Source organism: Hypanus sabinus, unplaced genomic scaffold (assembly GCF_030144855.1).
Source record: "Hypanus sabinus isolate sHypSab1 unplaced genomic scaffold, sHypSab1.hap1 scaffold_440, whole genome shotgun sequence".
Lineage (NCBI taxonomy): Eukaryota > Metazoa > Chordata > Chondrichthyes > Myliobatiformes > Dasyatidae > Hypanus > Hypanus sabinus.
Window position 1 is genome coordinate 70,270 of NW_026781314.1, and position 60,948 is coordinate 131,217.

Consider the following 60,948-nt stretch of genomic DNA (forward strand, 5'->3'; position numbering starts at 1 on the left):
TTCTTTTCTATCTGGGGCCTGATTCATGATCATTATCGTTTCTTGAGGCTTCCAGGGTGCATACACAGGAATCACCATAAGACAAAGGAGCAGCAGTCGACCATTCATCCCATCGAGTCTGCTCCTCCATTTCAACATGAGCTGATCCAATCTCCCCTTGAGTCCCATTCCCCCGCCTTCTCAGCATAATCTTTGATGCCCTGACTACTCAGATACCTATCAATCTCTGCCTTAAATACACCCAATGACTTGGCCTGCACTGCCGCTGGTGGCAACAAATTCCACAGATTCACCACCCTCTGGCTGAAAAAATGTTTTCGCAACTCCATTCTGCATGGGCGCCCTGCAATCCTCAAGTCATGTCCTTTCGTACTGGACTCCCCCACTATGGGAAACAACTTTGCCACATCCACTCTGTCCATGTCTTTCAACATTCAAAATATTTCTGTGATGTCCCCCCGCATTCTTCTAAACACCAATGAGTACAGTCCAAGAGTGGTCAAACGTTCCTCATATGTTAACCCTCTCATTCCTGGAATCATTCCAGTGGATCTTCTCTGAACCCTCTCCAATGTCAGCACATCCTTTCTTAAATAAGGAGCCCAAAACTGCACACAAGTGATGTCTTACCAGTGCCTTATAGAGCCTCAACATCACATCCCTGCTCCTATACTCTATATTCCTCTAGAAATGAATGCCAACATTGCATTCGCCATTTTCACCACCAACTCAGTCTGGAGGTTAACCTTAAGGGTATCCTTAACAAGGACTCCCAAGTGCCGTTGCATCTCAGAACTCTGAATTTTCTCCCCATTTAAATAATAGTCTGCCCGTTTATTTCTTCTACCAAAGTGCATGACCATACACTTTCAGACAATGTAATTCAATTGCCACTTCTTTGCCCATTCCCCCAATCTATCCAAGGCTCTCTGCAGATTCTCTGTTTCCTCAGTACTACGAGCCCCTCCACCTATCTTAGTATCATCAACAAACTTAGCCACAAAGCCATCTATTCCATAATCCAAATCGTTGATACACAACGTAAAAAGAAACAGCCCCAACACGGACCCCTGTGGAACACCACTGGTAACTGGCAGCCAACCAGCATGGGATGCCTTTATAAAACAACACACACAAAATGCTGGTGGAACACAGCAGGCCAAGCAGCATCTATAAGGAGAAGCACTGTCCACTTTTTGGGCTGAGACCCTTCGTCAGGACTCAATGGGGATGCCTTTATTCCCACATTCTGTTTCCCGCCAATCAACCAATGCTCTATCCACGTATGTAATTTTCCCGTAATTCCATGGACTCTTATCTTGTTTAGCAGCCTCGTGTGGCACCTTGTCAAAGGCCTTCTGAAAATCCAAATACACAACATCCACTGCGTCTCCCTTGTCTAGCCTACTTGTGATTCCCTCAAAAAATTACACTAGGTTTGTCAGGCAGGATTTTCCTTTAAGGAAACCATGCTGAGTTCAGCCTATCTTGTCGTATGCCTCTAGGTACTCCGTAACCTCATCCTTGACAATCGACTCCAACAACTTCCGAACCACCGCCGTCAAGATAACAGGTCTATAATTTCCTTTTTCTCCCTTGCCCCTTTCTTAAGTAGCAGTGTGACATTTGCAGTCTTCCAGTCCTCCGGAACCATGCCACAGTCTATCGACTTTTGAAAGATCATTGCTAATGCCTCCGCAATCTCCACTGCTACCTCCTACAAAACACGAGGGTGCATTCCATCTGGTCCAGGAGATCTATCTACCCTTAGACTATTCAGCTTCCTGAGTACTTCCTCTGTCGTAATTGTGACTGTGCACATTTCTCTTCCCTGACACCCTTGAATGTCCGGTATATTTCTGATGTCTTTCTCAGTGAAGACTGATGCATAATACTCGTTCAGTTCCTCCGCCATCTCCATTTCTCCCATTACAATTTGCCAGCATCATTTTTTATCAGTCCTATATCTATTCACAAAGCCTTTTACTCTTTATATACTTGAGAAAGCTTTTAGTATCATCTTTGATATTATTTGCTCGCTTCCTTTCATAGTTCATCTTTTCCCTCTAAATGACCTTCTTAGTTTCCTTCTGTAAGCTTTTAAAAACTTCCCAATCCCCTGTCTTCCCACTAATTTTTGCTTCCTTCTATGCCCTCTGCTTTACTTTAACTTTGGCTTTGACTTCTCTTGTCAGCCACGGTTGCATCCTTTTTCCATTTGAAAATTTCTTCTTCTTTGGAATATATCTGTCCTGCACCTTCCTCACTTCTCACATGAACTCCAGCCACTGCTGCTCTGCCGATCTTCCTGCTAGTGTCCCTTTCCAGTCAACCTTGGCCAGTTCCTCTCTCATGCCACTGTAATTTCCTTTACTCCACTGAAATACCGACACATCGGATTTCAGCTTCTCTTTCTCAAATTTCACAGGAACTCAGTCATGTTGTGATCACTGCCTCCTAAGGGTTCCTTCACTTCCATCTCTCTAATTACCTCTGTTTCATCACATAATACCCAATCCAGTACAGCTGATCCCCGAGTGGGCTCTAATAAAGCCATCTCATAGACATTCTACAAATTCTCTCTCTTGAGATCCAGTGCTGACCTGATTTTCCCAATCCACTCGCAAGTTAATATCCCCCAAAATTGGAATTTCTTGGAATGTAGAAGATTGAGGGGAGATTTGACGGAGGCATACCAAAATCATAAGGGTTATAGATGGGGAAAATGCAAGCTGGCTTTTTCCACTGAGATTGGGTGAGACTACAACCAGAGGCCATGGGTTTAGGGTGAAAGGTGAAATGTTAAGGGGACATGAGGGGAAACTTCTTCCACTGACGGTCATCCGGGTGTGGAATGAGCAGAAAACCCAGCTGGTCCATGCGAGCTCAGTTTCAACTTCTAAGAGGGTTGTATAGGCACCTGGAGGGCAGGGGTACAGGAACAGACAGTTTAAGTAATTCAACACAAACTAGATGGGCCAAAGGGCCTGATTCTGTGTTGTGCTTTTCTATGATTGTGACAAGAACCTGAAATAATATGATTATTCATTTAATAACTTTTAACAGCTGTGCGGACCAACTATTCATCTGGGCAGGAAACGTTTGCATGGCTTCAAAACTGTGGCACTTCACATTGACAATAGATAAAAGAAAATCCCAGCTGCACGTCAACAAAGGGTATTTGTGTGAGTCTGTTTCAGTTACTGTGGGGCCAGGCACTCTTGCAGCTCAGTGGGAACAGGGAACAATACCAATGGAGAGAGTCAAACTGAGCCAGGTCACAGATTGGTGACGGCAGAAATGCCCCATTCTTATAGAGACAGGAAGATCATCAGAGAGTTTGATGGTCATTCCAGATACCTGCACTGTGCCCAGCTGGAAGATGACTTCTCTCTCCAACTTGGGTTGAACCTCACTGTAACAGTGTGATGCCAGATCACACCTTGACACCTCAAGTAATCTCGTCTGACATATTGTCCTTCACACATTGATGTACTATAAATCTTTTTCAGGTTAAAAACAACAAGGAAATTATCTACGGGGAGGTCAAACACAACACGCTGTTTTGTTGTCTATGTCCAGATATTTAAGAACTGGAACAAGGGATTCACTCGATCATCATTCCTACTCAGGCTGTGGGGAGTGATTCACTCGATCATTATTCCTATTCAGACTGGGGGAGAGTTTCACTCGATCGTTATTCCTATTCAGGCTGTGGGGAGTGATTCACTCAATCATTATTCCTATTCAGACTGTGGGAGAGATTCATCGATCATCTGACCGACTGACATGCAGTCAATTTACACGGGGGGAATCCATTTATCTGCTCAGTCATCCACCCTAATGGCTCACCAGCGAGTTCACACCGGGGTGCGGCCATTCACCTGCTCAGACTGTGGGAAGGGATTCACGTTGTCAGCTCACCTACTGAGTCATCAGTCAGTTCACACGGGTGAGAGGCCATTCACCTGCTCTGACTGTGGGAAAGGATTCTCTTTGTCATCTAATCTTAAGCTACATCAGCGAGTTCACTCTGGGGAGAGGCCGTTCACCTGCTCAGACTGTGGGAAGGGATTGGCGTTGTCTTCCCACCTACTGAGACATCAGTTAGCACACACTGGGGAGAGGCCGTTCACCTGCTCAGACTGTGGAAAAGGATTCACTCAGTCATCCCACCTACAAGCACATCAGCGAGTTCACACTGGGGAGAGGTCGTTCACCTGCTCAGAGTGTGGGAAGGGATTCGCGTTGTCATCTCACCTACTGAGACATCAATTAGTACACACTGGTGAGAGGCCGTTCACCTGCTCAGACTGTGGGAAAAGATTCACTTTATCATCTCAACTTAAGGTACATCAGCGAGTTCACACTGGTGAGAGGCCGTTCACCTGCTCGGACTGTGGAAAAGGATTCACTCAGTCATCCCACCTAGAAGCACATCAGCGAGTTCACACTGGGGAGAGGCCATTCACCTGCTTAGACTGTGGGAAGGCATTCACACAGTTTGCTACCCTACAAGCACACTGGTCAGTTCACACTGGGGAGAGGCCGTTCACCTGCTCAGACTGTGGGAAAGGATTCACTTCGTCATATAAGCTTAAGGTACATCAGCGAGTTCACACTGGGGAGAAGCCATTCTCCTGCTTAGACTGTGGGAAGGGATTTGCGTTGTCATCTCACCTACTGAGACATCAGTTAGTACACACTGGTGAGAGGCCGTTCACCTGCTCAGACTGTGGGAAAGGATTCACTTCATCATATAAACGTAAGGTACATCAGCGAGTTCACATGGGGGAGAGGCCATTCACCTGCTCAGACTGTGGGAAAAGATTCACTTCGTCATCTCAACTGGAGATTCATCAGCAAGTTCACACTGGGGAGAGGCCGTTCACCTGCTCAGACTGTGGGAAAGGATTCACTCAGTCATCCCACCTACAAGCACATCAGCGAGTTCACACTGGGGAGAGGCCATTCACCTGCTCAGACTGTGGGAAAGGATTCACTCAGTCATCCCACCTACAAGCACATCAGCGAGTTCACACTGGGGAGAGGCCATTCACCTGCTCGGACTGTGGGAAAGGATTCACTCAGTCATCCCACCTGCGAGCACATCAGCGAGTTCACACTGGGGAGAAGCCGTTCACCTGCTCGGACTGTGGGAAGGGATTCACTCAGTCATCCCACCTACAAGCACATCAGCGAGTTCACACTGGAGAGAGGCCGTTCACCTGCTCAGAATGTGGGAAAAGATTCACTTTGTCATCTCAACTTAAGGTACATCAGCGAGTTCACACCGGGGAGACTCCAGACACCTGCTCGGACTTTGGGAAGAGATTCTCTCAGTCAAATCAACCAAATGTGCATCATTGAGTTCACACTGGAGAGACCGTTCACTGGATGTGTGTCAATCACCGTTGCTGAATGCAATTTCGAGAGTGACTGTCGGTGCTGAACTCTGCAATTATTGCTGTTGCTCACCACACCCAGTTCTGCATCCTGGTCAATGGGCATGGGAGGAGTTTCTTCTGCTGCACATTCACCTTTAATAGGACTGGAGTTTAATATTCTGCATCTGTGACAAATAAATCAGTTCTATTTTAAACTCTGTCTCTGGTACTTAGTGAAATTATAACACACAGTAGAGAGTCAACTCAGGCCGCCTGGACTTTGCTGAGATTCAATTCCACGACAGTCCTTTTAAATCATCCCCTGTTATTCAACTCTCACTCTCCCTGTGGTGATGGGTTCCAAACAGTCATCACTCTGTGGGTGAAGAGGTTTCCCTTGAATTCTCTGTGGACTGAAGAAGTTGAGCTGACTGCAGTTCTGTCTGAGATGTTCTTCGCCCCTCAGATCTCTGGATGAGGAAGAATGACATTGGTAGTTAACCTCAATAATCACGACTCATTTCCATTTTATGGGTCATTTTTCCTACTAACAAAGGATAGTTGAAAACACAAGTGTCGTTTAAAGACTGGAATTAAAATCGGAAGCCATCAGTTGGATGTTCAAAGAATCATGGTCAGAAGCCAGAGGCAGGTCTGCACAGGGTAGAGTTTGTGGCTCTGGAAGATGGTTGGGGTAAGAACGTATTATGAGAAGGGAATCAGCAGCAGGAAGTGGAAACAAATAACAAAATAGGAACATTTTGAAGCTGATTGACAGAAAATAATTGGGTTGTCTGACTGATGACAGAAACAATACCTGTTGTGAGGTGCTCCATTGGTCGATGGAGATGTGGGTGTTGGGAATGGTTATAACTATTGAGGGAGTTAGTCCTGCTTGTTCATCCTGTAATATAATTTCTGGATGGTTATTATATAACCATATAATAATTACAGCACGGAAACAGGCCATCTCGGCCCTTCTAGTCCGTGCTGAAAGCTTACTCTCACCTAATCCCACCGACCTGCACTCAGCCCATAACCCTCCATTCCTTTCCCGTCCATGTACCTATCCATTTTTTAAAAAATATCGAACCTGCTTCTACCACTTCTACTGGAAGCTCCTCCACACAGCTACCACTCTCTGAGTAAAGAAGTTCCCACTTGTGTTACCTCTAAACTTTTGCCCCCTAACTCTCAAATCATGTCCTCTTGTTTGAATCTCCCCGACTGTCAATGGAAAAAGTCTATCCGCATCAACTTCATCTATCTCCGTCATATTTTTAAATACCTCTATCAAGTCCCCACTCAATCTTCTATGCTCCAAAGAATAAAGACCTAACTTGTTCAACCTTTCTCTGTAACTTAGGTGCTGCAACCCACGTAACATTCTGGTAAATTTTCTCTGTACTCTATTATATTGACACCTTTCCTATAATTCGGTGAACAGAACTGTACACAGTACTCTGAATTCGGCTTGAACAATGCCTTGTATATTTTTAACATTACATCCCAACTGCTATACTCAATGCTCTGATTTATAAAGGCCAGCATACCAAAATCTTTCTTCACAACCCTATCCACATGAGATTCCACCTTCAGGGGACTATTCACCATCATTCTATTATCTATGCCCCACAGATCACTCTGTTCTACTACATTCTTCAATGTCTTACTGTTTACTATGTATGTCCTATTTTGATTAGACCTACCAAAATGTTGCACCTCACACATCAGCATTAACCTCCATCTGACATCTTTCTGTCCACTCTTCTAACTGGCTTAATTCTCTCTGCAAGCTTTAAAAACCTGCTTCATTATCCACAACGCCACCTATCTTAGTATCATCTGCATACTTTCTAATCCAATTTACCGCCCCATCATCCAGATCATTAATGTATATAACAAACAACATTAGACCCAGTACAGATCCCAGAGGCACACCACTAGTCACCGGCCTCTAACCGGACAAACAGTTATCCACCATTACTCTCCCATCTAGCCACTGATAAATCCATTTTACTACTTCAAAATTAATACCTAACGATTGAACCTTCCTAACTAACCTTCCATGTGGAATCATGTCAAAGGCCTTACTGAAGTCCATATAGACAACATCCACTGCTTTATCCTTGTCAACTTTCCTAGTAACCACTTCAAAAAGTTCAATATGTTTTATCAAACATGACCTTCCACACACAAATCCATGTTGACTGTTCCTAAACAGACCCTGTCTAATCAGATAGTTATATATACCATATCTAAGAATATTTTCCATTAATTTACCCACCACTGATGTCAAATTACAGGCCCATCATTGCTAGGTTTACTCTGAGATACCTTTTTAAACAATAGAACAACAATACGCCAATTCTCTGGCACCATCCCCCTTTCAAATGACATTAGGAATATTTTTGTCAGAGTCCCTGCTATTTTTACACTAACTTCCCTCAAGGTTCTAGGAAATATCCTATCAGGACCGGAGACTTGTCCACTTTTATATTCTTTAAAAGCTTTAGTACTTCCTCTTCGTTAATCATCTTAGTTTCCATAACTACCCGACTTGTTTCCCTTACCTTACACAATTCAATATAATTCTCCTAAGTGAATACTGATGAAAATAAAATTTTCAAAACCTCCCCCACTCGTTTCGGCTCCACACATAGCTGTCCACTCTGATTCTCTAAGGGACCAATTTTATCCCTCATTATCCTTTTGCTATTAACTTAACTGTAGAAACCCTCTGGATTCATTTTCACCTTACTTGCCAAAGCAGCCTCATATCCTCTTTTAGCTTTTCTAATTTATTTTTACATTTTTACATTCTTTATATTAGATTCTTTTTACATTCTTTATATTCCCCGAGCACCACAATTGCTCCATGCTCCCTATATTTATTATAGATCTCTCTCATTTTCCAAACCAAGTTTCCAATATCTCTTGAAAACCTTGGCCCTCTCGAACTTTTAACCTTTCCTTTCAACCTAATAGGAACATAAAGATTCTGTACCCTCAAAAATTCACCTTTAAATGACCTCCATTTCTCTATTATATCCTTCCCATTAACAAATTGTCCCAATCCACTCCTAAATCTTTTTGCATCTCCTGAAAGTTAGCCTTTCTCCAATCAAAAATCTCAACCCTGGTTCCAGTCCGATCCTTCTCCATAATTATTTTGGAACAAATGGTATTGTGATCACTGGACACTATGTGGTCCCCAACACATACCTCTGTCACCTGAGCTATCTCATTCCCAGCAGGAGATCCAACACTGCCACTTCTCTAGTTGGTATCTCTATGTATTGCTGCAAACAACTATCCTGCACACATTTTACAAACTCAAAACCATGCAGCCGTTTTACAGAATGGGCTTCCCAGTCTATGTGTGGAAAATTAAAATCTGCCACAATCACAACCTTGTGCTTACGACAAATAACTACTATCTCCTTACAAATTTGCTCATCCAATTCTCGCTCCCCATTAGGTGGTCTATAATACACCCCTTTAAGTGTTACTACACCTTTCCCATTCCTTAATTCCACCCAAATAGTCCCCCTGGACGAGCCCTCTAATCTATCCAGTGAAAACACCGCCCTGATATTTTCTTGGACAAGCAATGCAACGCCTTCCCCTCTTGCCCCTCTGATTCTATCACACCTGAAGCAACGTAATCTAGGAATATTTAGTTGCCAATCACACCCCTTCTGCAACATGTTTCACTAATAGCTACAACATCATATTTCCAGGTATCAATCCTTGCTCTAACCTCATCCACCTTTCTTGCAATGCTCCTAGCATTAAAATAAATGCATTTAAGAAACTCTCCACCTCTTCCTCTCTGCTTATCCCTAACGGTGCACACAACTTTATTATCTTTTTGTTTTCCTTCTCCCCTACATCTTCGGACTGAACCCTCCTACATCAGGGAGGAAGTTCAAATCATATCTGTGTTAAATGTTTAACCATCACAGTAACTGAAGGCAGCTGCAGGTTCACGAGGGACTGTTACTGTCAAATTCTGCAGTTTTTGCGGCTGCTCATCGCACCCAGGACTGAACCCTGGTCACTGAGCCTTGGAGGAGTCTGTAAGGCTGATGTTAGCCTTAAACTAGACTGGAGTTTAATATTGTGGATCTGTGAAAGATAAGCCAGTTTTGTATCAAATCCCATGTTTCAGGTACTTACTGTCTCCACTGCACTCACTATGGACGCTACAAAGTCCAGTCGGCCCATCTGGTTCCTGCCCATGTTTCTGTTCCATATCCGGATATCAAAATCTACCCCTGCTGTTCCCCTCTCACACTCCCTGAGGTGTCAGGTTGCAACTAGTCACCACTCCGTGGAATAGGAGATTTCCGTTGAATTTCACAGAATCATAGAAATCTATTTTGCTAAGCTCCATGTACCTATCTCAGAGTCTCTTAAAAGACCCTATTGTATCCGCCTCTACCACCATTGCTGACAGTGCATTCCACACACACACACACACACACCACTGTTTGCTTAAAAAAAAACCTTAGCTCTGATATCTCCTCTGTACCTACTTCCAAGCAGTTTAAAACCTATTCCCCCTCGTGTTAGCCGTTTCAGCCTGGGAAAAAGCCTCTGGCTATCCACACGACCAATGCCTCTCATCATCTTATACACCCGCATGATTTTCTCCAGTCTGAATAAGACGATGAGCTCACTGTGGTTTTGACATTCCCTCCCCCCTTTCCTCCCCATCTCTCCTCTCCCTCCCCCTCCCTCCTCTACCCCTTCCCCTCTCCCTCCCTCCCTCCCCCTATGTGTTTCGCGTCACTGACCCGCCTCACTCAGGCACTCAACGTGACACTCACAGTAAACGAACCTGCGGTCTCGTAACACAATGCACCTCTGAAGTCTGACAGCAGACTAGCGAGTGAATCTGCGATGGTGCAGAGTCAAAAACCAGAGAGTTGCCAGATTGAGTTAGGCTTTGGGGCTGCAAAGAGAGATGGGGTCTAGAGTTTACGAGGAGGAGGAATCAGACCAGCTGGATGTGGCTACAAAAGAAAGATTAGAAGCATTTGGAAACTGGTTGATCGAAAAAAAAGGTGGTTAATTTCTGCAAAATACTGGTGGAAATCAACAGACAGCAATTGTGAAGAGGAATAAAAAGACAACGTTTACACCGAGCCCTTTCAGCATGCCTAGCCTGCTTAGTTGCTGCTTGAACTGCAGAGTTCCTCCAGCATTTTGTGTGTGTGCGACTCTGTATTCCAAGCAACTGCATAATCTCCGGTGTTTTATAACTGCATTTTACTTTGGCATTAGATACGCGTTGATATTGAGTATATTGCTTATGGGAGCCGCTTTCTGCGTTAAAACAGCTGCAGATTTTTCGATACACACGAAAAAAATAAGGTATGGACCTTGAACCGGTAACTGCACAAATATTTAATGGCACCGTGATTACCCATAGGGCCATGAGTTAAAAATTTCGCCGTCGTTGAGGCACCGATGAAATGCGCAGGCGTCAGGTTGAGGACGTCCCCGAGTGTCACGCATGCGCACAGTACACTGAAGGCCTCGGAAATGTCGGATGGAGGTAAGAGTGATTCTCCGTGTTTTTCTCTGAAACACCAACTTCAGAACGATTCCTGTGAAATCCGGACATCACAGTCCGCAATCCAGGGACAGTCCTGCTCTCTTCCCTCTCTCTCAGCCTCACGATCCGTACACGGGCCCCGGGGAGCTTCCGGCCGCTGAGTGAATGGGAACCGATGGATCTCTCAGACAGAGCTGAGCTCCAGCTATCTAAATGCAAGGATGAGGAACTCGGAGAAAGGGAACAAAATCTTTTACATCACCAGTTGAGAAATTCGCCTTTGTTCTACCTCCGATCACTGACAGGAGAAAATCTGCAGATGCTGGAAATCCAAGCAACACACACAAAATGCCGGAGGAACTCAGCATTAGTACTCTTTTCCGTAGATGCTGCCCGGCCTGCTGAGTTCCTCCAGCATTTTGTGTGTGTTGCTTGTTCCACCTCCTCTTGTTCTGGACTTTTCTACCCGTGACGACATGTTTTGTCCCATTCTCTCTGGAAGATAATAATATCAAAAACCTTTGCCCTGGGCAACAAGTAGCTTTCACCTCACAAATGTGAAAGACTCCAATGAGACAGACTACTGCCCTTCCCTTCATATTCATTGGGATTTCATTCACTGAGTTCACCACCATCAGTCATTGGGGGAGACTTCAGGGGAAATATTTATGTACAATACAGAAACTGGTGATACCTGTGTGTATTGTGGTGATGCAAAAGTTGTTGGAGAGTTTACAAGAGGGAAGAATTGGAGTGATATTTGGAAATCTGACTTTTTAAAGTGTAATTTAGCAAGCAAACCACTTATGGACAAAGTGCAAAAGCACTGGAGAGAAAATCCTTCATTACCCGTTACAGGCCTGTGACATGGTGTGAGAGGGCAGATGAACTGGATCGAGCCTAGAGGAGATCACAGTTCTTACAGACAGTGATTTGCTGGCTGTTAAAATGAATACCTCTCTATATAAAATTCACAGTGCACATGTCGTCACTGGGTAAAAGAATGCACAGTACAAGATTTCTGTGCACACTGGTGATTACAAATTAGAGGGGACATTGGTGTGGAGAACTCCAGTGTCCCTGACACCCTCACCTACAAGATGTGCACCCAGCTGCACTTTGAGGAGTTAGAGCTGAAAATGGATGAATTTTGGATCATCCACCAGTTGGAGGGGGTGATAGATATGACATGAAGAGAGGTGAGTTACACCTAAGGTGCAGGACACAGGAAACTGGTTGAGAGACATGACGGGGAATGAAGTTAAATAGCCATCGCAGAGTACTCTTGTTGCCATCTCACACAACAGCCAGGTGGGCCGCTTTAGAAACTGTTGGGGAGGGAGGGATTACCTGGCAGAGGAAAGTCAAACGGGTGATAGGGGATTCGTTAGTTAGGAGAACAGAACAGAGGGGATGAAAGGTCAGTTTTGATGGTGTCAAAAGGACCTGACAAGTGTGGTTTGGGACAGGCCGTTTTCTGGCAAAGGAGTACTTGGTAAGTGGGAGGCCTTCAGAAGTGACATTTTTGAGAGTGTAGAGTTGGTATGCTGAAAGGTAACTGGTGCAGGGAACCTTGGTTTTCAAGAGATATTGAGGCCCCTGATATTTTGTTCCTCTAAATACCTCAGACTGTTGGGTGCTACCAAGACTCATTAATGACAACAGTATCATAATTCCACCCCCAAGCTCATCGGACTTATTTTTAGTCGTGTTCTGTTGGTTTCTAAAAGCTTCCAATAGTTTTTGCTCTTTTGAATGCCCTCTCTTTGGCTTTTAAGTTGGCTTTGGGTTCTCATTTCAGCCACAGTTGTGTCTTCCTGCCTTTACAATGCTTCCACTTCTTTGGGGTGTATCGATCACTCAGCTCCTGAATTGCTCCCAGAAACTCCAGCCATTGCTGCTCCGTTGTCTCTCCTACCTTTTCCCTTCCAAACAAGTTTGGCCAGCTTCTCTGTCACTGAAACATGGAGAAGTTCAGTACGGAAACAGGCTATTTGCCCAATCCAGTCAATGCCAAACAAACATTTAAACTGTCTAATGCAACTAACTGCACTGGGACCATCGCCCGCCATACCCCAACCGTCCAGGCTCCCATCCAAACTTCTTTTAAATGGTGAAACCGAGCTCATATTCACCACTTGTGCTGGCATCTCACTGCACGCTCTCACGACCATTTCAGTAAAGAGCTTTTCCAAATGTTCCCATTAAATTTTCACTTCCCCACTTACCCATGACCTATGGTTGTCATCGCACCCATCCTCAGTGGAAAAAGCTGCTTACCTGTACCCTATCTATACTGTCATAATGCTGTCTATTCTCAACAAATCCTCAAAGAAATGTATAATATCTTTGTTTATGTTTCGAGCCTTTTTCAGATGTATAGGATGATGAGGGACACTGATCGTGTGGATAGCCAGAGGTTTTTACCCCAGGGCTCAAATGGCTAACGTGAGGGGGTATAGTTTTAAGGTGCTTGAAAGTTGATATGGAGGGGATGTCAGGGGTAACTTTATTTACACAGAGAGTTGTGGGTGCATGGAATGGATTGCAGGCTATTTGCGTGAGAGTGTTTCAGTTACTGTGGGGCCAGGAACCCATGCAGCTCAGTGGGAACACAGAATAAAACCAATGGAGAGAGTCAAACTGAGCCAGGTCACAGATTGGAGATGGCAGAAATGCCCCATTCTTATAGAGACAGGAAGAGCATCGGAGAGTTTGATGGTCATTCCAGATACCAGCACTCTGCCCAGTCAGGAGGTGATTTCTTTCTCCAACTTGGGTTAAAATTCACTGTAACAGTGTGATGCCAGCTCACACCTTGACACTCAAGTAATCTCATTTGAAATGTCCTACACCAATTGATGGATTTTGTAAATCTTTTTACAGGTTAAAAATGGCAAGGAATTTGACTACGGGAATCTCGAACACAACACAGCAGTTTTGCTGTCTCTGTCCAGATATTTAAGAAGTGGAGCGAGGGATTCAATCGACCGTCCTTCCTACTCAGACTGTGGGGAGGGATTCACTCGATCATCTGACCAACTGGCATGACCGTTAGTTTACATGGAGGGGAGCCCATTCATCTTCTCAGACAGTGGGAATGAATTCACTCGGTCATCTCAACTGAAGGTACATCAGCGAGTTCACAATGGGCAAGGCCATTCACCTGTCCTGTTAGTGAGAAGGGATTCAGTTGGTCTTCCCGCCTGTGGACACACCAGTCAGTTCACACTGGGCAGAGGCTGGTCAACTGCTGAACTTGTGGGAAAGGATTCACTCGGTCATCTGACCTAATGGCTCACCAGCGAGTTCACACTCGGGAGCGGCTGTTCACCTGCTCGGACTGTGGGAAACGATTCACTCAGTCATCTCAGTTACTGAGACACCAGTCAGTTCACACTGGGGAGAGGCCATTCACCTGCTCAGACTGTGGGAAAGGATTCACTTCGTCATATAAGTTACTGAAACACCAGTCAGTTCACACTGGAGAGTGGCCATTCACCTGCTCAGACTGCGGGAAGGGATTCTCCGAATTACCTCAACTTAAGGTACATCAGCGAGTTCACACTGGAGAGAGGCCATTCACCTGCTCAGACTGTGGGAAGGGATTTGTTTCGTCATCCCATCTGAAGATACATCAGCGAGTTCACACTGGAGAGAGGCCGTTCACCTGCTCAGACTGTGGGAAAGGATTCACTCAGACATCTCAACTGAAGGCACACCAGGGAGTTCACACCGGAGAGTGGGCAATCACCTGCTCGGACTGTGGGAAGGGATTTACTTGCTCATCCCATCTGAAGGTACATCAGCGAGTTCACACTGGAGAGAAGCCATTCACCTGCTCAGACTGTAGGAAAGGATTCGGTCAGTCATCTCAACTGAAGGCACACCAGGGAGTTCACACCGGAGAGTGGCCAATCACCTGCTCAGACTGTGGGAAGGGATTCACTTCGTCATCCCATCTGAAGATACATCAGCGAGTTCACACTGGAGAGAAGCCGTTCACCTGCTCAGTCTGTGGGAAAGGATTCACTCAGTTATCTCAACTGAAGGCACACCAGGGAGTTCACAGCGGAGAGTGGCCAATCACCTGCTCAGACTGCGGGAAGGGATTCGCTTCGTCATCCCATCTGAAGATACATCAGCGAGTTCACACTGGTGAGAGGCCGTTCACCTGCTCAGACTGTGGGAAGGGATTCATTTCGTCATCCCATCTGAAGATACATCAGCGAGTTCACACTGGTGAGAGGCCCTTCACCTGCTCAGACTGTGGGAAGGGTTTCACTTCGTCATCCCATCTGAAGATACATCAGCGTGTTCACACTGGTGAGAGGCCGTTCACCTGCTCAGACTGTGGGAAAGGATTCACTCAGTCATCCATCCTAAAGGCACACCAGCGACTTCACACTGGGTAGAGACCGATCTGCTCAGACTTTGGGAAAAGATTCTCTCAGCCAAATCAACAAGTGTGCATCACTGAGTTCACACTGGGGAGAGGCCATTCACCGGTTGTGAATGTAGGAAGTGATTCACTCAGTCATCTAATCTTATGTAGCTCTCAGTTCTGCTGGCAGCTTAACAGAGGGGGTTATAGCCTGCTCACCCCAATCTGGCCAAACTGAAGAACTGGGTGGATACTGAGTGATGTGTCCCCTTTCTGTGAACTGTCTCATTAAAATGCAAAGAGAACCGAGACTGACTTTGGACACACTGTTGGATTTCTACAGAAGTGCTGGGTTGCTATGGTGACCAGCTAATGTTTATGTTCTGTGTGGTTAAGCAAGGTCAGAATGATCCTCTACCGACACAGAACAAGCAAGCGACTTCTTACAGAGAGAGGGGGCGGAGCTACGTGATGGACAGATGGTGTTCAGCACAACGGTATTTAAACACACGTAACTGCTTTTCTCGCAGGACACGCAGACGCTCAAAGGCTAGTGATGAAAGTTTCTGCTAGTTGGACATTCTTGTACCCACAAGGGTGGGATTTGAGGATCGATAAAGAAGAATCGATCTGTGGCTGTTAGTGCGTGTAAGAGCGACCCTGTGGGATCTACCGGTGAGTCTAACCCTTGCCTGGGTTGGTAGACTTTCTCTTGAAGAAGGTGCTCTTGAGTTGGTCACGTCTGGCTAACTTGGAAGATTTGATGGGCATTGGAAAAGGTCGACAACACCTGTTTACTTGGATTACATCTCCCTCTCCCTCTCCCTCTCCTTCCCTCCCTCCCTCCCCCTCCAATCTTATGAACTAAATTGAATCTACCACATCATCGTAAGACTGGCGGTGCAGACTTGAGGGGCCGAATGGTCTACTTCTGCACCTATTTCCTATTGTCTATTGACTATATCGTTTACCACCTAGGTTTTGGATTTTATATACAGGTGGCTCCCGTTTTTCGGACGTTCGCTTTACAACAGCTCACTGTTATGAAAGACCTACGTTAGTACCTGTTTTTTCTAACCAAAGAGGATTTTCGCTTTTACAATAAAGATGATGCCTGCTTTATATGTGAGTTTACCCCGAGAAAGACTACCGTGACCGTGAAGCCTTGTGCGGCAGTTGTGTATGCATGCGTGCAAGTGCCGATTTTTTTTCTCTCCAAATCAATTTCAGTTCACTATCTTCTGGATTTTCAGTGAAACTACACCGTACATACAATATTTCTACTTTATATAGTGTGTATACTTATCATATCATTCCTACTTTTACTATAGGTTAGTGTTATTTTAGGTTTTATGTGCTATTTGGTATGATTTGGTGGGTTATTCTTTGGGCCTGGGAACATCCACAATCTTTTCCCATTTAAATTAATGGTGATTGCTTCTTCGCTTCATGACATTTCGGCTTACAAATGGTTTCATAGGAACGCTCTAGCTTTAGATACAGGGGAAACCTGTATTCACACCTGTATATGCATAACAGTGCTAACCCTTGGATTATCTGGTTTAAGTTCACTATTATTAGTAGTTACCACTAAAATAGTGTTTGTTCACTGCAAAACCCTACTCCCAAGTGTGTTCAATTGTTGCTGGTAGTTTTATAGGTTTGCGTCTGTGTGACACCTGAAGTAACAAATGGTACATAAGATGTGATTACACTATTAAGATTTATAATTCTTACTTTGAATAAAGGGTCAGTAAAGAAAACAAAAAAAAAAATGAAAAAGGGCCCACTCTCTCCATTCACGTCTTCTCATCTCTCCCCAGCAAAAGACCATGAAAATCTCTCTTCCAGACTCACAAGAAAGAACATTTCTGTCATTGGATAGCTCTGCACTCCAACCCCTGTTATCTCTAGTCGTAACCTAAACATTGCTGCTGCAGAGAAACCATTACCTCAGCAGTGAAACATTACAGAGAGGCCATTACATCAGCAATGAATCCTTACAGTGTGTTACACTTGTGACACACTACCGGGTTCAAACTGGGGAGAAAGTTTCAATGAGCTGCATGCTGGATATTAGTCCATCACCGTTGCTGAATGCAATTTTGGGAGTGACTGTCGGTGCTGAACTCTGCAATTATTGCTGCTGCTCACCACACCCAGTTCTGCACCCTGGTCACTGGGCATGGGAGGAGTTTCTTCTGCTGCACATTCACCTTTAATGGAACTGCTGTTTAATATCCTGGATCTGAGACAAATAAACCAGTTCTATTTTAAACTCTGTCTTCCACCTACTAAATCTGCCTCAGCTATTCAATCGTTTCTCTCTAATTATGATATCTCTGATATATGGTGTTTCCTTCATCCTACTGAGAGAGATTATTCTTTTTTTTCACATGTTCACCATACCTTTACTAGAATTGACTACTCCTTACTCGACAATCAACTCATTCCATTTGTCTATTCTTGTGATTATCAGAGTATACTGATTTCTGACTAGGCCCCAATTACTCTGTCCTTAAATTTTCCTGGCCTTCCTCAGAGGAATAAACACTGGCGGTTTGATTAGACTTTACTATCGGATGATGATTTTCTAAAATTTATCAGGGATCAGATAACCTTTTATTTTAACACCAATACATCACCTGAAGTGTCATCCCAGATTGTCTGGGATGCCATGAAAGCATATCTGAGGGGTCAAATAATCTCCTATACAGCAAATCTTAATAGAAAGTCCTGTGCAGATCGATTAGACCTCATTAATCAGATTAAAGAGCTGAATCAACTCTATGTGCAAACTAAGAATCTTGAACTATACAAGAAACGTGTAGAACTTCAAACTAAATTTAATCTTCTGTCCACTCAATCTGTCGAACGCCAACTTCTTGAAAGTAAGAGTAGTTTTTATATTCATGGTGACAAATCTGGTAAATTTCTAGCCAATCAGCTGAGGCATTCCAAAGCCAAGCAACATATTACAAAGATCCGGAAGGAGAATGGAGACCTTACATCGGATCACTTAGAAATCAATGACGCATTTAAAAAATTCTATTCTCGACTTTATTCCTCTGAATCATTAAATGACAATATCTCTATCGATCATTTTTTAAATAATCTGAATATTCCTTCACTTTCATCTGATTTTAAAGCCAAACTCAATGCGCCTATGTCATTAGAAGAAATATCTACTGCAATTTCTGCACTGTCTTCAGGGAAATCTCCTGGACCTGATGGGTTCCCTGTAGAATTTTAAAACTCATTCTCTTCACTTCTCTCCCCTCAGTTACTTTCAGTATTATCTAACTCGTTTAACTACAGCAAATTGCCACCCTCTTTCAATGAGGCTTCTATTATTCTTTTATTTAAAAAGGGTAAAGACACAACAGAGTGTTCCTCGTATAGGCCGATTTCATTGCTTAATGTTGATGTTAAAATCTTGGCCAAAGTTTTGGCATAGATTAGAAACTGTTATTCCCTCTATTGTTTCTGATGATCAAACTGGTTTTATTAAAAACCATCTTCCTATTTTTTTAACATTCGGCGTTTATTTAACATTTTATATTCACCTCCAACTGGGATTCCTGAATGTGTTATTTCCCTTGATGCGGAGAAAGCATTTGATCGTATAGAGTGGAACTACCTTTTTGCAGTTTTAGAAAAAATTTGACTTCGGTCAAAGTATTATCTCTTGGATCAAATTGCTGTATTTGTGTCCGACTGCCTCTATTTTAACTAATTCTCAGAAATCCCAGTTATTTAACCTCAAACGTGGCACCCGTCAGGGATGGATGCCCTTTAAGTCCCTTTCTCTTTGATTTGGCTATAGAACCTTTGGCGATAGCTTTTCGAAATTGTCCTGAACTGACCGGGATTTGGAGAGGGGGTGTTGAGCATAAAGTTTCTCTTTATGCTGATGACTTATTACTTTTTCTTTCAAATCCGTCTACATCCTTACCTCCAATGTTTTCACTTCTTGACCAGTTTAGCCAGTTCTCTGGATATAAACTTAATTTACATAAGAGCGAACTTTCCCCAATTAATAAAGAAGCACAAGAATTAACATTTCGTGATCTCCCCTTTAAAGTAGTCCACAATCAATTTACTTATCTTGGGATTATATTCACAAGGAAGTTTAAAGATCTCTTTCGTGAAAATTTTGCCAATCTTTCATATACTATTAAACAGAGTCTGTTACATTGGTCACCTCTATCTATGTCTTTGGTAGGTCGCATTAATGTTGTTAAAATGTATCTTCTCCCTAAACTTTTATATTTATTTCAATCAATCACAATTTTTATTCCTAAATCCTTATTTTATTCCTTAGACTCTGTTATTTTGTCATATCTGTGGAAGAATAAGCACTCTAGAATTAACAAAATTTATCTCCAAAATTCTAAAAAAGAAGGTGGCATGGCTTTACCTAACTTTCGTTTATATTATTGGGCAGCCAATATATGTTGTGCTACCTTTTGGTCTTTTTTCCATGGCCAACCCGAGTGCCCTAAATAGGTGGCAATGGAGTTGAGCTCCACTAAAGAATTATCTATCTCTGCACTTCTCGGCACCGTACTCCCTAGTAGTTTGTCCAGATTAATAGTTAATCCTCTTGTCAGACACACTTTGCGTATATGGGCTCAGTTTAGGAAACTTTATGGGTTCCATGGTATTTCCTTTTCTAGCCCTATCTTACATAATCACCTTTTTTTTACCCACTACATATGACTCAGCCTTCCATGATTGGTATAGGAAGGGCATTAGACATTTTGAAGATCTTTTTATTGATAATCGCTTTGCCTCTTTTCAACAGCTCTCTGCTAAGTTTAATCTGCCTAATGCTCATTTTTTTAGATATCTCCAAATTAGACACTTTATTACTCCTTTAATCCCTAACTTCCCTGAAATGCCTGAGAAAAATGTTATGGACTTATTTCTTTCTATTAATCCACTAGGTAAAGTTTTAATATCATTTATTCGTGATAAATTAGCAGGCCTACGACGTGCCCCTGTGGATAAACTTAAAATGGCATGGGAGGATGATTTAAATACCTCTTTATCCGATGAGACTTGGGACTCGATTCTCAAATCGGTTAACTCAACCTCTCTGTGTGCTCGCCTTTGCCTTTTATAGTTTAAGATTGTTCATGGAGCCCATATGTCCAAATCTAAATGACCTCGGTTTTACTCTAACATCAGTCCGCTTTGTGATAAATGCAAAAGGGGCGAGGCCTCTCTCATTCTTATGTACTGGTTTTGTCCTAGCTTAGAGAAATTTTGGAAAGATGTCTTCATAATGTTATCGTATATTCAGAATCACCACCTAGAACCTAACCCTTTAATTGTTTTGTTTGGTTTCTGGGGTGAGTTTGAGGTGATTTGGGGTGATTTACGTCTGAGTTTGACGAAGTGTCGAATATTATCCTTTGCCTCTCTCCTGGCTATGCGTTTAATCTTCCTTAGATGGAGAGATGTTGCCCCGCCCACACATGCTCAATGGCTTAACGATATTATGGCCTGCTTAGACCTTGAAAAAAATTCATTATTTAGTCCTTAATTCGGATTTGAAGTTCCATAAGGTCTGGGGACTTTTTATTGAGTACTTTCATAACCTTCCTCTTGACTAAGGTTTTTTTCTCAGTCCTTTGCTTTCAGCTCCTTTTTTTTTGGTAGTAGGCATTAATACCTTCTGTTGCTACGTGTATTCACAGTTTGGGGGTTTGATTGTCCTGATTTATATTCTCTATATTGTGTTGTGGTTGGTCTGGAGTTTTTTTTTTGTTGCGGGGCTTGGGGAGGACACTAATTTTACATGTCTTCAATTTGGCTGCTTTCTCAATTATCTTTCTTCGTATCATATTATTATTGTATGTTTATTTTTGTATCAGTTTATGTATCAATGTTCTTCAAAAAACTAATAAAAAAAAACTCCGTGTTGGTACATAGTGAATTTATAACACAACTGGTGTACTCAGGCCTGCTGAACCCGGCCAGTGAATCTGTTCCACACCAGTCCATCTAAATCCCCCCCCCCCCGTGTTGTTTCCCTTGAATTCTCTGCAGACTGAGGAAGTCGAGATGGCTGCAGTTCTAATCTCTGGGCGGATGAAGAATGACATTGTTCGTTAACCTCCTTAATCACAACTCATTTCCACATTATGCCTCATTTTCCCTGCTTCTAAAGGGTTGTTGGAAACACCACTGTCCTCTAAAGACTTAAATTGGAATGGGAACCCATAAGTTGGATGTTCAAAGGAGCAGGGTCAGAAACCAGAGGCGGGTCTGGACAGGGCAGAGTTTGGGACTCTGGGCGATGGATGGGCTAAGAACGTATGATAAGGAAAAAGGACTCAACAGTAGGACGTGGCAATGGATGACAGAGTAGCAACATGTGGACGCTAATTGGCAGACGAAATAACTTGGTTATTTGACTGACGAAAAATGCCTGTGGTGAGGGGCCCCATTGATCGAGGCACATGTGTGTGTTGAGAATGGTTATACCTACTGCTTGTTTATCCTGTAATATTATATCTGAATGGTTATTTGAGATGATCCTATCTGAAACAATGTATTGATTATCATATAATTTGTGAGATTATGTCCTTAACTGAATCAGGCTTGAAGTCATGGTGCCTTAATGAAGTTACGGTGGTCATTCATCAGTTTGTGTTTTAAAGCAAGATTTTGGTGAATGATTTTTGCCACTTGATTTTACCTGCATAAGTTATCAGATTGAGTTCAACTGCTGCAGGATCCTGGAATGTGTTGGGTTGTGTCTGGTTTCTCTTGGCATTTTCTGCATTTAGTGTCTTGTTTGCTTGTATTGCATGTATTTCAGATTTTTTTTCTTTTTCTTAAACACCTTGTCCTGTATTTCCGCAAGGAACTCCTCTGTTTCTGGGAAGAGCTCTCCAACTCTCAGTCAGGTGCTCGGTGCTTCCTTGTCACCATCTAGTCTGCTTAGATCGTTGGGATGTCTCCCGTGGAGGGTCATACTCATTCCACTGGTTCATGTTTTCTTCCAGAGTGATGATTCATTTTTCTGAGTTGACCTCTCATTTAAGTTTTCTGCTCTGTATTTCTTATCACGATTGCATATACACACAAGGATTGCTGAATCCAGTTCATTTTTGATGAAAATACATATAACTAGAAGTTTAATCTGACTGTTGTGTGATTTCGTTTTATTTCATGTGTGTTATTTCTCTTCCTCCTCCTGTCCAAGGTAGTGTTAATCTAAGTGGGTTTGAGTGTAAATGGTCTTTTCTAAAGCTTTCTTAAGTTCTTGTTTATCATTCTAAATTTTACTAATTGAAATGGGACCAAGATATTTTTAATTAAAAAAAATTCAATGTCGGTATTGATGAAAATGTTTATTGCCTGTATTGTATTTGTTAATTATTGAGCTCTATTTGGTAGTTTTTTTTAAAGCCTTGGACTAAATTTTGTCAAAGGTTTTCCCTATTCCGCACTACTTTCTATTTTCTTTGCTTGTTGATATTCCAGATACGAGGGTATCAAGAGTCCCGGTGAAGGGTCTTGGCCCGAAATGTTGATTCCCATCCATAGATGCTGCCTGACATGCTGAGCTCCTCCAGCACTTTGTGTGTAGTTCTCTAGATTTCTAGCATCTGCAGGTCCTCATGTTTCCCAGATACTTATGTTTCTTGAAAGAACAAGCCAAGAACAAGCTAGTAGTGGGGTTGTGTGGCTCTGTTGGTGAAATATTAAATAAAATCATTAGCAAGAGGTAGTAAAGGGTTGGAGGTGTGGAATCTGTGGGTAGCATTAAGGAACAGCAAATGTTAAGAAAAACCCTGATGGGAATTGTGCAGAGACTTCCAAACAATAGTAAGAATGAGGTCCACAAATTACAATGGGAAATAGAAAATGTGTGCCACACGGGCGATGTTACCAGAGTCATGGGGGATTGTCATTCAGGTGATTAGCAAAAATTAGGATGGTATTGGTCTCAAGAGGAGGAATTCCTGGAATGCCTACGAGATGGTTTTTTAGAGCAGCTCGTGGTTGAGCCCGCTGGGGGATCAGATATACTGGATTATTGTAATGAACTGGAATTAATTAGGTCACTTAAGTCCAAAGAACCCTTAGGGGTAAGTGCTCTTAATATGATCAAATTCACCCCGACATTAGAGAAGGAGAAGCTAAAGTCAGATATGGAATAAAGAGTATTAGAGAGGCATGAGATTAAAAATTGGTCAAAATTGATTTTAAAAGAACATGAGCAGGGACGAAAACAGAACAGCAATGGCTGGAATTTCTGGAAGCAATTTGGAAGGCACAGGATATATACAGTGGCATACAAAAGTTTGGGCACCCCGGTCAAAATTTCTATTCCTGTGAATAGCTAAGCGAGTAAAAGATGACCTGATTACAAAAGGCATAAAGTTAAAGATGACACATTTCTTTAATATTTTAAGCAAGATTACATTTTTAGTTCCATCTTTTACAATCTCAAAATAATAAACAAGAAAAAAGGCTAGAAGCAAAAGTTTGTGTACCCTGCATTGTCAGTACTGAGTAACACCCCCTTTGGCAAGTATCACAGCTTGTAAACACTTTCTGTAGCAAGCCAAGAGTCTTTCGGTTCTTGTTTGGGTAAATGTCTGTGTTCAGTCATAAGTAGCAAAGTACTGACTATGGAAGTTACAAATCAGAATATTATTAGAGTCACAGAGAGCAGCAGCTCAGAAACAGGCCGCTCGGCCCTTCTAGTCCATGCCGACCTGTTTTTGTTGTTGCTGCCCAGTTCCAGCTACCTGCAGCAGAGCCTCCATACACCTCCCATCCACGTCCTCACACAAATTCCTTTTTAGTGTCTAAATCAAACCCAGATCCTCCACTTCCACTGGCAGCTCATTCCACACTCTCACCAACCTCTGAGTGAAGAATTCCCCTTCAGATTCCCCAAAAGTAATTCACTTTCACCCTGAACGAATGTCCAAAGTCAGGGTGAGAGGGAGGACGGGGCAGAGAGGGAAGACGGTAAGGGGAGGGGGTGGTCAAATGCAGAGAGGGAAACAGAGCAGAAAGTTTATACTGAATATCTTTCAGAAATAGTAATTGAACTTGCTGCAAACCTACTCTCCATATCCTGTACATTGTTAACCAAATTATTGATCTAGATGACAATAATGGTTGATGTTCAAAGTAAATGTTATTATCAGAGTACATATATGTCACCACGTACAACCCTGAGATTGTTTTTCCTACTGGAATGCTTAGCAAATCTATAGAATAGTAACAGGATCAATGAAAGTTCAAGTGGAGCATAGAATTCAACAAACTGCAAATGCAAATATAATTAAATATCAATGAATAATGAGAGCAATGGGGTGTAACCCTGGGGAGCCTCACTAGGCAGGGGCCTCGAGTCCAATAAACAGCCTCCCACCATCACGCTCTGCTTCCTACCATCAAGACAACTGTGCATCCAGTTAGCCAGCTTCCCTGGATCCCATGTGGTCTGACTTTCCACAGGAACTTAACATGCTGAACCGTATGAAATACCTCACTGATGCCCAAATAGGCCACGATCCTGGGACAGAGGTGTCACCGATCAGAGGGCATAGTTTTAAGCAGAGGATGAAGAGGGATCTGAGGAAGAGATTTCTCACTCAGAGGGTATCTGAAATCTGGAACTCACTGCCCGAGGTGGTGGTGGAGGCAGGTCCCTTCACAACATTTACGAACAGGATGAGCATTAAAACTGCCGAGATACAGTCGGCTATGAACCAAGTGCTGATAAATGGGACCAGTGTAGACAGTGAGTGGATGGTCAGAACAGGTATGGCCGGCCAGAGGCCTGTTCCCGTGCTGTGTGATCCGCCACTCCGGACATGCTAAATTAACAATGGTGGCACCGCAAGGCATTGATTTCAAAACTCCACACCCCCCTCCAACCTGAAATGAGCCAGACTGCACCCCTTTCTCACCACTGTGAGTATCTTTTTCTGTCAAGGTAACATCGAGATTGATCACTTCTGCTAAACAACTGGCAATTGATGAAGTTCCTGTGTCTTCTGCCATTACTGTTGCTGCCTGACAGCAAAACTAATCCTCTCACTGTGTCAGAATCAGTGATTAAATCCGGCCCCAAACACTGTGATTTCACCCCTGCACATTGTACCTTGAACTATCTCACTGTTGGTCTGATGGAGACACAACCCCTGCGCCCTGCACATGTGATCACATCTCCCCTGCTTCTGACATTTCAAATACCCTCAGAATGGTTTTCTGATTCAGTCTGAAGGTTATGGTACATTCAGCTCGTCGTCAGACCTGACAAACCGTGTCTTCCCACAGCTGGTTCCACCTGTTGGTGTGTCCTCTTTCCTCCACCTCCAGGGAAGCTGCATCACCAAACAAATCCCTCATTTGAGACGGCTGTCTGTACCCGTGACACAGGAAATCACATCTCTGTCACTCTCCTGATACCGTGTCTGACCTGCTCACCTCCGGGTATCCTCCATCAACAAGCTTCTTCCTCAGTCACCGTCTGTGAGATTATATAAAAACACAATTACTGTAAAACGATCTATCAGACAGCTCCTGTATCCCTCCACCGCGGACGACGGTTTGCTGATTAAAACTCTCTCTCCTCAGCCCCTTCGCTATTCCCTTTCCCTTTAGAAAACTCCAGATATGCCAGCTGATCCGAATCCACTGTGAGGACATTTATATCTCACAGGAGGATGTAGAAACCCGTGTTGTTCTCTGATACAGAGGTCACTGACACCCCACCGCCATCACAATCTGTATCAACAGCCCATGACGGTGACAGCCCTTCCAGACTCTGGGGCTTTGTAACAAACACAATGTTAACAGCAAGATTAAACAGCGATTCGTTTGAAGAGAGAATTGCTGCTTCCTAAAAGGACACGCGAGCGTCCGATACAACGGAGCAGATCCTCCCCTGTTTACAACTTTATTTGACTCGGGTCACGGAACGTTCGATCATCCCACTTTCTCACAACAGCAACCCCACCCACCCCCGTCCCCGACTATGGTCCCACACCTTCCATGCACTCACCCCACGGCCAAGTACACACACAACCTCTACCCACGCACACACAGACAGATCCCCTTCACCCCAATCCCCCTCCAAGCCCGGGAACCACAACTAACTGATCCCACAGCCCGGACTCGGGTGCAAAGCTAAAACCGGGGCTGCGGGATCGGGGGAGCCCGGAGCCTCCAGCCGTCCGGCAGAGCTCGTTCCCGACACTTTTCATAGAAACATGGAAAACCGACAGCACAATACAGGCCCTTCGGCCTACCAAGTTGAAATTCCACGCCAACCGGCCCCGATTTCCACAAACCCAAAATCAGACACTTCTTCAGCACCAGCCGTGGTCGGAGGCGGGAGGGACAACGGAGAGTTAAATCACAAACACGACAAAGTCGTGATGCTGGAAATTCAGAGCAACACAAACAAAATGCTGGCGGAACTCAGCAGGCCGGGCAGCATCTATCAGAGAGAAAAATCACACACCCACCCCACCCCCCCCCCCCGCTTAAAAAAACGGCATTGCGATCATCAACCCCTAGACCCACCCCTCCCGCACAAAAGGGAATATTATCATCGATCCCCCGCCCCCATAAAAAAAACCTACCCCGCACAACTGCGGAGGATGCGGTGTCACCAGTGTGGGGGCGGCCGCATCGGGAGCAGCGGACACAACGGGCGACCCCGGAAGATTCACAGGTGAAATGTCGCCTCACCTGGAAGGATGTTTGGACAACGGAGGGAGTTCGGCCGTCCGGCCCTTTCACTGTGACACCCTGAACTCCACATCAAATCCGTCCAAACGAATCTGGGCGAACTTTAATGACCAATAAATATAATTCCTCTCAGCGATCAGCTGTCTGAATGATCCCCTGACTCTGAGAGGAAGGGGTATCTATGGTCCGCACTGTCAGGGTGTTGAGTTTACCAGGAAACAAAGACTGCAGGGACGAGAGGTTTTCTGTTGACTAATACACTGTGTGTAGACCCCGTTGGCAATTCTGGTGTTGTGACCCGAATCGAGACAAACACCACGCTGCCCACTCCACCAACAACACGGCACAGCCGGACACATAACACTGGATTCAGTGATGAAACCCGTGATTAATGTTGTTGTCCCACCGAAATCATAAGAAACGTCCATTAATGTGCTTTAAATACGAGCGCTCTTCCGCAGGTGACGTCGGACACACCCCAGACGCGTCTGACGTCACACACGGGCTCCCCACACCGGGATCTGCCCTCAGGTGCGCGGTGTCTTACGTCATCCCGCGGAGGGAGGGAGGGGGGGATTTTATTGAAAGGGCGAAGATGGTGTGAGAGGGGGCGGACAGGATGTTTGTCCCGGTGCGGACGTGGAGGGCTCATCTGTTGAAATGTCTGAGCCCACGGTGGTGTTGTGCAGAGGGATTCACCACCTTGGGGGCAAACACCAGCCGACTGATGCCCTGCAAGCGGGGCTGATATTTAGGACAAAGTGACAATTATTTGTGCTTTGTTGAGATTGTACCTGAAATATGGTGTAAAATCCCGCTTCCCATACTAACACGGGTTATACAGACCAAAGAACAAACTGCCGGAGGAACTCAGTGGGTCGGGCAGCATCTGTGGAGGGAAATGGACCGTCAACATTTCGGGCCGAGACCCTCCCTCTGAAGTGAGAGTGGACGGGAAATAGTCAGAGAAAAGAGGTGCGGGGTGGGGATGGGGCAAGAGCTGGGGAGTGAGAGGTGGATCCAGGTGAGGGGGGAGGTGGGAAGGTGGAAATAGTGACAGGGGTGGGAGGTGAGGGGTTGGGGCAACACGGGGCTGCAGAGGATGGAAATTAATTCCATAGAGGATTAACAAAGAGGTTAGAGAGTATTTGTTATAGAGAGTGCAATGAAGATTCACCAGACTGATCCCTGGAGTGGTGGGGTCATCATACGAAGAAAGATCAAATGTGATAACCCTTTCATTTAGAGAATCGAGGACTGAGAGGTGAACACATTGAATTGCACAACATCATTACCGGTTGAACCAGGGATCCCAGTCTCTGAAACAGGGATGGACTGTCCGGGACTGAGATGAGGGGAAATGTCTCCACTCCGAGGGTGGTGAATGTCTGTAAATCCTATTGAGAAATATACCTGACATAATCACAATATATACCTGAAATATAATCACTATGTAGTAGCTATTTACTATACAATGTAATCAGTCTTGTGTACCGAATATTACTATGTATTCTTTTACTAGACACATTTTGCTATGTATTTTTTACTAGATACCGTGTATTCTCTTAGCTACATACTGTGGCAGTTAAAGAACACCTGTTTCGCATTAGCAACACTAATGAGCAGAAATGTACATATATCCAACAGCATGGCTTCTGAAGAGATAACAGGGAGGATGGTATGAGCAGGAAATGTGAGGGAGGTTAAGGGAGGCTGACTGAGAAACAACCGTGGCCAGGAATGAGGCACAAGGTGTGAACTGGAAAGAAATACTGGTGGCGCACCGAGAGCTGGGCAAGAGCGTTTGATTAGTTCATGTATAGATGATATGCAACTAAAAATTGATTGGGTATGGTGATGAAACCGAAATGTAACTGAGATAAGAAATTACTATAAAGAATGCTGTACACCGGAGCTCGGCGGGCTTTCGGTGACAAGATCATTGATTGCCTCAGCCTTTGTTTTCAAATAAAGGTTTAAACTTCTCGAAGAATTGTCTGCGTCTCCTGTTCATATCATGTAACCACAACAATCCCCACCACAGAGAGCGGTGGAGACTCAGTGATCGTCCTCACGTACAAAAGAGGCCGGCAGATGTGTGGAGACCGAAGGGATCGAGGAAATGACGATCGGGCAGAAACATGTGGCTGAGATGGAAGAGCAGCCGCCATCTTGCTGACGGTTAGAGGGGCTGAATGGCCACATCCTGCTGTTTCTCACTTGATGTTTCAGTGTTCCTGTCCAATGAAGCCAGAGAAATAAAATAGAAATAAGTGTTTATGAACATAGACTGATTTAAATGAAACCCGCACATTTCCGGGGTGGTTCTGAATTGTGTGTCGGGACGGGATGGGAATCGAAATTATAACTCTGAGAACTCTATGACCTGGGGGTGGCTGAAAAGGGATCGGGGAAGAAATGGAGGGAAAAACTAAATACTTGTCTAATGGAAATAATATAGGGAAATAATGAAATATTTTGGGAAATGCGGCGGTGGGTTGGGCAATATGTGAAGGGGGAAGAAACAGTCACCGAGTCACGTGATCCTGTTTCACCGCAGATCGGTAGCATCTGCGGGTTTGATTCCGATGCTCCGCCCAACGCCCGTGACGCAATGAGCACAATGCGCATGCTCACAGTCCCGGGAAAGGCAGTGTTGTTTTTTCGTTCTTTGTGAAAGTTGGTTGGCGGTGTGTTCGGGATTGCGAGGGGGTTCTCGCCCCTTTGGACGGGGAGCCGGAGGCGGATTATTCTCTGTGGGGCAACACCAACAATTTTCCTTCGGTGAGTATTGAAGCCGGTTCCGAGCGGGGAGGTCTGACGGTGGGTAGTGAGTTAACTTTCCAGAACTCAAGCAAGATAAAGCCTGCAGATGTTGGGAATGGGAGCAAAGCGCACAAAATGCTGGAGGAACTCAGCAGGCCGGGCAGCATCTAGGGGAAGAATACAGTCGGCATTAGCAGCCGAAACCCTTCGGCTGGACTGGAGAATAAAAGGTGGGGGAGGGGAAGGGAGAGAGAAACACAAGGTGATCGGTGAAACCTGAAGGGGGAAGGGATGAACTTTCCCGAACTGGCGGCCTGGCCTCGCTTCCTTCACAGAATCTGCCGGGGTCAGTCCGGGTTGTGAGTCCTTCACACCGAACCGTCTGAGATGAGCCGCCGCTCAGCCCGTTGTTCTGGTCCTTTTAGGAGGATGAAGTAAAACATGTTTCCATATTGTTACTGACAGAGAATTGTACAATTTATGTTCCGTGTGTTTTCTGAATGTACTTGCCTGTGATGCTGCCACAAGTCAGTGTTTCTCTGTACCTGTACCTTCCCGTACTTGTGCACTTGGCAATAGATTCAACAGGACCTGAGAAATCTCAGTGAGATTTGATTCGTGATGATCATCTTGGCAGCTCGGTAGTTTGAATGTATGAGACAGTACACTGTAAAATGCAAAACCCTGAACAGTGTCGATGATCAGAGGGATCTTAGACTCCAAGTGCATCGCTCCCTGAAAGAGACTGCACAGATTAATCGGGTGGTTAAGAAGGCAAATGGCATGGTTGTCTTTATTAGTTGAAGCACTGAGTTCAAAAGTCGGGAAGTTGTGTTGCAGTTTTATAAAACTAGTTAGACCACATCTGGAGTGTTTCATACAGTTCTGGTCGCCCCCATTCACGGAAGGATGTCGGGGCTTTGGAGAGGGCGCAGAAGAGGTTTAGCAGGATAGTGTCCGGATTAGAGGGCATGAGCTTGTAACGGGAGTTTGGACAATCTCATGTTGTTTTCTCTGGATAGATGTTTATATGATTACCAGAGGATTAGAAGCAGTGTCTCAGAAGGCAGCGTCCATTGTTAAGGAACTCCAGCACCCAGGGCTGCCCTTTTCTCAATGTTACCATCAGATAGCGAGGTACAGAAGGCTGAAGGCACACACTCAGTGATTCAGAAACAGTTTCTTCCCCTCTGCCATCTGATTGCTAAATGGACATTGAACTCTTGAACACGACCTATGCCTCTTATAATCTTATACACCTCTATCAGGTCACCTCTTATCCTCCATCACTCCAAGAAGAAATGGTCGAGTTCACTCCACCTATTCTCATAAGGCATGCTCCCCAATCCAGGCAACATCCTTGTAAACCTCCTTTGCACTCTTTCTAAGGTTTCCACATTCTTCCTGTAGTAAGGTGACCAGAATTGAGCACAGTGGTGTGTGACCAGGGTCCTGTATGGCTGCAACATTACCTCTAGCTTCTAAACACATTCCCACGATTAATAAAGGTCAATGCAATATACATCGTCTTAAACAGAGAGTCAACCTGCGTCACAGCTTTGAGTGTCCTATGGACTCGGACCCCAAGATCCCGCGGATCCTCCACACTGCCATGAGCCTTACCATTAATGCTATATTCTGCCATCACATTTGACCAAACAAAATGAACAACTTCAAACTTATCCGGGTTGAACTCCAATTGCGACCCCTCAGCCTGGTTTTGCATGCTTTCGGTGCCCGCTGTAAGTGCTAACACTTTCCGCACTATCCACAACACCCCCAAGCTTTGTGTCATCAGCAAATTTACTAACATATCCCTTCACTTCCTCATCCAGGTCATTTTATAAAAATCACAATGAGCAATGTTCCCAGATATATGGATACTGTAATTGATTTAGTTATTTATTTTTAGGATTATTTTTCTTCTATATTGCGTATTGCATTGAACTGCTGCTGCAAAGTTAACAAATTTCATGATGCACGCCAGTGATAATAAAACTGAATCTGAGTGGACAGATGATATATTTTTCCTGGGGGTTGAAATGTCTAATACACTTAAGGTGAGAGGAGATGTAAGTGGCAAGTTTGGCTCTTTCCACAGAAGTGGTTGGCAGCTGGACTCTCTGCCTGGGGTAGGAGATCCCACCAGCCACGTGATCCCGTTTGCCTCTCCCATTTAACCACAGATGTAACAATCCCTTCGCTCATGCTCACAGACTCCGGGTGGGCGGTGTTTTCCTTTCTGCTCCGTACTGAAGAGGAATGTCTGGGATCGGGGAAGGTGTCCTCGCCTCCTGGGTCGGGGAGCCAGGGGTCAGATCACAGTCTGTGGGCCAAAGATATTGCTGTCCTATCGGTGAGTACTGAGACCGATCCCGAGTGGGGAGATCCAATGTGGGCCGTGAGCCCCGAACTGAGGGCCAATTACTCATTTATTTTCCGATTATCTGGGCTGGTCAAAAATGTGTCCCCTTCACTTAATCTGCATTGAACGATCCAAACCAGGAGCCGAGGCTGTCTATTTCTGTAGAGTTGAAATGGGTGACCCACAGACAGGTCACATACGGCTTTTTCTTGCAGAACTCTCCCGCCCTCCGGTTTGTGATGCAAGATCACATGTTGTGTTGGGGAAATCTGATGTTGGCCACTGAGTCCCGTTAACTTTCCCCAAGTCGCCAAGCTTGCTGAGGCTCCTCACATTTGTCCGTGAGCTTTGTGGCTATTGTCTTCTCCCGGACTGGGGTGGGTGAGAAAGGAGAACGTCCCAGGTTGTGGGGATCTTTGATTTCACTGCCTGCTTTACCGAGGGACTGGGATGTCTAGGGTAGAGTGGTTTCTGTGATGTGCTGTTCTGGATCCAAAAGTCTCTGCAGATCCTCACAGTCAGAGGCAGAGTAGTGACCATAAAAAGCATGAAGTGTCCGGATGGAAAGCTTGTTGATAAAACTACGGTGAGGATCAAAGTATATCTGGCAATGTTTTTACTGCTTGTTCTAACTTTGTCATTTTGGAATCCTTTATACAGTAGTATGTACCATTAATTCAGTATCTGCATATTGCTGGAGAACCATCAGTGATTGTCCTTGATCTCTTCTCCCATCTGGTTACATCTGCTCATTCCCTGCCCATCTTGTTCAACCTCTGTCCAGTCTCTCTGACCCCAGCTTCAGTGATATGCATCAACTATCTGGGTCAACCTTGGTCCACCCTGTATCACACCTTTTCAGTGATATATATCAGCAATCCTTCTAAACATAGTCTTCATTGTGAACTATTCTTTTACACCTTTGACCTCACTGAGTTATTTCCAAAATCACTTTTTATTAGCTGGAATGCCAGAGGGTCATCAGGTCCCATTTCTGTTGTGCATTGGTATGGAGGGTCTAGTTTTTGAACTGTGACTGGCTGACACACTTCATTGTATTACAGTCAGCAAGGAGTACTGGGAGAGTTGGTGCTTGGACCCTAGTCCTGTGATGGCTTTGACTTCAGTTAGTGCTTCTACAGAAGGGGCTGGATGGTCCTCCTTCTGCAATGAAGCAGAAATTTCGAGCAGCTGCACATTGGTTGTGGGGAAATCCCGGACTGAACTACCCAGTGTGAGATCTGTGAGGTTGGGTCCTGGGATATTACAGTTTTTGATCCAGGTAAAATGGTCCCAGGAATCGAGCTGCTTGGGCTTATGGGGTGTTGAGCAAGTACTTCTGTTGTAGGATCAGATGTTAGTTTCTGGAGTTCCTTTGGAAGCATTGACTGCTAATCTGAGGAGTGGCTATGAGTAAATGGGCTGTTCTGTGTTTACAACAGGAAAAATAGACCTGCGAGTTTGGTGTTCAAACTGTGTTTAGAAATCCCCCCCACTCACTGTCATCTGTTGGCCACTCGGTGCAAGTCAAGCAGAATCTCAAGTTGCTGGAGATCTGCACTAAAAACTGAAAACGTTTGAAGTCATTCTGATGAAACGTTATTAACTTGAATTGTAGAGTTTGTTCCTCTCCCCACAGCTGTTCCTTACCTGCTGAGCGTTTCTGGTAAATCCAGCTTCTTTATATTACATTCATCCTGGACTGGTTTATATTTCCTGAAATTGACCTGGTTTAACCTGGTCTTTCTGTGCTCTTTCTGTGCTAAAATGGCTCTTTCTGTGCTGGTACAACAGTGAAGAAAGCACAACTTTCCCTATCAATTAACCTGGTACCAATTTGTCTGTTTTTCCTGGAAATGTGTTCAGTGCAGTTGTTGCCAACAAGGTTCACATGAATAATCTCAGGAATGATCGGCTTTATGTATGAGGAGCATTTGATGGTTCTGGACCTGTGCTCAATGGAGTTCAGAGGGACGGTGGGGGTGGTGGGGGATGTTTGGTTAAGTAAACCTACTGAATGCTGAAAAGCCTGGATACAGTGGACATGCAGAGGATGTTTCCATTAGACAGAGAGTCTGTGATCTCACAGCACACTCAGAATAAAGATGTTTCCCTTTAAAACTGAGAAAAACGTTTTGTCCAAAAGATGTCTGATCTGTGGAATTTGTTGCAGCAGAGGTTGGTTGAGGTATATTGATGACAGATATTAATATATTCCAGATTGCTAAGTAGCTGCAGGGTTACAGGAGGAAGGCAGGAATATTGTGTTTGAATAAAAATTAACCATGGTTGAATGGTGGGGCAGACCAGATGGATTGAATCATCTACTTCTGTTCCTGACTGAATGATGGATCCTCTTTATCCCATATCATTTTGTGACGTGTGAGGGACAATAAAAGATTGTTTACTGAGATCATTATATCTGCATTCAACTTCTAACTTTCAGTGAGTTTTGTTCTTAGTAACATTAAGCAGAAATGTTTGCTTCTCCGTTTTATTGTTAATGTGCTTTATTTTCTCTCTGGTTAAAGTTCAACCTGCAGTGAAAGGTCTATTGGAAGAAATACCCCAATTGGAAGCAAACCACAGCTGAAGACGGGAACAGCAACAAGTGAACCAGCCCGAGGACTGAGAGCATCAACTAGAGAGAACGCTCCTGACTCATTGTTCCCATTGATTCAGTCAGGAGAAAGTTTGGTGAGTCTCATTTAGTCAAACATTGAGGTCATGGTTGAGTATGGTGTGATGAATGTGCTGAGCTGTGTATATCACAATGCAAGGAGCATCGTAGGAAAGCCAGATGAGCTCAGGACAGGGAATTATGTTATTGTAGACATTATTGGAGTTTGTTTGCACCCAACAGTCTTAGGGATTTAGAGGAACAAATTTGTAGACAGATTGGAGACCATGCCAAGAAACAAAAGTTGATTCAATAAGCGATTTTGACTTTCCATATACAGGCAGTCCCCAGGTTACATATGAGTTCCGTTCCTGAGTCCATCTTTAAGCCAGATTTGTACGTATGTTGGAACAAGTACATCCGGTATTATTTAGTGTCAGTTAGTCAAACGTTTGTCTTAGTATATAGTATATATTTTACTTTTCTATGTATATAAAACACTTATAAGTATGTATTCCAATAATTAAACTATTGTGTTGCTTAGTAATAATTGTAGCTTTCATCAGGGCAGGGACTTTCACATGCTCCATTATTCTCACTTTATCCATTATCATTTAAAATTGTTACAATAGTTGACCGACTGTAGCCTAATGCTTTTCCAGTGACGGATGGCATTTCACCTCTTTCCAAATGCTTTCTTATTCACACTTTATTTTCAAGTGCGATTGCTTCCTGTCAGTGGAACAGAAACACTGCAGGCGGTGGGTGCCAACCTCTGCCAGCTCCAGAGCTCCACTGGGTCCAAAGAACTGCAACACTAAATTCCCCAGGTCCTAAACTGTACACTGAGTCAGGTTAAATGGGACAAGTGGGGGCTGTGCTCGGTTTGGGTATTTGATCCTCCACAATGTTCTGTGTGGGAATTTAAACTGGAGGTGGCAGTGTTTTTTTTACAAGGTCGAGTCGCGAGCTCAACATCAACCCTGCATGGAGGGTACGGGAGTCACTGGATCGACATCAACCCGGCACGGGAGCAGTCTGTCACTTAAACAAACTTGAGAACCTCCGTTCTCTAGCCCAGTGCTGAGCTGACTGCGCCACCAGCTGACAGGAATGGTGGGAGGGGTTTGTGGTGTCAGGGTAAATCTTACTAAGAAAGATTTAAGCCCAATACAAAGTTAAACACTCAACACAGTGTTAGAGGCAATGACTTAAAATGGTGGACTGCGTTCTCCTTCCTCGGTTCGTAAGTACAAGTTGCTCTTAAGTCGGACATTTGTAACTCAGGGACTACCTGTATTGATTGGGACTCGAATAGTGTAAAAGGGGTAGATGGGGTAGAGTTTCTCAAATGTGCCCTTAATCAGTATGTAAAATTCCTGACGTAGAAGTGTGCAATAAGCTGTTAGGAAATGATCAGGGCTTGTGACAGAAATTAGTGATCATAATGCCATGAAATTCAAAATAAAGATAGAGAAAGAGAGGTCTGGACCACGGGTTGAGATTCCAAAATGGAGAAAAGTCAATTTTGATGGTATCAGGAAGGATCTGACAAGTGCGGCTTGGGACAGTCTGTTTCCTGGCAAAGGAGTACTTGGTATGTGGGAGGCATTGAGAAGTGAAATTTTGAGAGTGTAGAGTTTGTATGTGCCTAAAAACATAAAAGTTGAAACGTAACCAGTGCAGGGAACCTTGATTTTCAGGAAATATTGAGGCCCCGGATATTTTGTTCCTCTAAATGCCTCAGACTGTTGGGTGCTGCCAAGACTCATTAATGACTACAAATCATAATTCCACTTCCTGCGCTCATCTGACTTTTTTTTAGTTGTCTTCTGTTAGGTTCTAAAAGCTTCCAAATAATGTTTGCTCTTTTGTTTTCCCCTCTCTTTGGCTTTTATGTTGTCTTTGGCTTCTCATTTCAGCCACGGTTGTGTCCTCCTGCCTTTCCAATGCTTCCACTTCTTTGGGATGCATCGATGACTCAGCTTCCAAAATGCTCCCAGAAACTCCAGCCATTGCTGCTCCGTTGTCACTCCTCCCTTTTCCCTTCCAAACAAGCTTCAACAGCTTCTCTGTCACAGAAACATGGAGAAGTTCAGTAGAGAAATAGGCTATTTGGCCCATCTAGTCAATGCTGAAAAAAACATTTAAGCTGTGCAACTACCTGCACTGGGACCATCGCCCTCCATACCCCTACCATCCACACTCCCATCCAAACTTCTTTTAAATGGTGAAACCGAGCTCATATTCACCACTTGTGCTGACATCTCATTCCACCCTCTCACAACCATTTCAGTAAAGAGCTTTTCCAAATGTTCCCATTAAATTTTCACCTTCTCCACTTACCTATGACTTCTGGTTATCATTGCACCCAACCTCAGTGGAAAATCCTCCTTCCATTTAACCTATCTTTACCCTCATAATGTTGTATACTTCTGACAAATACTCAAAGCAATGTATAATTTAATTCTTTATGTTTAGAGCATTTTTAGGTGTATAAGCTGATGAGGGGTATTGATCATGTGGATATCCACAGGTTTATTCCCAGGGCTGAAATCACTAACACGAGGGGACATAGTTTTAAGGTGCTTGGAAATATATACCGAGGGGATGTGAGGGGTAAGTTTTTTTACACAGAGAGTGGTGGGTGCGTGGAATGCACTGCCGGCTATTTGTGTGAGAGTGTTTCAGTTACTGTGGGGGAGGAACCCATGCAGCTCAGTGGGAACAGGGAATAATACCAATCGAGAGAGTCAAACTGAGGCAGGTCACAGATTGGAGATGGCAGAGATGACCCATTCTTATAGAGACAGGAAGAGCGTCAGAGAGTTTAATGGTCATTCCAGATACCAGCACTGTGCCCAGTTAGAAGGTGATTTCTCTCTCCAAATTGGGTTAAACTTCACTGTAACAGTGTGATGTCAGAACACACCTTGACAACTCAAGTGATCTCAGCTGAAATGTTGTTCTACACCAAATGATGGATTTTGTAAATCTTTTCACAGGTTAAAAATGACAAGGAATTTGTCTACGGGAATGTCTAACATAACACACACGTTTTGCTGTCTCTTTTGATATTTAAGAAGTGGAGCAAGGGATTCACTCGATTATCCTTCCTGCTCAGACTGTGGCGAGGGATTTACTCGGTCATTTCAATTGAAGGTACATCAGCAAGTTCGCACTGGGACAAGGCCATTCACCAGTTCTGTTTGTGAGAAAGGATTCAGTCGTCTTCCCACCTGTGGACACACTAGTCAGATCACACTGGGCAGAAGCTCTTCATCTGCTGAATTTGTGGGGAAAGATTCATTTTGTCATCTAACCTAATGGTTCACCAGCGAGTTCACACCAGAGAGCGGCCATTCACCTGCTCAGACTGTGGGAAGAGATTCACTTGGTCATTCCAAATGAAGGCACATCAGAGAGTTCACACTGGAGAGAGACCACTCACTTGCTCAGACTGTGGGAAGGGATTCACTCAGTCATCCGACCTACTCACACACCAGTCAGTTCACACTGGCGAAAGGCCATTCACCTGCTCAGACTGTGGGAAGGGATTCACTCGGTCATCCCAACTGAAGGTACATCAGCGAGTTCACACCGGAGAGAGGCCGTTCACCTGCTCAGACTGTGGGAAGGGATTCACTCGGTCATCCCATCTGAAGGAACATCAGCGAGTTCACACCGGAGAGAGGCCGTTCACCTGTTCAGACTGTGGGAAGGGATTCACTTGCTTATCCCAACTGAAGGTGCATCAGCGAGTTCACACCGGGGAGAGGCCGTTCACCTGCTCGGACTGTGGGAAGGGATTCACTCGGTCATCCGACCTACTGGCACACCAACGATTTCACACCGGGGAGCGGCCATTCACCTGCTCAGACTGTGGGAAGGGATTCACTCGGTCATCCCAAATGAAGGTACATCAGAGAGTTCACACTGGAGAGAGGCCGTTCATCTGCTCGGACTGTGGGAAAGGATTCATTTGCTCATCCCATCTGAAGGTACACCAGTCAGTTCACACTGGGGAGAGGCCGTTCACCTGCTCAGACTGTGGGAAGGGATTCACCCGGTCATCTCAGTTACTGAGACACCAGTCAGTTCACACTGGTGACTGGCTGTTCACCTGCTCAGACTGTGGGAAGGGATTCACTGAATCATCCCATCTGAAGGTACACCAGTCAGTTCACACTGGGGAGAGGCCGTTCACCTGCTCGGACTGTGGGAAGGGATTCACTCGGTCATCCGACCTACTGGCACACCAACGATTTCACACCGGGGAGCGGCCATTCACCTGCTCAGACTGTGGGAAGGGATTCACTCGGTCATCCGACCTACTAGCACACCAGCAAATTCACACTGGGTAGAGGCTGATCACCTGCTCAGACTTTGGGAAAAGATTTTCTCAGCCAAATCAACCAAGTGTGCATCATTGAGTTCTTACCGGGGAGTGTCCGTTCACCTGCTGTGAATGTGGTAAGCAATTAACTCAGTAATCAGACACAGACATACTTTATTGTTCTCAAGGGAAATTGGGTTTCGTGACAGTCGCACCAACCAAGAACAGGAAATATAGCAATAGGAAACCATAAATAATTAAATAATACTAAGTAAAGTGTGCTGTTACGTACCCAGTAACTGGGTTTACAGACCAGCAGATACGTTGGTGTCTGGTGGTTCTTTAACTAAAGGTGTTTATTAGTAAAATAAACCAAAGAGCATCAATAATGCAAATATACATATAAAACAGGTTAGCAATAATAAACAAGCTCTATCAATATCTAGGGGTATATGAATAGTCATAAGAGAATATAAAGTTCAGTTCAGTTCGTCCATGCTGAGGTAGCTGTTGCTGTGCTGCAATTGGAGAGAGAGAGAGGGGGGGAGAAAGCGACCAAGAGATTGGGCAGCTGCAGCAGGCAAACCTTCTGTTGTCTTCTTATTCCGTTGTACCATTGTGGTCATTCGGTTATGACCCCTCCGTTCTCAGCTAGACTGTTCTTCAGTGGTGGACTCATCACCCTGGCATGACTGGACACACACACAAGTCCCCACCAGCCCTGCCGTCACACTCTGAGCCTTTGTGACCGATCTTCTGATTCGGTCCTCTAAGCCCCCACCTTCCTGTGGATGCACAACACTCGGTCAGTGTCCACTGGTGTGTCTGAGGAGTGTCTCCCCAGACCCGTCTTTTATCCCCACTGACGGGGTATCAGCCATCCATCAACTCAATATGTCTATGTCCATTGAACTAGGCCACTCCTGCTGTCTCTTCAGGAATGTTAACGAGCAAAGAAGTGTCCCTGCAGCAAAAGGTTTCATTTACCTGTCCATCAGTGAAGCAGCCATAATACCTAAATCAGTTGTCTCTCTCTTATCTGTAGCAGATATCTCTAGCTCTGTTCTTCATCTCTCTTTCGCTCTCATTAGCTGCATAGTCCTCAAAGGGGGGGGGGGGGGAAAGGGTCAGCTCTGGACCCCATTTCCATCAGGTCTGTTCAGCACACATAACACCCCCACCCTTCAAAGAATCTTCACCGGGTTGAAAATTCACTAGTAAAGCACATTACAGAGTCTAATCTAATACAGAAGTTGTCTTTAACTACAAGGATAACACAGGTATACTTTCAAATTATCACCTGGATAAACAATCAGCAATTACATTGTCATTTCCCTTTACATTTTGTATTTTAATATCAAATTCTTGTAACAACAGACTCCAACTTAATAACCATCTATTTTTATTCTTCATGTTTGTCAAAAATACCAAGGGGTTGTGATCAGTATAAACTATCACTGGTTTCTATGCTGGTCAAATGTAGACCTCAAATTGCTGTAATGCCAGGGTAAGTGACAGTAATTCTTTTTCTACAGTGGAGTTAGTTCTTAGCTTAGGTGTATATCACAAAGAGTGAACCACTACATGTGTGATTATAATGTAGTACATTACAGAAGATTGCGCAAATAGTAATCTCTATTTTACTTCTAAACCTAACTTTCAGTCAACCTACTATGATATCATCTTTAACTTTCACAAGCTTCGTCCAGAAAAACAAAGCTTATCACCGATGTTTTCTAAACTAAGCCCATTTTCTGAACTTCCACACCACTCATTAATTTTAAGCAGGTCATTAATTTTATCTTCAGGATATTTAATTTGATTAGTTTCCTTGATGACACTAGCAGATGGTCTCTCTGGGCCAAAACAACACTTTAAGTTCTGTCTTTCCAAATCACATACTTGAGCAACACCACCAAGTTGTTTATCCTTAAATTTCAAAACAAACATCTTGTTAACAAACCATTGTTTAGTTAACGGTCCCTTCCCTTTGCACAACAGTCCTGGAACCAAACCTGACTTTACATTTACTTTATTCAAAAGTCGAGTAACACTTTTTCGCTCAGTATCTTCAATAACATCCATCTCACCAGCTTTTATCTCATCACTGACTTTTAATACAAGTGACTGAGAATCCTCACACTCTACTGGTGCCAAGGTTAACCCTTTCTTCACTGAACCAAGTGCATCTGACCCAAAAGGATAGCATTCCTTTTTAACCAAATCAGACATTTCAGACCTTTCCTGAGTCTCCACACAAGGATCAGTAACCTGAACACAGGCCAATGGGACAACTGCCTCTTCTTGGCTTTCAATACCAGTCCCAGTTTCAAATTCCAAGTTCCCCTGATCCTCCCAGTTACTCTCTGGGCAACTCCCATCTGGAGTAAACTCAACCTTGCAGGCTAAAACAACCTCGTCTGCTAACCCAGCGGACTCCCTCAAGGTAGCGGCATCCTTATTATCTCAGAAAGCCTTTGCATTATTGAGAACACACTTAAATTCTTCAACTACAACCAGCTCTGTCAATCCAGATACATCATCCGTGTCCAACCCTGGACCTTCTAACTGCCACATCTGTTCCTCATCTTGGCTCTGTGCCTCCATAAATTCCTTGCTCACTCCAAAATGTCCACCCAGGGGTATCTTACGGGCCAATTTCAAGATTCTGTTCCTTGACAACACTGACTCTGCTTTGTCTCCCTTACTTTCCTTAGCCCCACTATTCTCCGTTTTACCACCCTCCAACCTCTCCTGGTACAAGGCTGGTAAAAACGTCTCTGCTAAATCAAGGTTGGACTCGGCTAAATCAGGGGTTGTCCTAACAGCTTTCCTCGACATTCTTCTGGTGACTGCACCTGAGGGATTAAATTCAGAAACTATGGGCGGGGGCTCAGTCCTGGCAGGCTTACTCATGAGCTGAACTGCAGAGAACACATCCCCCCCAGCCAGGTCTTTCCCGAGTAAGACATCTACATGGGGTATCGGGAGTGCAGCCCGTACCCCTGTCGTGACTGGTCCAGATACCAGGTCACTCTTCAGAAATACTTTATGTAACGGTACGGCCTCAGTTCCTTTTCCAACCCCTTCTATCACGTGCACGTCACCAGTATCTGCCTCACTATTGAATTCCAATGCTCTGCTTAGGATTAAGGACTAAAAAGCCCCAGTGTCTCTCTAGATTCTTACTGGCACTGGGGGTGACCCCTCCCTCACAGATACCAACCCGGTTGAAAGGGATTTCTCACATCCCTCCTGAACTCGGTTTAGCTCCTCTTTTAACAGCATTTCAACCGGCTTAACACAGCCCGTCGGCGCGGTCGCCTTTCCTTTCCCCGTCTCCTTCTTTGGAGCAAAGCACTTAGATGCTACGTGGCCAGATTTCCCACTGTTATAACACACAACGCTAGGAGACCTGCCAGACGGCTTTTCCTCCTTGTCTTTTCCGGTAGACCCTGGCTTAGTCTCAGACTTAGCCGTTAGGCTTTCTCTACCACCCCTACTACTCCTGTGGTAGCACTTATTTGGGGAAAATTTCATTTGATGGGTTAAGGCATATTCATCTGCTAGCTTGGCAGATTCTGATATGGACTTATTCTTCTTCTCGTTCAGGTATCTCCGGACATTATCCGGAACACAATCTTTTAATTCTTCGATCAGGATCATCTTTCGTAGGCGGTAGAAATCCTCCTCAACCCCTTCTGCAGCGCACCAGCGGTCAAAGTACACACACTTGTCGTATGTAACCTCTGTGAACGTCTGATTCCACTGCTTCCTTAAGTCCCTGAACTCTTGTCTATAGGCTTCGGGTACCAGCTCATAGGCCCGAAGGATAGCCAGTTTTGCTTCCTCATAATCCTCTGCAGCCTCCACAGACAATGCTGCATATGCACGTTGAGCCTTCCTTTTAAGTACACTTTGTAACAACACCACCCACTTATCTCTAGGCCACTTCTGGTTCACGGCCACTTTTTTCCCTACAGGAAAGTGTTCTAACAACTCTTCCTTGAATATCTGCATCATGAGATAATGTTCAGCCATCTTACGTTGTATCTCTGCCATTGTCGTCCCTTTCTTAACCTCCTTGAATTCCAAGGACTCCACCATTTCCCAAAACTCAGACTTTTTAGCCTTCTTTAATGCCACAAAGTCTGGACTTAACAGAAACTCGTCAACATCCATTTCTGCTGCCTGTCTTTCTGGTTTCTCACACAACCAGATCAGATAAGGGAAATCTATCATTTTAGCTAAAGGCGTTTATTAGTAAAATAAGCAAAACAGTATCAATAATACAAATACACATATAAAGCAGGTTAACAAAAATAAACATAGAAGTGTAGGAATAATAATCAATAATAAGAAACAAGCTCTATCAATGTCTAGGGTTAAGTGGAAACCAGTCCAAGACCAGCCTATTGGCTCAGGGTGTCTGAAACTCTGAGGGAGGAGTTGTAAAGTTTGATGGCCACAGGCAGGAATGACTTCCTATGACGCTCAGGTTTACATCTCAGTGGAATGAGTCTCTGGCTGAGTGTACTCCTATGCCTAACCAGTACTTTATGGAGTGGATGGGAGACATTGTCCAAGATGGCATGCAACTTGGACAACATCCTCTTTTCAGACACCACCGTCAGAGAGTCCAGTTCCACCCCCACAACATCACTGGCCTTACGAATGAGTTTGTTGTTTCAGTTGGTGTCTGCTACCCTCAGCCTGCTGCCCCAGCACACAACAGCAAACACGATAGCACTGGGCACCACAGACTCATAGAACATCCTCAGCATCGTCTGGCAGATGTTAAAGGACCTCAGTCTCCTCAGGAAATAGAGACGGCTCTGACCCGTCTTGTAGACAGCCCCAGTGTTCTTTAATCTAACCACATGTAACTCTCGCTTTGGCCCTCAGCTTAATATAGGGGGTGATAGACCCGCAGCCCGGCCAAACTTAAGAAATCTCGTTTTGGTGGATGCTGTGTGTTGTGTCCCCTGTAGTAAATCAGTACCCTGAAATACAAAACAGTACACAATATGTGATTAAATGATTGAGCTTTATAATTCTTACTTTGACCCCAGGGTTAGTAAAGAAAACAAAAAAAAAAGAAAAAGGGTCCAGTCTCTCCATTCACGTCTTCTCATCTCTCCCCAGCAAAAGAGCACAAAATCTCTCTTCCAAACTCACAAGAAAGAACATTTCTCTCATTGGATAGCCTCGCACTCCAAAACTCTGTCACCTCTAGTCATAACCTAAACATTGTTATACTTGTGACAGACTACCAGTTTCACACTGGGGAGAAAGTTTCAATAGGCTGCATGCTGGATATTTGTCCATCACCATTGCTGAATGCAAGTTTGAGACTGACTGTCGGTGCTGAACTCTGCAATTATTGCTGCTGCTCACCACACCCAGTCCTGCACCCTGGTCACTGGGCATGGGAGGAGTTTTTTCTGCTGCACATTCACCTTTAATGGGACGGGAGTTTAATATTCTGGGTCTAAGACAAATAAATCAGTTCTATGTTAAACTCTGTCTTGGTGAATTTACAACACACCTAGTGTACAGTAGAGAGTCAACTCGGGCCAGCTGGACCCTGTGATTCTGTCCACAACAGTCCTTGTAAATCCTCCGGTTTTCCCCCTCTCACTCTCCCTGTGGTGATGGGTTCCTAACAGTCACCACTCTGTGGGTGAAAAGGTTTCCCTTGAATTTTCTGCTGACTGAAGAAGTCGAGCTGACTGCAGTTCTGTCTGAGATGTTCTTCACCCCTCTAATCTCTGGATGAGGAAGAATGACATTGGGAGTTAAACTCCTTAATCACATCTCATTTCCACATTATGGTTCACTTTCCCTGCTTCTAAAGTGTTGTTAGAGAACACCACTGTTCTCTAAAAACTGAAAGCAGAATGGGAAACGATTAGTTGAATGCTCAATGAAGCAGGGTCAGAAACCAGAGGCGAGTCTGCACAGGGCAGAGTTTGGGGGTCTGGATGATAGTTGTCGTAAGAACATATGATGAGAAGGGGATCAGCAGCAGAATGAGGCAATGAATGACAGAGTAGCAACATTTGGAAGCTGATTGACAGAGAAAATAATTTGGTTGTCTGTCTGATGACACAAACAACACCTGGGGTGCGGTGCTCCACTGGTTGAGGAACACGTGTGTGTTGGGAATGGTTTTATCTGTTGGGGGAGTTGTTCCTGTTTGTTTATCCTGTAATATTATATCTGGATGGTTCTTATGGATTGTCCTATCTGAAATAATGTATTGATTATCATCTAATTTGCTAGATTTTGACACTAAAACTGTATTGGGCTTGAATTTATTGTACCTTTATGAAGTGATGGAGGGCATTCATGAGTTTGTATTTTAAAGCAAGATTTTAGTGAATGATATTTGCCATTTCTTTGTAACTTTGTAAGTAATCAGATTGAGTAAATCTGCTGCAGGATCCTGGAATGTGTTGGATTGTGTCTGATTTCTCTGGCATTTTCTGCACTAACTTCCTCATTTGTTAATATTTCATGTATTTTTGATGTTTCCCCCCTTTTGTCAAACAACTTGTCCTGTATTTCTGCAAGGAACTCCTTTGTTTTTTTAGGGGGAGTTCTTGAACTCTCAGTCAGGTGCTCAAGGCTTCCTTGTCACCATCTAGTCTACTCAGATTGTTGGGATGTCTTGCATGGAGGGTCATACTCATTTCACTGGTTAAAGTTTTCTTCCGGAGTGATGATTGATTGTTCTGAGTTGGCCTATCATTTAGGTTTTCTGGTCTGTATTTCTTATCACGATTGCAAATACACACATGGAGTGCTGAATCCTGTTCATTTTTGATGAAAATATATACTTAAAAGTTTTATCTGACTGTTTTTTCTTGTTTTTTTTTATTGAAGTTCATCATAAAACAAACATTTCCAGAAGATGTATTTCAGACATTGTAAATATATATCATATAATCATATATGCCACAAATCCCCACATAGAATTTATCTGAGGTATACACTTCTATAAGTGTGAAAGAAAAAACAAGCAAAAGGAAAAAAAAACTATGTACAAGTAGGGAGTGATCTTTTTTTTACAACATATTCATTGATTTGTGAGAATAAAAGCAGGCCTAGAGGGATTATGTAGTTAAACCATTTTTCCCAGTATGAATCAATCTTCTCCATCTTGTCCATTGTAATTTCCATCCATGCATTTAAAGTTGGGCTTGTGGCGGCTCATTTCCTAGCGTATGCGAACCGACTCACAATTAGATAGCCTACGGGGGTTTGCGAGCACAGGGCTTTGGAGCCTCTTCGCCATGGGGGGCCGGTTGACAGAGGCTTAAAAGTGAGGCTGAAGTTTTCGAATAAAGTTTTTTCCTTCGACTGCAGTTACCGACTCCGTGTCGTAATTTTAGCGCTGCTTGTAGCACACCGCTACAGGCTCTCCTGTGATAACCATTTCCTAGTAACAGTCTTTTTACCAGCTGCCAACAATATATTCATTAAATATTTATCTTTTTTCAACCATTCTTGAGGTATACATCCAAAATATATGGTCTTACTCCCCAAGGGTATTTCACATCTAACGATGCCATGTAGGGCATTGTGTATCCCCCTCCAATAGCTTTTGATAACAGGGCAGTCACAAAAAATATAATAATGATTTGCATTTCGATTTCCACAGTTTCTCCAGCAAACAGTGATGTTACTATCATAATGGGATTTCTGGGAGGGTGTAATGAAATATCTTATCAAGTTTTTCCATCCGAACTCCCTCCATTTCTGAGAACTGGTACACTTCCATTGATACCTCTATATTATTGTCCATTCTTCCTCAGATATAATTATCCCTCCTTCCTTCTCCCATTTTGTTTTAATGTTTGAAGTCAAATATGTTTTAAGATTTGACAAACTCTTATGCATGCTTGTGATAATTCTACTACCGTTATCTGAATTATATGCTTTTCTAAATAGCTCTATCATGCATGTGCTTGCCTTGGATACAATTTTAAGCATCCTATTAACATACTGTCGCATCTATAAATACTGATAAAAATCTTGTTTTTCTAAATGTTTCTCTTTCAGCATTTCAAAGCTGAACAGTATTCCTTCTTTCATTATGTTGCAAAGAACTGTTATTCCTTTAGCTGTCCAGTCCTTAAATCTAGCATCCAATTTATTTGGTGTAAAATCTGAGTTATATGCACACCATTGAAGAATTGCAGTATCTCCCTCGAGATTATATTCTTTTATAATAGTTTTCCATATTGAGTCTATTTCACCCATGGATTATCAATAGTATTTATGTACCTTTGCAAGTTATTATCAGCCAAAACTGCTTGTACGGGGATGGGAAGTACCCGCTCCTCAATGTTTTTCCTTTGTGCGTCATACGATGGGTTGCTCCAGCATATCACAGCTCTCAACTGTGCTGCAAAATAATAACCTCGAAGAGAAGTTAGGCCGCATCCACCCTTTTCCTTTGCTAATTGCAAAGTTTTGAGATGAACTCTAGGCCTTTTACCTTGCCAAATATATCTTGGTAACATCTTGTTCCATTCATTCAATTGATTTTGATTAATCTCTATTGGTAGGGGCTGAAAGAGCTATAACAGTCTGGGCCGTGTATTCATTATAATAGACTCACTCCTTGAACTGAAACTAAAAGAAAGGAATCGGGTTCCATCTTGCTATCTATTCCTTAATGTTTTTTTTTATATAAAGGCTGATAATTACATTCTGATAATGTTGCCTAATCGTTTAGCATAATGATGCCCAAATATTTGAAAGACTCTGTTTGCCATGCCCGGGGTTATCTACTTTCAATTTCTCTTGCTGGGCTGTAGTAATATGAAAGTAATTGGGTTTTATCTATGTTGATAATGTATCCTGATAATTGACCATATTGTTCAAAGGATTGCATCAATCAGGTAAAGAGTATGTTGGTTGCCTTAGATAGATCAAAATGTCATCCACGTAACAAGCCAATTTATGCTCTGCCCCTTTACTAGTAATTCCCCACTTTGTCTCATGTATTGAGCTAATGGTTCCAGATATAACGCGAAGAGTAGTGCTGACCATGCAAAACCCTGTCTTGTGCCCCTTTCTAGGGTAAGACTATTTGATTAAATATCCATTGATTTTAATCCAGCGGTAGGGTTGTCATATAGTGCCTGTATAGTTTTAATAATTGATATGGAAACCAAATCTATGTAAAACTCTGTAAAGAAAATTATAATTAACCGAATCAAATGCCTTTTCAGCGTCCACGCTTATCACTATTGCTTTGATTTTATTTTTTTGTATATATGATCCATAATGTGAAGTATCCTTCGTATATTGTGCAAACACGAGGAAATCTGCAGATGCTGGAAATTCAGACAACACACACACAATGCTAGTGGAACACAGCAGGCCAGGCAGCATCTATAGGGAGAAGCACTTTCAACGTCTCTGGCCGAGACCATTCGTCAGAACTAACAGAAAGGAAAGATACTAAGAGATTTGAAAGTAGGTGGGGGAGGGGGAAATGCGAAATGATAGGAGAGGACCGGAGCGGGTGGAGTGAAGCTGAAAGCTGGAAAGGTGATTGGCAAAAGTGATAAGAGCTGGAGAAGGGAAAGGATCATGGGACAGGAGGCCTAGGGAGAAAGAAAGGTGGAGGGGAGCACGAGAGGGAGATGGAGAACAAGTGGAGTGATGGGCAACTAAGCATGTCAGTGATGGGGTAAGAAGGGGAGGAGGGGCATTAACGGAAGTTAGAGAAGTCAATATTCATGCCTTTCTTTCTCCCTTATCACTATTGCTTTGATTTTTTTTTGTATATGAATTTGTATACAAGTTCCCTCTCTTCAGCAAGAGTCATTCCTTTGCCACCTGGCTGGCAGTTTCCGCAGCCACAACCCCCGCATTTTAGCTCGCATTCTGTAACAATACTATCCCACTTCCGATTTCCACACTCCATTTCCATAGCGGTTTTCTAGAACACAGAAGATGACTTCTGCAGTTTTATAAGTTTTGAGGCGAAGGTCTCTTCTGACTTTGTGGTCAAGACTGTCCAGCAGTTGAACCTTTTTCACCTCTCTTGAACCGGTCGGCTCTCCCTGCCTCTGGAGTGCTTCCCAGTCCTTTCTCCACCTGTGAAAATCACGTCTGCTGCCAGTAAACTTGGGAAGGGCCGTCGGTTTCAGTCTGATGGCTGGCGTGGGAAAATTGGAGGAAAAGCCCAATGCCGTCAGTGTTAGTCTTTCAGCATCCTCCTTTCTCCTTGCCTGTATGAAGTGGGCCTTCTTGGAAACCAGCTTGGGGACGTGGAGTTCGAGCCCCTTTAGGCGACTCTGAAGGTGCTTCCGATCCCCTGGCCGGTTCCATCGTTCCCACCTTCTTCGCTGTCTTTACCAGTCCTTGCAGATGGTTAAGCATGAAGCCATACGCCTCCTGGTGGCCATCGGGTTGTACAGCAGTGACGTCTTCACATTCATCCTCTGCTGCTTGTAGTACGGTGAGCAACTCAACATTTCCAAAGTTGGTCCAAAGAGTCTCCCGGATTCTGATTTCCTTCAGTTTCAACTCACACTCATTTGCCGTCTTTGCCAGGTCAGCTTTTTGCTGTTCAGTTAACACAGCTACTTTCTATGTGTTCAGCACCGCCTCCCGTTCTGCAGTGAGTCCGGCCTCCGCATCATCATTGGCTTTCATGACTTTCTCGGCTTCTATTGTGAGTTTATTGAAACTCACTCTGAGCTCCTCTTCAGACATGTCTTCATAGGTCCTGGTAATGCTGCTGGCCAGACAAGAAAACAATCTTTTTGATGTCATTCTCTCTAGCTTGAGCTGCTCAACTGATTTCCCAATAGCTTGTTCAGCCATGTTTGATTCCATCTGCCGGCTGTTCACAGGTGAGAGTACAACTTTTTAGTGATGCTTTGATGTTGTTTTATCTGAACTTGATTTCCTTCCTTTTTCAGGACTCCAGGTTATTGCTCTTGCTGGTCCAGTTCAAAGCTCCCAGATTTCTGTTTCCTGGTCAAACAGTGTAGTCAAGCAGTACTTTCACTATCAACCAGTTTTTCACTGTCAAGTCGGAGTTCTTGCTCCCATGTGCAGCTTCCCCACTTGAAAGGGACTGAATACGCCTACCCGAAGGTTTTAACCGGATTCCACTCAATGACCTTTTCCTTTCTTTTTCCTTTTTTATTTTTATTTTCGCAAGTGTGGCAGTTGGTAATTATTAGTCAGTAGTCATAAATAATCAGCGGTAAGTCAGTCATTAGTCTAGTCAAGGATAGTCATAAGGCAGTGGTAGTAACATTAGGATTAGGTGAAAAACTGGCTGCCTGTTGGACTTCGGAGACGATTTTGGACCTGCACCTCCGTTTCTCTACTGGACCGTTATGGTTCCAAACTGGGTGAACTCTCTCGAAGGTTCACAAGCTCTTCTTAAGCCTCGCACCGTTTTCAAGAAGTGCCTGCGTGCGATGACCCGATGGCGGAGTTAACCCAAACGCAGTGACAGCAGTGCTCCTTTCCGTGAAACAGTCTCAACAATTATTTAAAGTTCGGCATCTTACCGCGGGTTGTGACGCTACTCCTGGCTGCCGATGTTATGCTGCTCTCGGACTGCCACTGTGACGCTGCAGGGTCCGCACAAATGTTCTGGGCAGAAACCGCCCTCAGGCAGTAGGTTCCGTCCTCTCTGCCAGTGCAGTCTTGCTCTTCCTTAATACCTTCCTGAAACTCAAGTTTGACTTGACAATGATGCACATTTGGTGGAGGTGGCCGAGAGAATCTCTTCCCAAAGACTGAGCAGGTGAATGACCTCTACCCATTGTGAACTCGCTGGTGTCTCAGTAGATTAGATGACTGAGTGAATCCTTTGCCACATTCTGAGCAGGTGAACGGCCTCTCCCCAGTGTGAACTCGCTGGTGATTTTGTAGATCAGATAATTGTGTGAATCCCTTCCCACACTTCGAGCAGGTGAATGGCTTCTCCCCAGTGTGAACTCGCAGATGTCTCTGTAGGGTGGATGAACTACTGAATCCCTTGCCACAGTCTGAGCAGGTGAATGGCCTCTCCCCAGTGTGAACGTGTTGGTGACTCTGTAGGTTGGATGACTGAGTGAATCCCTTCTCACAGTCTGAGCAGGTGAACAGCCACACCCCAGTGTGAACTCGCCAATGTACCTTCAGTTCAAATGACCGAGTGAATCCCTTCCCACAGTCTGAGCAGGTGAACGGCCTCTCCCCAGTATGAACTCGCTGATGTACCTTCAGTTGAGATGACGAAGTGAATCTTTTCCCACAGTCTGAGCAGGTGAATGGCTTCTCCCCAGTGTGAACTCGCTGGTGACTCTGTAGGTTGTATAACTGAGTAAATCTCTTCCCACAATCCGAGCAGGTGAATGGCTTCTTCCCAGTGTGAACTGACTGGTGTCTCAGTAGGTGAAATGATTGAGTAAATCCCTTCCCACAGTCTGAGCAGTTGAATGGCCTCTCTCCAGTGTGAACTCGCTGATGTACCTTCAGTACAGATAACTGACTGAATCCCTTCCCACAGTCTGGGCAGGTGAATGGCCTCTCTCTAGTGTGAACACGTTGGTGAACCAGTAGGTGAGATGATCGAGTGAATCCCTTCTCACAGTCTGAGCAGGTGAATGGCCTCTCTCCTGTGTGAACACGTTGGTGTGCCAGGAGGTGAGATGACTGAGTGAATCTCTTCCCACAGTCTGAGCAGGTGAATTGCCTCTCCTGATTGTGAACTGACTGGTGTCTCAGTAGGTGAAATGACCGAGTGAATCCCTTCCCACAGTCCGAGCAGGTGAACGGTCGCTCCTCAGTGAGAACTCGCTGGTGAGCCATTAGATCAGATAACCGAGTGAATCCTTCCCCACAAATTCAGCAGATGACCAGCCTCTGCCCAGTGTGAACTGACTGGTGTGCCCACAGGTGGGATGACCGACTGAATCCCTTCCCACAGTCTGAGCAGATGAACGGCCTCTCCCCTGTGTAAAATGACGGACGTGCCAGTTGGTCAGATGACCGAGTGAATCCCTCCGCACAGTCTGAACAGGAAGGATGGCTGATTGAATCCCTTGCTCCTTAAATATCTAGTCAGAGACAGCACAACTGGTGTGTTGTGTTTCAATTCCCATAGACAAATTCCTTGGCGATATTAATCTGTAAAAAGATTTAAAAATCCATCAGTGGGTGAAGGACAACATTTGAGATCACTTGAGTTGACAAGGTGTGATCCGACATCACACTGTTACAGTGAAGTTCAACAAAAGTTGGAGAGCAAAATCACCTAACTGGGCACAGTACTGGTATCTGGAACGACCCTCAAACTCTCTGATGGTCTATAAGAATGGGGCACTTATGCCATCTCCAATCTGTGACTTGGCTCTGTTTGACTCTGTCCATTTGAATTAGTCCCTCTTCCCACTGAGCTGAAAGGGTGTCTGGCCCCACGGTAACTAAACCCTCTCACACAAATAGCCTTTGTTGATGTGCAGCTGGGGTTTTCCTTTATGTAATGTTAATTTAAAATGCCACGTTTCAATGCCATAAAAAATATCTCCTGACCTGGCTGGTGGCATAGTGGCATCAGTGCCAGACTTCGGGACGAAAGGTCCTGAGTTCGAATCCAGCCGGCTCCCCTGCACGCTTTCCATCCGTGCTGGGTTACGAGCTGGTGATCTCTTTGGAAACTCACCCGGCAGAATTTTCCCCTCATGTGGCCCTTAACATTTTACCTTTCACCCTTAACCCATGGCCTCTGGTTGTAGTCTCACCCCATCTCAGTGGTAAAAGCCAGCTTGCTTTTACCCTATCCATAAACCTCTAAATTGTCGTATAACTCCATCAAATCTCCCCTCAATCTTCTACATTCCAAGGAATAATGTCCTGGCCTTTTCAATCTCTCCTTATAACCCAAGTCCTCCAGACCTGACAACATCCTTGTGAACTTTCTCTGAACTCTTTCAAAGTCTTGACATCTTTACTGTAGGTTGCTGACTAAAACTGCACTCAATACTCCAAATTAGGCCTCACCAATGTCTTGTACAAAGTCAACATAACATACCATTCAGTACTTCGGTTTATGAAGGACTATGTGCCAAAATCCTTCTTTCCGTCCCTATCGAACTGTGTCACCAGTTTTAGTGAAATATAGACCTGTATTCCCAGATCCCATTCCTCAACAACACTCCTCCATGTCCGATCAGTCACTGTGTAAGACCCACCCTGGTAGGTCCTACCAACATGCAACAGCTCGCACTTGTCTGCATTGAATTCCATTTTCCATTTCACAAGCCATATTTCCACCTGGTCCAGTTCGCACTGCAAGCCATGATAGTCTTCTCACAGTCCGCTGAATCCCCAGACTCGGTTTCATCCAAAAATTTGCTGATCCCTAACCATCTTATTATCCAGATTACTGATACAGATGACAAACAACAACAGATCCAGCACTGATCCCTGTGGCTCACTACTAGCCACAGGCCTCCGGTCAGAGAGGCAACCAACTGCTATCACACTCTGGCTTCTCCCAAAGACAGTGTCTCATCCGATTTACTGTCTCATCTTGAATGCTGAATGACTGAACCTTCTTGACTAAACTCCCATCTGAGACTTTGTCAAGTGCCTTGCTAACGTCCATGTAGACAACATCCACTGCCTTGTCTTCACTTTCCTGATAACTTCCTCGAGAGACTCTATAAGACTGGTTAGACATGACCTACCATTCACAAAGCCATGCTGTCTATCCTTAATCAGTGCACACCTATCCAAATACTTATAAATCCGGTTCCTGCACATGTTCTCATAAATTTCCCACTACTGATCTCAAGCTCACAAATGTAACATTTTCTCGTTTCTCCTTAGAGCCCCTCTCAAACAGTGGAACAACATTGTCTGTCCTCCAATCCTCCAGTACCTCACCTGTCGCTAAGGATGATTTAAATATTTGTGCTTGGGCCCCGATAACTTCTGCACTTGTCTTCCGCAGGGTCCCTGTGAACAACTTGTCAGGCCCTGGGGATTGATCCACACTAATTTGCCTCAAGACAGCAAACCCATCCACCTCTGTAATCTGTACAGGATCCATGAAGTTGATGCTGCCTTGCCTCACCTGTGTCCATCTCCTGAGCAAATACAGATGCTAAACTACTATTTAAAGCCTCCCCCATCTATTTTGTCTCCCGTATAGATTACCATTCTGATCGTACAGAGAGGGCATGTTTCTGTTCTGAGCTTCTCCATGTTTCTGTGACAGAGAAGCTGGCCAAACCTGACTGGAAGGGGAATCTGGTAGGAGTGACGACGGAGCAGCAATGGCTGGAGTTTCTGGGAGCAACTCAGGAGGTGCATGGTAGATATATCCCAAAGAACTGGAAGCATTGGAAAGGCAGGAGGACACAACCGTGGCTGAAATGAGAAGCCAAAGCCAATATAAAAGCCAAAGAGAGGGCAAACAAAAGAGCAGAAACTATTGGGAAGCTTTTAGAAACCAAGAGAAGACAACTGAAAAAATTGTCGGATGAGCTCACGGTGTGGAATTATGATATTGCAGCACCCAACAGTCTGAAGCATTGAGAGGAACAAAATACCCAGGGCCTCGATATCTCTTGAAAACCAAGGTTCCCTGCACCAGTTATCTTTCAACTTTTACTTTTGCAGGCACCTACAAACTCTACATCATCAAAATTTCACTTCTGAAGAACTCCCACTCACCAACTAATTATGGTATTTATCATAAATTATCGAATTAGTAAAATTATAAATTAGAAAATTATCATAATTTGCCAGAAAACAGCTTGTCCCAATCCACACTTGGCAGATCTTTTCTGACGCCATCAAAATTGACCTCTCTCCAATTTAGAATCTCAACCCGTGGTCCAGACCTCGCTTTTTCCATATTTACTTTGAATTTCAAGGCATTATGATCACTAATTTCTGTCAACAGCCCCGGATCATTTCCTAATAGCTTATTGCACAAGTAATTGCACATGCAACTTCTACATTGGGAATTCTACATCCCGATTAAGGGCACATTTGACAAACTCTACCCCAACAGTCTTTTTATGGTATGGGAATCTCAGTCAATAGATGGAAAATTAAAATCACTTAATATATCAAGCTTTGTTTCTTGGCATGGTCTGTGATCACTGGAGAAAGATTTGTTCCTCCATATCCCTCAGACTGTTGGCTGGAACCAAGTCCCAGCAATGGCTACAATATCATAATACATGGTCCATCCATACTGGTTGTGTGGTGAAAAAAACACAACAGTGCTTCTTTCACCTCAGAACATTGAAAAGTTTGAATTGGGGACCTAAATCCTAAGAACTTTTACAGGGTCACAACTGAGAGCATTGTGTCTGGCAGTGTCACTGCCTGGTATGGGGACTGTACTTCCCTCAATTGCACAACTCTGCAAAGAGTGGTGCGGACAGCCCAGCACATCTGTAGATGTGAACTTCCCACTATTCAGGGCTGTAAAGAGGACCTGAAGGGTCATTGGGGATCCCAGTCAGCCCAACCACCAACTGCTCCAGCTGCTACCATCTGGGAAATGGTACCGCAGTATAAAAGCCAGGACCAACAGGCTCTGGGACAGCTTCTTCCACCAAGTCATCAGACTTATTAATTCATGCAGATACAAATGTATTTCTCTGTTATGTTGACTGTCCTGTTGTACATACTGTTAATTATAAATTACTATAAATTGCACATTGCACATTTAGACAGAGACATAATGTAAATATTTCTACAGCTCATGTATATGAAAGATATAAGTATTAAAGTCAATTCAATTCGATTCACCCCCTCCATTATCTGTTCTGTCATTCTGGCTCCCTCCCTGCCTGCAACTTTAAATACCCCACTAGCACTTGCAAGCTTTACTACTAGGAGATTAGTCCCCTTCTAGTTCTGTTCCCCTAACTATCGAATCCCCTATCACACCTTTGACTTACCTCTGCCAGATAATCCCTCCCCCAACAGTTTCGAAAGTGGTCCACCTGTTGTTGTGGGAATGGCCACAGGAGTATTCTACGATGGCTGTTTAACCTCATTCCCCTTTCTGACTCTCAATCAGTTTCCTGTGTCCTGCACCTCGATGAGGCACACCTCTCTTTCTGTCATTTCTATCAGCCCCTCCCACTCCCGGCTGATCCAGAATTCATCAATTTCAAGTTGCAGCTTCTTAATGTGCAGGGTTACAAGCTGTAGCTGGATGCACATCTTGTAGGTGAGGGTATCAGGGACACTGGAGGTCTCCCCACCTTCCCACCAGTATCTCCTCCAATTTGTAATCACCAGTGTTCACAAAAACCTTGTGCTGTGCAAATTTTTGCCCAGTGACAACAACACGTGCACCCTGAATTTTATATAGAGAGATATTCATTTCTACAGCTAGCAAGTCACTGTCAACAAGCACTTTGATCTCCTCTGGGTTTCACTGACTTCATCCTCACTCTCACACAGCCAATGCAACAGGCCTGTAGCAGTACTGAAGGATTTTCTCGCCAGTGCTTTTGCACACCATATATACATTGGTAGGCAAAAGTTTGGGCACCCCGGTCAAAATTTCTGTTATTCTGACTAGTTAACTGAGTGGAAGATGAACTGATCTCCAAAAGTCATAAAGTTAAAGATGAAACATTCTTTTCAACATATTAAGCAAGCTTAGTGTATTATTTTTGTTTTTACAATTTCAGAGTGGAAAAAAAGGAAAAGAGCACCATGCAAAAGTTTGGGAACCCCAAGAGATTTGAGCTGTCAGATAATTTTTACCGAGGTCTCAGACCTTAATTAGCTTGTTAGGGCTATGGATTGTTCACAATCTTCATCAGAAAAAGCCAGGTGTTGCAAATTTCAAAGCTTTATAAATACCCTGACTCCACAAAACTTGTCCCAACAATCAGCAGCCACGGACTCCTCTAAGCCCCTGCCTAGCACTCTGAAAATTAAAATACATGATGCAGGAGAAGACTATAAGAAGATAGCAAAGCATTTTCAGGTAGCCATTACCTCAGTTCATGATGTCGTTAAGTAATGGCAGTTAACAGGTGCAGTGGAGGTCAAGTTGAGGTCCAGAAGACCGAGAAATCCTTCTGCGAGAACTGCTTGTAGGATTGCTAGAAAGGGAAATCAAAACCCCTGTTTGACTGCAAAAGACCTTCAGTAATATTCAGCAGACTCTGAAGTGGTGGTGCTCTGTTCTATTGTGCAGGGACACCTGTACAAATATGACCTTCATGGAAGAGTCATCAGAAGAAAACGTTTCCTGTGCCCTTGCCACAAAATTCAGCGTCAGAAGTTTGCAAAAGAACATCTAAACAAGCGAAACGATGAAGGGTGTCGGCCTGAAACATCGACAGTGCTTTTCCCCATAGATGCTGGCTGGCCTGCTGCGTTCCACCAGCATTTTGTGTAAACAAGCCTTATGCATTTTGGAAACAAGTCCTGTGGACTGATGAATATAAAAAAAGAACTTTTTGGCCACAATGAGCAGAGGTATGTTTGGAGAAAAAAAAGGTGCAGAATATCATGAAAAGAACACCCCTCTAACTGTTAACCATGGGGATGGGTCGACCATGCTTTGGGTTTGTGTTGCAGCCAGTGGCACGGGGAACGCTTCACTGGTAGAGGGAAAAATTAATTCAATTCAATACCAGCAAGTTCTTGAAGCAAACATCACACCATCTGTAAAAAAGCTGAAGATGAAAAGAGGATGGCTTCTACAACAGGATAATGATCATAAACAGACCTCAAAATCCACAATGGACTCCCTCAGGAAGCGGAAGCTGAAGGTCTTGCCATGGCCATCACAGTCCCCCGACCTAAACATCAACGAAAATCTCTGGATAGACCGCAAAAGAGCAGTGCATGCAAGACGGCCCAAGAATCTCATAGAACTAGAAGCTTTTTGCAAGGAAGAATGGGCAAAAATCCCCAAACAAGAATTGAAGGACTCTTAGCTGGCTGCAGAAAGCCTTTAGAAGCTGTGATACTTGCCAAAGGGGTTGTTACTAAATACTGACCATGCAGGCTGCCCAAACTTTTGCATATCACTGTATGCAATTTTCTTCCTGAATGGTGCTTCAAAAAGTTGGACTTCCAAATATCACTCTTCTTCCTACTTGCAAATTCTCCAGCAACTTTTGCATCACCACAATGCACACAGGTAACACCAGTTTCTGTATTGTACATAAATATTTCCCCTGAAACCTCCCTCAAGTGACGGACGGTGATGTACTCAGTGACGACAATGCCAATGAATATGAAGGGAAGGGCAGCAGTCTGTCTCACTGGAGTCTGCCACATTTGTGATGTGAAAGCTACTTGTTGCCCAGGGCAAAGGTGTTTGATATCGTTATGTGCCCAGAGAGAATTGGCAGAACATGTTCTCACGGGTAGAAAAGTCCAGAGCAAGAGCAGGCGGAGCAAGCAACACACAATAAATGCTGGAGGAACTCAGCAGGCCGGGCAGCATCTATGGGAAAGAGTACTAATGCTGAGTCCCGCCGGCATTTTGTGTCTGTTGCTTGGATTTAAAGCAGCTGCAGATTTTCTCCTGCTGCGGTTGGAGATAGAGCAAAGGTGATTTTCTTAACAGCTGATAGAAAGATTTTGTTCTCTTTTTCCGAGTTTCTAATCCTTGCATTCAGTTAGCTAGAGCTCAGCTCTGTCTGTAAGATCTATCTGCTCCCGTTCCCTGATTAGCCGGAAGCTCCCCGGGGCCCGTGTACGGATCGTGGGGCTGAGAGAGAGGAAAAAGACCTGCCTGTGCCGAGTTTACGGGCCACAGTTCTCACAGCAATTGTCACTCAATTAGAGTCAGAAAAGCCCTTAACTTGCCGCTCCGCCCGACATTTTTGTATACTGCACGCATGCGTAGTTATCGGAGACGGCAGCAACCCTGCGCCTGCGTATTTGATCGCTGCTTCAAACGACAGCGGAATTTTATTCGCGCGGCTTTATGGGTAACCATGGTGCTATTAAACATTTCTGCAAGCACAGGTTCCATGTCCATATCACGGGTTTTTTTTGTGTGTAGAAAACTCAGCAGCTTTCTTAATGCAGAAAGCGGCTCCCATAAACGATACACTAAATATCAACAGGCATTTTGTGTATCTAATGCCAAAGTGCAATCCTCTTACAAATGCAGATCTGAAACAAAAGTGATTCTGCAGTTGCTGGAAATACAAAGTCGCACGCACACAAAATGCTGAAGGAGCACTGCAGTTCAGGCAGCAACTAAGCAGAGGAGTACACAGTCTGGACATGCTGAAGGGGCTCGGAATAAATGCTGCCCATTTATTCCTCTCCACATTTGCTGATTACCTGCAATGTTTTGTAGAAATTAACCATTTTGTTTTTCAATTGACCAGTTTCCAAATGTTTCTCATCTTTCATTCATAGCCACATCCTGCTGGTCTGGTTCCTCTCCCTCCTCCTGCTCGTAACCTCCAGACCCCATCTCTTTCCGGAGCCCCAGAGCCCTGATTGGAGCTGGAAACTCTTTGGTTTCTGACTCTGCTCCATCGAAGATTCACTCGCCATTCTGCTGTCAGGCTTTAGAGGCGCATTGCAACAACCCGGTTGTCTGAGGCACAGTCCTCTGAAATTAGTGGAAATGACACAAAATTTGAAAAGAGCAGGGAAAAAGGAGTTTAACCATCTTAGTCCAGAGCCCTGGGGAAATACTCAGCGAGCTCATCGTGTTAATTAGCCTGGGGGAAATCATGCAGGAAATTCATGCAGGTGTATCAGATGATGAGAGGTTTTGAACGTGTGAAAAGTCAGTGGACTGCACTGCCAGCGATGGTGGTAGAGACGGGTACAATAGAGTCTTTTAAGAGAATCTTAGAGAGGTACATGCTTAGGAAAATAGAGGTTCTGTGGTAGGGTCATTCTAGGCATTTTCTAGAGTAGGTTACATGGTCAGAACAGCATTGTGGGCCGAAGGGCCTGTAATTTGCTGCAGATTTCTCTGATTCTAAGAAATTCAAGGGAAATCTCTTCTCCCACAGTGGTGACAAGTTGCAACAGGGAGACTCAGAGATAAGTTTTAAAATACTGATATGGAACAGAAAACTGGGCAGGGACCAGATAGACTGAGTGGCCTCTCTAGTGTACATTGTACTGAGATCACATTTTATTTACGCGGCTGCGACTAGAGACTTTCTGATTATTATGTCCCTCCCGGCATTTGACGGTGGTAAACTCAAGAGTCAGCAATGGTATTGTACCTCAGGAGTAGGTGATTAGGCTTTTTCGTTGGAGATCGATAAACTGCCGGTAGTGTGTGTCTGGATGAGTGGGTCGTTTTCAGACTGGAAGGAGTGAGCGTTTGGAGTACCCCAGAGAGCAGTCCCTGATCACAGTTGTTCACAGTTTAATGTCCTGGCGGAGGCAGCGAGATGTGAGATGTCCCAGTCTGCTGGTGACGCAGAAAGAGTGGAGTTGGGGGAGGGGTGGCTATTCACATGCAATTTCGTAGCTTTGCAATCAGTACATAGTGCACTGTGGGGCTGCAGTGGCGGGTTCCAATGCTGGGATCCGTGCACAGTCACTGTGGACTGCGACAATTTTGTGAATAAAGCTCCATTCTCCAATTTAGAATCCCAAGCTGGGGAACAAGCCTACCGATTCTATATTTAAGTTGTATTTAAGTTGTATAATAATAATCTGATAACCAGATAGTATAGCTCTCCACGACCTCTCTATCCAGTCCTTTCAATATTCGAATTCGTTTGTAAATTTCCCCAGCGGGCCATCAATACTGTCATCCGATGCAT

The 60,948-nt window shown here is 44.2% G+C and overlaps 2 protein-coding genes and 1 pseudogene across 5 annotated transcripts; 2 read left to right on the forward strand and 1 right to left on the reverse strand.

Annotated features, from left to right (window-relative positions):
- The window catches only part of LOC132388948 (zinc finger protein 850-like), a 19,028-nt pseudogene extending 3,657 nt beyond the window's left edge, over positions 1 to 15,371 (forward strand).
- A 14,275-nt stretch (positions 15,372 to 29,646) lies between these two features.
- Positions 29,647 to 55,228, forward strand: LOC132388939 (zinc finger protein 239-like). Of its 4 annotated transcripts, none has more exons than XR_009510372.1 (4): positions 29,647 to 29,860; positions 34,739 to 34,904; positions 37,833 to 39,300; positions 54,150 to 55,228. XR_009510372.1 is itself a non-coding variant. In XM_059961353.1 (3 exons), the coding sequence occupies exon 3, from the start codon at positions 38,154 to 38,156 to the stop codon at positions 39,189 to 39,191; it is 1,038 nt and encodes a 345-aa protein (XP_059817336.1). In that variant the 5' UTR covers positions 29,647 to 29,860; positions 34,739 to 34,904; positions 37,833 to 38,153; the 3' UTR covers positions 39,192 to 45,611. The 4 variants fall into 4 exon arrangements, 1 of the variants encoding a protein (XP_059817336.1); XR_009510373.1 differs by having other exon boundaries at positions 54,351 to 55,228; XR_009510374.1 differs by having other exon boundaries at positions 54,417 to 55,228.
- LOC132388940 (zinc finger protein 239-like) lies at positions 50,966 to 60,498 on the reverse strand. The gene is made up of 2 exons (XM_059961354.1): positions 59,492 to 60,498; positions 50,966 to 52,321 (listed from the first exon to the last, which is right to left on the reverse strand). The coding sequence occupies exon 2, from the start codon at positions 52,001 to 52,003 to the stop codon at positions 50,966 to 50,968; it is 1,038 nt and encodes a 345-aa protein (XP_059817337.1). The 5' UTR covers positions 52,004 to 52,321; positions 59,492 to 60,498.
- Positions 60,499 to 60,948: the final 450 nt, after the last annotated feature.

Excerpts from the sequence above, each read along its gene's own strand:
- LOC132388940 (XM_059961354.1), bottom strand. The coding sequence starts at position 52,003 with ATGGCTCACCAGCGAGTTCTCACTGAGGAGCGACCGTTCACCTGCTCG.
- LOC132388939 (XM_059961353.1), top strand. The coding sequence starts at position 38,154 with ATGGTTCACCAGCGAGTTCACACCAGAGAGCGGCCATTCACCTGCTCA.